Raw genomic sequence first — 72,089 nt, forward strand, 5'->3', positions numbered from 1 at the left:
TTGGGTTTTCTTTTTGGCACACAAAGATGAAACTTTTCATATTTTCACTAAATTTCATCGAAAAGTCACTAATGAAAAAGGATTTTCAATTCAAAATATTAGAAGTGATCATGGAACTGAATTTGAAAATCAAGACTTTGAAAAATTTTGTGATGAAAATGGAATTGGCCATAACTTCTCTGCTCCTAGAACACCCCAACAAAATGGGGTAGTTGAAAGGAAAAACAGAACCTTAGAAGAAATGGCCCGTACCATGCTTTGTGAAAGCAACCTTCCAAGATATTTTTGGGCGGAAGCTATTAACACAGCATGCTACATTCTAAATCGTGCTTTGATTAGACAATTTTTTAAGAAAACCCCCTATGAACTTTGGAAAGGAAGAAAACCAAATATTGCATATTTTCATATTTTTGGTTGCCGATGTTTTGTATTAAATAATGGTAAGGAAAGACTTGGTAAATTTGATGCAAAATCAGATGAAGCAATCTTTCTGGGTTACTCCTCCACTAGTAAAGCTTTTAGAGTTTTTAATAAAAGAACCCTAATAGTTGAGGAGTCCATTCATGTTGTCTTTGATGAATCTAACGATCTTCCTTCAAGAAAGAATGAGGGTGTTGATGATGTAGATCCATTAATAGAAGGTATGAAGGAGATCACTCTGAAAGATTCAGCTACTCCAGAGGACAAGGGACAAGAAGACAAACAAGATGAGAGAGGTGAAGAAATTCAAGAACAACCTCAAGGTACAGATGACCTACCCAAGGAATGGAGGTATGTTCACAACCACCCTAAGGAGTTAATTATTGGTGATCCTATGCATGGGGTAAAAACTCGCTCTTCACTAAGAGAAGTGTTTAATCATTGTGCTTTTGTATCTCATCTTGAACCAAAAACCATTGAGGAAGCTGAAAAAGATCATAATTGGATTAATGCAATGCAAGAGGAACTTAATCAACTTGAAAGAAATAATGTTTGGACTTTGGTTTCAAGACCTAAAAACTATTCAATAATTGGCACAAAATGGATCTTTAGAAACAAATTAGATGAGCATGGTAATGTAATTAGAAATAAAGCAAGATTGGTTGCTAAAGGATATAATCAAGAAGAAGGAATTGATTTTGATGAAACCTTTGCACCTGTTGCTAGATTAGAAGCTATTAGACTTCTACTTGCATATGCTTGCTTTATGAAATTCAAATTATTTCAAATGGATGTTAAAAGTGCATTTTTAAATGGATTTATTGCTGAAGAAGTTTATGTAGAACAACCCTCTGGATTTGAAAATCATGCTTTTCCTAATCATATTTTTAAATTAAATAAAGCTTTATATGGATTAAAACAAGCACCTAGAGCATGGTATGATAGACTAAGCAAATTTTTACTAAATAATGGTTTTTCAAGAGGTAATGTAGATACAACCCTCTTTATCAAAAGAAATCAAAATGATATGTTAGTTATACAAATTTATGTTGATGACATAATTTTTGGGTCTACTAATGAATCTCTTTGTCAAGACTTTGCTAAGCTTATGCAGGGGGAGTTCGAGATGAGCATGATGGGAGAACTCACCTTCTTCCTCGGACTCCAAATCAAACAATCAAAAGAGGGAATCTCCATCGCCCAAAGCAAGTACACCAAAGAACTACTCAAAAGATTTGGAATGGAGAACTCCAAACCCATTGGCACACCAATGAGTCCCTCATGTAAGCTTGACAAGGATGATGAAGGTAAATGTGTAGACTTAAAATACTATAGAGGCATGATTGGATCATTATTGTATCTAACTGCAAGTAGGCCTGATATCATGTTTAGTGTTTGTTTATGTGCTAGATATCAATCTAATCCTAAAGAATCTCATTTGAATGCTGTTAAAAGAATCCTTAGATACTTAAATGGTACTCAAACTTTAGGGTTATGGTACTCTAAGAACTCACAAATTGATCTATTAGGATATTCTGATGCTGACTTTGCTGGATGTAAATTAGATAAAAAAAGCATAAGTGGAACTTGTCAATTTCTTGGAGTTAACCTAATCTCATGGTTTAGCAAGAAACAAAATTCGGTAGCACTGTCTACGGCTGAGGCCGAATACATTGCAGCCGGAAGTTGTTGTGCTCAAATCTTGTGGATTAAGCAACAACTCGAAGACTTTGGAATTAAACTTAATGAAACACCAATAAGATGTGACAACACAAGTGCCATAAATCTATCTAAAAATCCTATTCAACACTCAAGATCCAAACATATTGAAATAAGACATCACTTCATAAGAGAACATGTTCAAAACAAAAATATAATTCTTGAATATGTTTGCACCGAAAATCAATTAGCTGATATCTTTACAAAGGCCCTTAGTGAGGATAGATTCTGTGAAATTAGGAGAAATCTAGAAATTCTTGATCCATTTGCCTGAATTAATTTTTCAATTTCCAATGATTTATTGTCAAAATTTCTTAGAGCTTAATTTCCAACACCTTTCTTGGTCCCAAAAGCTTAAGTTTTTCATTCTAAAAACTTATCTTAGAGCTAAACTCCTTCTCCCCAAATTTCAAATTTTTCTGGAATTTATCCATATTTTTCCTGATTTTTTGAACTTCATGAGTCGACCCCCATGAGTCGACTCAATGGCAAACTTGTAAATCCCACCAACTTCCAAACGGGCTTAAGATTTTTATATAAGGATTGCTGTTCGTGAGCCGACCCACACGGTCGTCTTCTTCCTTCCAAAACCCATCCTCCCCACTTCCATTAGCTCCCATTCCAAGACTCAAGCTTGTGGAACTTCTCCCGCCTTCTCTCCACTGCAAATCGCCTCTTGGGGAAAGGTCTTTTTATGACTTCTTCCCTTGTTCATCACGGTTGGAGCGTGCCCTAGCACTCCACCGTCCCTCTCAAATCCACCCATTTTCTCCACCATAATTCCATTTCACTCTCTTGTGATCCTTCCTCCACTCTTTCACTTGCTCCTCAAGTCTCCTCGCCTGCTATTGAAGAGATTATGGCTCCAAAGATGAAGCTTCCCCAAAGGAGAAAGTCTGTCCGAGAACTTGAAGAAAATGTCAGAAAGAAAAGGCAAGCGGCACAGTCCTCCACTGCTCCCACTCCAACTTCAGTTCAAGGTCCTTCACATTCCTCTCAAAGCCCCAGTAAGAACCCTCTTTCAGATAGAAAAGTAGAAACTGGGAAAAACATAGACTTCCGGTTCTTTGAAAATGAGGGATTTTGTTTTGCAACCAAGATCAAAAATCAAGGATGGAGTTTTTACTGTACCCTTAAAGAAGTCACCTATGTTGACCTAGTTAGGGAGTTTTATCAGAATCTAATTTATGAAAATGGGTCAGTAACTTCAACTGTAAAAGGGATTGATATTTGTCTAAATCCTGTTATCTTGGGGGAGATTTTACATTTGCCTAGTGAAGGTTATGCATATATGGAACTCCCTGTGAAAGAAGAAGGTGTTAGTGTTATTCTTGGGGGTGCCTACCAAGGAAATCTGAATAAACTGGAAGCAAAGATATTACCTATAGAGATGAGAATTTTACATCAAATGGTCACCAAACTCTTCTTCCCTAGGAGTGGTAGGCACGATCTACTGTCTGGCAGGGATATATGTATTATGTTTCACATTATCACACAGACCCCCCTAAACCTCCCGGCACTTATGATTGAGGCCATGAGAGAAACTCTGAACAGATCTAAGGCACATTTGCCTTTTGGTATGGCCCTGACTAGAGTATTTAGGAGGTTTGGTGTTAGCTGTGAGGGGGAGGCTCCTACCAAGCTATCTCATGTTGACACTTTCAACCTACACACCTTGCACCGAATGGGTTTCACAAAGACTGGTGGTGGTTGGATCAGGGGAGCTGAGGAGAGAGCAGAGGAGAGAGCTGAGGAGAGAGCAGAGGAGAGAGCTGAGGAGACAGCTGGAGACAGAACTGAAGTCAGAGCTGAAGAAGAAGAAGGTCCATCATCTCCTATTCATGACTTCAGGGCAGCTTCACCAGATATACAGTTCTTTCCGGATCCAGAGGCTGGCCCTTCGGAGTTTACCATGATGCCCACACCAGTGCATCAGTCAGAGAGCAGAGCACCTCCATCAGAGTTCACACTGTCTGATGATCAGATTGAGCGGATTTCACAGCGTGTGGCTTCATTATTGTCTAGTCAGTGGAGCAGTACTACATTTGCACCAGGGGTTACTTCTTCTGATCAGACTTTGACTCGCCACATCTCCACAGTGTATCAGATGATGACAGATCAGTCCATCCGGATTCAGCAGCTTGAGGACACTATTTTGAGATTGACTGGCAGAGTCCTTGACTTGCAGGGGCAAGTCTTTGACTTGGCCCATCCTCAGCCACAGGAGTCTTCGATTGAGGTCACTGATCTCACTGCAGAGGCTGGCAGACTTAGAGGAGCTCTTGAGGGCGGTTATGAGTTACTAAGGAAGGAGATCAGAGGATCGAGTGACTATGCGACTACCCAGTTCACTGCTCTTCTTCAGGCTGTTTCCAGGGCACTGACTGTACTTGATTCCATCAGACTTACCCTTTCTGTTCAGTCCCTAGCTTCTCAACGTTCTCAGCCACCCGGTTCCTCCCGCTCGCCTGCTCGTACCAGTACTTCCACTCGTGCCAGAGGCAGACGGGGTAGAGGACGCACTTCTGATTCAGATCCATCTGCTCCTTATCACATTTCTGATGATTCCGATCATTGACTTATCTTGATCATTTCTAGATCCTAGGTGTTAGTGTTTTGTCCTTTCTAGGATCTGTATTTTGGGGCCATGTATTGACATGTGCTACTTGGCTTTGTATGTTATGATCTATGTACTGAAACAATTATGGTTTTATGATATCATCTTTTTTTTCCTTTGTAATGATGTTTATCATACTTTGGTTATATATTTCTCCTTTATGGAATATTGTCTTCTCTTTGTGGTATTATCATCTTATGATTGCTGTTAATAGTTGCTACATTAAGGGGGAGTAAACTCTACAGAAGAAGAAATTAAAGAATGCTTCAGAAAAAGGAGGAGTTAACCTTGTATGATGATGTCAAAAAGGGAGAGAAATTAAACAAAAAGAAATCCATCAAAAGCAAAAACTACAAATTATGATTATGAGAAATTAATAAATTGAAAATTTTAAGTACAAATCCCAAGTATACTGCAAATAAGTACCTTTTAAAATTACTTATACTCTGATTTGCTGTAAACATTTGGATATGCTCTGATAGGCTCCAACCTACTCTGATATATTGAATACATTGCTCTGATACATTGAAAAACTATTTTTACTACTCTGATACATTGCTAAATTTTTCTCTGATACATTGTAAAATTGTCTTCCCTACATTGATACATTGCAAGATTTTCATTTCTCTTGCTCTGATACATCTTAAACTTAAATGCTCTAATACTCTTTCCAAATCAACTATTCAATATGCTTTGGCACACATGACTAGTTTTGAGAATTGAGAAAATTTTTCAAAATACAGTTTGCTCTGATAATAAAATCAAATTTTCTGCTCTAACACCAAAACAATTATCCAATGAGCATATCTTTCAATCTTTAAGCAAATGGACAAACTATTTATGCATATAACCATTTGTATCACATGCCAAAAGAATCATACTCTTTTCAAGCATATGCACCTAAAATGCAATCTTTTGAAATTCATGATTCATATAAATGCTTTTGTTCAAATATTTTGCCATCATCAAAAAGGGGGAGATTGTTGCTCCTAGATTGATTTTGATGATTACAAAACAGTTTGAAGGGATACAAATATTTTTTATTTTGAAAAAGTCCTTATGCTCTACAGGGGCAAAATCATAATTTCATCAAAACTCTGATTTGATAGTATCATCTTGTAGAACAAATGATTTGTAATCTATTGGTGAAGATTTCATTATTTTTGGACTTATATTTTTGAAGTTATGAAGGTTTGAAATGCATGAGTCGACTCATGAGTCAACTCATGGCACAATGAGCTGATTGGCACGCTAAAATCCTGTTGGCACGCGACCTTTTTTGGCTTGGCACGGCTTGTGAGTCGACTCATGAGTCGACCCACAAGGCATGAGTCGACTCATGAGTCGACCTCTGTTAATGTGGGCCAAAATTTCCAGAAACTTAATTTTTTGGATGTTGCATCAGAGGTCGACTCATGAGTCGACCCCTGAAGCATAAGTCGACTCATGAGTCGACCCCTGCGATAGGATTTGCATGTAACGGCTAGTTTTTGGCCAGATTTAGCTGCTTTTAATGCTCACCTTTTGTGCTCTAACGGCTCTTTTTCTGGCTAGTTTGTTTTCCTTTGTTTCTTAAGGCTATAAAAGGTTTCAAAAGGTGGAAAACAAGAAGAAGAGATATCAAAATATCCAAGAGGCATTCAAGAGATTTGAAAAGAGAAAAGAAAGAGCATTGAAGAGGGCATTCAAGTGCATTCAAGAGAGGGTTTCTCAAGCCAACTTCTCAACCTCATTCAAGAGCTCATTTAAAGCCTTCAAGAACCCTTCAATCAAAGCTCACCAACTCCTCAAGCATTTATTCCTTTTCTCATCCATTTTGAGGAAATCAAAGAAGGGCTTCTTCTTTTGAGTAAAGCGTATTTATTGTTATACTCGCTCATTTAAGGAGCTATTCTTGTACTTATTTGTGCTCTAAACTGATTTTATCTTGTGAGTAATTGTTTTGTTTTGGAGGGTTTCCAAAACAAGGGAAGGTTGATCCGAACCTGAAATCGGAGTGTATTGGGTCGGCTTGTACCCGGGAAATAAGTGGACTAGCTTGGGATAGCTAGTGTCGGAGGTTCCGACGTTTGTATTCGGGTTGAATACAAAGTATAGTGGATTAGAATTTCCAAGTAGGAGCTTGGGGAGTGGATGTAGGTGCAAGGTTGGCACCGAACCACTATAAATCCTTGTGTTTGTGGCATGCTTTATTGTTTCTCTTTAATTCTCCATTATATCCTTGCATTCTTGCTTTAAGCAATTAATCTCAAACTAAAGTCTCTCTCCTCATTCATCAAGCTTTTGATATATATTTTTCATAAGTAATTAGTTAAGCCTAAATTCTTTAAAACCCAATTCACCCCCCCCTCTTGGGTTGCATAGCTGGGCAACAGCCAAGATCTGCGTGGAAAAGAAGAAGAAACTAGAAGCAAGAAGATCTTCAAGGCTGAAATTTTTGCAGCACATCTCTTCCAAGGTATCTTCTCAAATTCATCTTATGGATTGTTGTGATTTGGTTAGAATCCAACCATAGGAAGCAACATCAAGATAGATTTTGAGAAGTTTGATGGAAAGAAAAATTTTTTCATATGAAGAGTCAGGATGAAAAATCTATTGGTCCAACACGAGTTGGATCTAGCATTGGAGGAAAGGCCCGATGGGATGACGGATAGGCAGTGGATGTCTTTGGAAAAAAGGATATGTTCAACGATTAGAGAGTTTTTAGCGGACTCAGAACTATATTCGATATTGGAAGAGAGAACTCCCAAGGGATTATGGTCGAAGTTGCATACCATGTAAATAAAAAAGAACATGTGCAATAAGCTGATGTTGAAAAAGTGACTTTACAGCCTTCGGATGCAAAAAGATAGGGACATCGTCGTGCATATCCAGAGGTTTGATTAGATAAATAATGATTTGCTAAATCTTAAGGTGAAGATGGATGAGGAAGATAAATCATTACTCTTACTATGCTCGCTGCCCTATTCCTACGATCCGTTGGTGACTACACTGCTCTATGAAAAGGAGACATTATACTATAAAGACATTATCTCGGTACTCAGATCTAATGAGTAGAGAAAAAAGTTGACCAAGAAAGGAGGTCCCTAGGAGGGCTTGGCCGTAGGAGAGAGATGTAGAAGAGAGAGGGATAGGAGCAAGTCAAGGGGATGGTCAAAGTTTCAGAAGAGCAAGAAGGAGGTAAAGTACTTCAAGTGCAATAAAGTTGGGCACTTCAAGCAGGATTGTCCTCTCTGAAAGAAGAAGTGGAGAGAAAGGAGTGGATCTGATTTGCTGAGTGTCGTGGCTGATCTCGAGGTGGAGGATGATCTCTTAGTGGTGTCGGATGGTCATAGAAATAGCACAAAAGTTTGGACCCTAGATTTAGCCTGCTCTCACCGGTCTTAGTTCCTTACATACACCAAGATGGATGAAGCGTGACACTTGGAGATGATCATGCAAGGTTGCTGATATAGAGACCATCAGGGTGAGGATGTTTGATGGGATCGTGAGGACTTTGACCAATGTGAAGTATGTTTTGGAGTTGAAGAAAAATCTAATGTCACTGGACTACTTGGAGCGGAATGCCTACAGTTTCACTAGTCATTCCAGGAGTGGTGTTCTAAACATCTCCAAAAGAGTAATGGTCATGATGAGAGGTAGGAGGTTGGAGAACAATCTATATAGGATGGAGGGATTTGTGGTGATTGGAGGATCCGAGATAGCAGCTGCAGCATAGGATTAGTAGGAAGCGTATCGATTGTGGCATTTTCACGTGGGCTACATGGGAGACCGAGGTATGAAGATGCTGAGCAAATATAGATCGATTTCAGATTTGGATGGCGGTATTCTAGAAGTATGTCAGCCATGCCGCCATGCCAGATGGATAAATTGTTCAGATTTCTAAGGTGCTCGTGCATGTAGGTTTTAAAATTTTTCAAAATCAGAATGCAGCAGCATGATAGATTAAAACTCTTTTAATCAATAACATGCATTCATCATATCAAGGCACCTAAGGATCTAGTTCATATGTAGAAATAACATGATCTGATTTTAATCTGAAAATAAATATGTGATTAGATCGTGTACCTATTTCGTCTTTCCATCTTCAGATCTGGATCTTCATGGCGAGTCAATCTTTACCTGCGAAGCAATGATCTTGGATATCTTCAGAAGGTCCATTGAAATCGTATAAGTGTCTGACCTCTACGGATATCTACACAAAGTTTTGATCTAATCAGAAGTCTTTGATCTCATCGGGGTGCTAGCTCTCTTGTAGAGATCGTATCTTGATGGTTGAAGAAGATTCTTCTTTTCTCTCAAGATACTTTTAGAGAAGAAGAAGATCAGGAGAATAGAGATGTTTACACTGAGATGATGAGAAGAACACTTTCTTCTCTTTCTTCCATACATAAGAAAGAATCTTTCTCTTATCCTTTTTTCACGCCTTTAAGAGGAACCTTTTCTCTCCAAAAATTAGCACACAAGAAGGAAGACTTTCTTCCTCTCTTTAGCCCATGAGGAAGACCTTCTTCCTCACATTTTTTTTCACGCCAAGAAGGAGGAACAATTCCTCTCTTTTTCAGTCCAAGAGGAAGACATTCTTCCTCTCTTTTTCTCAAGCCAAGGTGGGAACCTTTCTTTTGATTTTTTGCATGAAGGCCGGCAGCTTTCTCACGTCAAAGGTCCCTTTAAATAGGTGTGGAGTACTAGTAGGGCTATATGATGGAGTATGGGGTGGCCCCAACTCCTAAGTTTTAGGCATGTAATAGGACTCCTATTTGCGCGTGGACCAGGGATTTAGATAGGAGTCAAACTTTTAATCTTTTGGCATGTAAGAGATAAGGGGAGTGGCCTCAAATCAGCACGAACTCTTCATGCAAATATTGGGGATGCGTGATGGTGTGGGGCGTGGGGTTTTGGGCACTAATCCAAGTGTGGCGTGGAGATGAGACGGGAGATTAGGAAGAGATTAGTCTTAGTCAAACTAGGACTTCCTTGAATCTTGATTCAAGCTCTAATCAATTCTTGGACCAATCCTAATTAACTTAGAAATTAGTTATAATCAAATAACTAATTAGATCCCAGCCCAATTGAAAATCCAATTAGGCCTTAATTCAATTAGAAAATTAATTGAATCAAATCTTCATCAAACTAAAGATTGATTTTTTGGATATAAGATTATCTCATAATCAATAGAGCTTGATCCAATCAAGTCTGTTATCCAATAAGACTTGATTCAATCAAATCTAAATTAAATTAAATTGAATCAAATTTAATTAAAACTTATTTGAATTCAACAGCTCAATCATATTGAGTCCTATTGTAATCCAATTACAAATTAAATCCTCCTACAACTTACTAACACTTAGTAAGTTTTACAATTATAATTTTTGCTTTGGATTAATTATCAATCATATTAATAATTAAATTTTATTATAATTTATAATCATAAATCAACTATCTAATCAGTCAAAAGCTTCTTTTGTGTGTGACCCCATAGGTTTTATTTTGTCTGTTAGTGAGATATATTGTGATTCCTATCATAATATCATCGAAATTTTTTTCAATAGGTTAAAACTATTCTAACTCTATCCATCAAGGATCATTGATCATCAAGATGATGTTCATGGATCCTATAATCCATCAGTGACATCTAGCAGTATGTAGTGGTAATCCAGTAGAATAAAAATGATAAACCTCTAGATGTAGTTATCGTGTGATACGGTCTCTCTATCATGAGTTCTGACTAGACGGAGGTCATAAAAAACTCATCAAACCTCATCATCAATCATATGTAAGATTTATTCGATTTGAATTTATTTTATGAATATCTATGAAAACTCTTTTTCATCAATCATACTGTCTTGGCTAAGGACTTTTGAACTCAGTCTCATAAATTACATAGGACTACTTCTTTTCGCTAAGATCAATAGATTCTATTTAGATGCGTATCTTGATCTTATAATAGATCAACTGTCGCCAACATCCACTACAAGGATTCATTGAGGTCATATTTCTTTATAGTCAAACTCCAGCAATTTCACTATGAGCAGCCGTGGCACCGCAGATCAAAGGACCAGTCATACTACTGCAGCATCGAGAAAGTCACTAAAGAGTAAACAGATGTCCATATGATTTTTTATGTTGATCACGCACAGTACTAGTTATTCTTTATTAACCACCTATACTCTCGCTCTAGTGTCTCTACACTGCAGACTCGAGACTTATCTGTCCGAAGAAAATGATTCATGCACCAGTCTATCCAGATCAATCACTGTCTCCATGATGATCTTATGATCAAGAGTAATTTAGAAATTAACCATCAATGATCAATACCTCAAATTTTTAACTCTTTGAGAATATGTGTCATCATCTTTTTAATTCTTTGAACGATTCATGGACACATACAATATGAATGGAATTAAGAGTGCCCGTTAAGTATAAAATCATATCCTAAAATTATGATATGTGTCAGTTAAGATTGATTTCTAAGACATACATCTAACACAAACAGCATAAAATAAAGTTTGCCATCAGTACAGCCCGCAGTGCAAGTCCCCTGGAGCTAGTTCCCATTGATGTGTGAGGATTGGCCCCAATTTCAACCAGAAACGAAGCCAAATACTTTCTTATCCTAATAGATGACTTCTCGAGGAAGGTGTGGGTTTATTTTCTGAGGGAGAAGTTATAAGTCTTCATAAAATTTAAGATCTGGAAAGTTGAAGTGGAGAAGGAGTAGGGTTGCAATGTGAAGTGCCTATGGTTAGACAATGGCAGAAAGTACACCAACAAAGAGTTTCAGAGCAAAATGGGGTGGCCGAGAGAATGAATCAAACTCTCATAGAGAAGGCTAGATGCATGAGGCTGCAAGTAAGGCTTCCCAAGACATTCTGGGTGGATACAGTTGATGCAGCATGTTACCTAGTGAATCGATCATCTCACATCTAGTTAGATGGTGGAATTCCAGAAAAGATATGGTCTGGAAAAAAGGTAGAGTTGAGCCATATAAGGGTGTTTGGGTGCACGGCTTATGTGCGTGGATGCTGGTGTGCGGAGCAAGTTAGACATCAGGTCAAGAAAGATGGTATTCATAGACTATCCGTGAGGTATTAAAGGATACCGACTATGAGATCTCTTAGAGAAGAAGGCCACCATCAGTAGGGATGTGGTCCTCGATGAAAAATCAATCCTTCAGAGGTAACGAGGAATGGAGGAACAGTAGGTGCAATAGGAGGTCCAGCCAAAAAGTGGACAGCTAGTATCCTATTCTATTTTGGTTTTTGCAGGTGCAACTGAAGGGCTTAATATTCAGGTGGAGCACCATCCAGAGGTGCCTCCATAGGTGGAGGGGGCTGAGACACGGGGTAGAAGTCGAGAGGTTCAATGGGAGAAGGTTAAACCTAGGACAGACATCGAGGTTGCACTACATAAGTCGAAGCAAAACGTGCGGCGATCGGAGAGATATGGATTCGAGGAGACAGTGTCATATGCCTTGATAACATCAAATAGGGACTCTCAAACCTTTGAGGAGGTTGTGGCGAGCCAAGATAGAGAGAGGTGGGTCCAAGCCATGATTGAAAAAATGTAGTCCCTCCAAAAGAATAGGATGTGGTAGTTGGTGCTGTTGCCACAAGGGAAGAAATCCATTGGTTGCAAATGAATTTTTTAACGTAAGAAAGGGCCTTCAGAGTAGGGAGGTATCAGATTCAAGATAAGATTGATGGCCAAAGAGTACTCTCAGAAGAAAGACATCGATTATAATGAGGTATTCTCTCCAATAGTCAAACATACTTCAATTCGGATACTGTTGAGTATTGTTGCAAATCAGAACTTGAAATTGGAGCAGATGGACCTCAAGATAGCCTTTCTCTATGGAGATTTGGAGGAAAAGATTTACATGAAGTAGCCCAAAGGGTTTGGAGAACTGAGGTCAGAAGGGAAGGTCGGCCTACTGCAGCGATCTCTCTACAAGTTGAAGCAATCGCCAAGATAATGGTATAAACGGTTTGACTTATATGTGAGGAGCATCGACATGATCAGATGTGAGTATGATCCCTGTGTCTATATAAAAATTCTTGAGAATGAGTCTACATTGTATCTACTCTTGTATGTGGATGATATGTTGATAGCATAAAAAAGTAGAAGTATAGTATAGGATTTGAAGGCAGTCTTATCTTGAGAGTTCAAGATGAAGGATTTAGATCCTACAAGAAAGATTCTAGACATAAAAATTCTCAGAGATCGAATAAGGAGGGTGCTGCATTTATCTCAGGAGAGTGACATTCGAAAGGTCTTGGAGAGATTCAGCATGAACGGTGCAAAACTGGCAGCACTACCACTAGTCAGTTATATTAGCTTTTCGAAGTCAATGTTGTCCTAGAATGAGGTGGAGGCTGAGGAGATGGAGAGGACACCATATGCTTCAAGTGTGGGAAGCCTCATGTATGCAATGGTGTGTTGTAAGCTGGACCTCACCCATGCAGTGAGCCAAGTCAGCAGGTTCATGGCGCAACAGGGCAAGGAGCATTGGAGAGTACTAAAGGGGATCTTCAGGTATTTTGTGGGCACAGTTGGAGTCGGCATCAGCTATGGATAGCAAGATGATATCGAGAGAAGCTCTAACATGTCCAAGGATGCTCAAGGCCAATTGATTGGGTTTGTGGATGCAGATTTTGATGGAGATATGGACACCAAGCATTCGACCATTGGTTTGTGTTTAGCTTGAATGAGGGTCTAGTTTTTTAGAGATCTTGCTCGCAACCCATCATGGCATTATCTACAATGAAAGTGGAGTACATTGGCATTACGGAGGCAGCAAAAGAAGTATTATGACTGAAGGACTTAGCGTTGGAGATGGGAGTTGCACAGGGTGCACTACAACAGACAAAGTGCATTATTTTTGATCCAGAACTCTGTCTATCATACGAGAACCAAACACATTGATATCAGATACCATCGGATCAAAGAGCTAGTGGAAGAAGATGAGGTAGAGCTGGTCAAAATTCATACCAAGGAGAACCCAGTTGATGCACTTATGAAAACTCTTCCACAAGATAGCTTTTTTACAAATATATGGTGCTGATGGGGCTGATGGACAGATTGGATTTTGCAGCAGCTTTGGAGCACCAAGATGGAGATTGTAGGCCCAGGTATAGTACTTTCAAATCTCTGATGGTCAAGAAAAAGATCAAGGTTTGAAGCCCATGGGGCATTCATGGGGGTTCTAAGATCAGTTTTGGATCTTAGAATGGAGGTGGACTATTTTTATAGTCTTGAGACCTAGGAGACATGGACCTTAAGGGGCTAATCTACTTTTGGGTTAGATATGGGCCCAAAGAAGATGAGAACATGTAAGACATGGTGTACATAGGCTTGGATGAGTGCAATCATATGTTGGTTAGCTATGGGAGTTGTTTGGGTTTGGTCTTGAATTAGACCAATTTGTACATATATAAATATATGTGATGTAATCTGATTACATGAGCAATAGAATAAATTTTCTTCTTAATCTTTTTCTCATCTTTTCTCCTCTCTCTTGTGGATGCCACCCCTAAGAAGAAAACCCTAGCCGCCCCCATTGATCACCTGCTAAAAGTGGAAGAAACCCTAGGCACTAGGATTCTTGGCTGCCCTCTCTTTCTTGTGCCTCCATCTTTGTGCCGCTCCTCTTTTGTGGTGATTTTTTGCTGATTCTAGGTCTCCACGCTCTTAAGAAGGTGCTCTAACATGAAAAGCTAGGCTGGATGGAGCAAAAGACTATCTTCTAAAAAGATCCAAGGTCATTCTATGGAGTATAATGCAGAAGAGGCCCCTCGAGTGGTCGCTTGCTCCTCATCTAGACCAATGGATGGCCCAACTTGCTACACCCTCCTCATCTGGACCAATGGCTAGCCCAACTTGCCGCACCCCCAACCAGGCCAACACATAAGAAGATGGAACTTTAACAAAGGAAGTCCACTCTAGCAGCATCTAGGTCGATTGCAACCTCATCGATGCATTTAGACCAATGCCACCATGTCCCCGCATCTGAGTGGCCAGATTTTCTAACTCCTTCCATGCCAAGAAAAAATGACCATAGGTGTAATCCCTTTAGGCATTCTGTGGCAAGCTAGGAAGTGGGGGAAAACCCCTCCAGCGAAAGATGAACACCGACGGTACTTGGATAGGTGGCAGAATAGTGCCATGATAGTATTATAAAAAATAGACTGGGTGGGTCCTACCCCAGACGGCATGATCTCTCTACTTACAGAGGGGACAGGCAGGAGGATGCCCCTCTATTGCCCCTAGCTATGTGGCAAGTGTCACCATCGGAGAGACTTTGGAAATCATGCCTCCCACGAAAAAGTGCCTCAGTAGTCCTCCCTGACAAACTATCATTTTTTAAAATTGTCAACATTAAAGACTGTGCGTCTCGAGACTCCCAAATTGGACGGTCTCAACTATACAATTTGCAAAACGATTTGCCATTAGTGGGGCACGGTGTGAGGCCAATTAATGCTAGATACATGGTGAACCAGCCTGGGACTTCCAAAATTTTATCTATTGTGAGCATTTCGAGAAAAAATCAGATCGATAATCTGTGACCAGTTACTTCCTTCATCTGAAGTAGTACAGGGCAACTATTATGAGTGCTGCCATATTATCAAATCCCTCCTCTCTCCGCGCGATGGCTGACTGCTTGCCAATCCCATAGATGAGCTGAACCATACCAGAAAGCCCCAAAACTTTCATTCGCTCAAGATCAGGCAGTGCCACGGCATCAGCTTGCACTTGACCTCCATCCTGGCTCGCCACCAACCTCGAGGTTGGGACCTGATCAATGATGGGGAGGCGATGACTTGCATGTTATGCAGGTATAGATGCATCTGGAGCGAGGTCTCGTTCTTGCTCCTACTTCGAACCACCAATCTGTCTGATCGTATGCATGATGTTTGAAGCCCTCCAACAACCTTTTAGATGCAGGCACATCCTATATTTGACACCCCAATTAACCAACTCTACCCATAGGTATGACTGGCCACTATGGCCCACGACTAACAACTTCGGATATCAGGTAGTGGCTGACATAACAACCTATCAAATAGTGGCACTATAGGCTCAAGCGGTTGCCAATAGCTCGTCAGATTATGGCCTAGCAGGCTCTAGGCGGCCTATGTGACTTTGGTGCACCAACCTATGATTTCACCTCTATTTAAAGACGTAAAAAAGGAGACCCTGAGATAAGGCCAGAGAGAGGCAAGTCCACAATTAGACCCAGAATTTTTTCATCACTCTCTTTTACTATTTTTTCTCCTTTATCTATTTTCTGGACTTCAACTGACTTAGACATCGGAGGGTCTTCTGCTGGACATGCTCCGACATGCAAACTTTTCTTGCAAATCTGGTTATTTCGGAGGACAGCCACCATCTGTCGGGACGGTAGACCCGACGTCTCAGGCTCTTGACGAAGGCGGCCTGACGTCCCGGCTCTTAATGAAGGTACTACCGGAGCCGAGCGACAACACCTAGTAATACATATTTGATGAGAAAATTTACTTTCTAGTGGAAGAGTGTTGCAACCACCTGGCCATAGCCCTAGTTGCACTTTGATTATCAGATTTCAGCCCATACATTTTAAAGGGTTATGAGCAGCCAATTGGTTTGCAGGAATTAAATGTTATGATCGGAACAGTAAGATGCATACATTTTCGTACAATATGTTACAACATTTCAGATCACCATCTGATCTATCTCCCTTGGTTGAAATAGCTGGCTTCGTATATGGGGGTCCTCTTCTATTGCATGACTAGAAGATTCACATGTTCAATGACTATTGTAGTTCAGCCAATATGTCACCGCAAAGTGAAAATATTTTGCAAATTCAACTATAGGACAGATGATGCTCAGAGCTAGTATCCAGTAATCGAACTCTTTTTTCTATTAGGTTTGGATGCAAAATCTGTCAAACTTTTAAACCAGTACTCAGTAGATGGTCACTTTTGCATGGCATAGGAGCAACCCTGCATAAGGCTTCCAACCATTGCACTATCATACATCATGCATTAAGCCTGGGTCATGTTTATGAAACTTCTTTTGGTGCTACTTCTATATTATAAAAGTCATGCCGGTATAAAAATCATCAATGGACTATGCATGGCCACCAAAATTATATATAGTCTGGAGAGAAATTTTTTATGCACCTGGATGGTGTAGAAAATCCGATATAGAGCGCACCATCTTATCTCATTGGTCTACGCAGCCATCATTTTTCAACGCGCATTTAATGTCAGTAATTTTATTTTTTCATTTAAAATTTTGAATGACGAAAATATTCTTATTCTTTAGAAAAAATTATGACATTTTATATCAATATTATGACATCCTGCATGTAGAGAGTCATAATTTGATGCGCAGAATATCATAATATGCCACAGGATATCATAATTTTTTTCAAAGAACAGAGATATTTTCGTCATTCAAAATTTTTAAACGAAAAAATGGAACCGTAGGCATTAAATGCGCATTGAAAAGTAGTTGGACAAAAATATCCCTCCTATTTTATGTCATCCTAAGCCATATTATGGCATCATACGTGCAGGAAGTCATAATTTAACGCAGAATATCATAATATGTCAGGATGTCATAATTTTCTGGGCTATATTATGATGCAGGATATTATAATATGCCATAGGATGTCATAATTTTTTTCAAAGAAAAAAGATATTTTAATTATTTAAAATTTCAAACGAAAAAATAGAACTGCAGGCATTAAATGCATATTGAAAAATAATAGCTATATGGACTAATCGAGCAAGATGATGTACTCCATATCGAATTTTCTACACCATCCAATATGCACAAAGAATTTTGGATGTCCCTCAAAAAGGATAATAATTGCACCGTACTAAATTACTTGGTATTACAGTGGATCATAGGCTGGCCTCAGGCCTAAACTTTATTTATTTTTAATCGACTTTGGGCTGAGATTTGCACCTAAGTCCATCAGCTCTATCTGATAATAGCTGAGGTTGACTTCGATATGCTTCAATATATTCTATCTCCCTATGCTCAATTTGAAACCAATTTCGCATGGTATTCGATAGATGGTCACTTTTCTATGGGGTAGAGCAACTATTCAACTTCCAACCATGTCAAGGTCATATATCATGCGTTAAAAGTGAAAGTGTTAACCAACTTGATTTTGGCTACATGAAAGTCAGGCACACATTAAGGATGCAATTAATTGTGGATTTGTAGGGGAATCATCAGCTCAGTTGATTACGCCCAATAAAAGCAGCAAAGTAGGGACGTCTCTCTCTAAATAACGATGATTGGATTACAATGGAACAAATATCTTTTAGTGTGCACGTCAGAGGAACCACCCGGAGACCATTTCTTTTTTTGCCACATGCCTCGTGGCACTAATCTTGAAGTGGAAATTGAAGAGGCAAAGCAGGATAAAACTTCTCCTACCAACAAAGTCTATCTATCCCATAACTCTCTCTCCCCAAAAAGAGAGAGAGAGAGAGAGAGACGTGAAGCATCCTGTAGCTCTTTTTTCTTGAGAAGCCATCCATCCCTCTTCATCCATTCATGGGGCCTTTCTTTTTTTGTTGAGTCTTTTATCTTTTTTTCTCTTCTAGATGATTTATTTGCTTGATATATATCATGTTAACATAAATTATATATTGATAAATATTATATTCTAAAAATTACATATTAATTTACTTGTAGGTATATATTAGGTCGTTGAAGGACTAATTTACCAGCCGTGTATCATATGGTCACAGACTATATATCGAAAATATCATATTCTAAAAAATTGTATATCAATTTATCTGGACATATATATGAAATTGTTGAATGACTAATTTATTAAAATGTATTTCATCTAACTATGTATTGTCTACCTGTGTATCCCATGTTTTAAAAATTATACATCAATTTACTTAGAGATATGTATTGAATTATTAGATGGCTTTATCATGTATCATATAATCATGGACTATATAGAGAAAAAAAACTCAAGAGAGAGGAAGGCCTCACATACGAAGGATGGCTAAGTGATATCGTGAGGATGCTTCACATATTTTCTATTTCTGCAAGTTAGGGGACGGATGGACTACTTTCTTTTGGAAGTACGAAATAGTTTCTTTAAATATTAAAAATTATTAAAAAAAGAAAATGAGGTCCAAATACAAGTACAATCTACTCCCCTACCATGTAGCCTGGATCGCTTGCTCAAACTACCAGCTTGGTGGTCGACCCTGGCTGGTTGCACTGACCCAGCTACTGAGGAGATACTTGAAGATATGAGGTCTTGGAAAAGCCGGACGTTCAAGTGCTAACCAGTACAACCCGCTTCCTTGTTGAATCCGGACTCAATCATATGACCACTAGCTTCTTAGCAGGTTATTGACCATATTTGAATCAGCCTTAGCCATAAATTTATATTTTCAGCGAGAATGATTCCTGAACCTAATCTTTGTTTTATTTTATTTTATTTTTCCTTTCTCCAGTTGTCATGGACTAATGCAACTTGTTAGGAGAAACCTCTAGATCATTATGTTAGTATAAATGTGCAAAATGTGGATCACATTTGCTAGATAAAAGCTTTACTTCCTTCATAAAAAAAAAAAAAAAAAAAAAAAAAAAAAAAAAAAAAAAAGTCACCTACTTTCCTTTTTTTTCTTGAGAGAAGTAACCTACTAAACAATTTAACTTGGTTTGATCTATTAGCATTATCTTTTGAGGATATCAAGAGTAGAGACAGAGAAATTAAGACCTCATGGTTGTCCTTTTCTAATTCTGATATATCACCTAAATAGCTTTTGACAAAAGAGAATTAAGTGAAGGGAGCAATACCCTAACAGTGGCACCCCTTCTTAAAGGTTTTACATCTCCAACACATGTAATTGGTGGGATGAGCCTGAAATGACCACTAATTACTGTTTATAAACTCGGTTTATGCATATCAAAAATTCCACCTATCATGTAGGGGGGGAGGGAAATCAGTGTCTCTCAGAAATTAGTGCAATAAACTCAGGGGGAGCGTTTGCTGAGGAGCCCCATAGTATTAGTTTTATTTTTTATTATATATATGAAATATAACTGAACATATACACATATGCTAGAAAAATTAAATCAGGTTTGTTTGGACTATGCTGCTCCAAAATGGTTCAAGCTTAGCCCAAGTCAAAATTGGATCGGTAATGTATGTTCTAAGCTCAAACAAACCCATGAAGATATTAGCCCAATCCAGCCCACTTAACAAGTGGACTACGTTGAGGGATTTATATGACAGCCCGGCCCGATATCAAAAAATAAAGGTGGGAAATTTCCAAATCAATATTATATATAAAGTTAAAAAACAAGCTTGTGTGGCATTTATGTAGTCATAAATTAGCAAGAGTAATTTTTTGTAAATTTGAAGACTTGGACTGAAGATCCTTCATATCACATTGGCTGACAATTTCTCAAGGATGTTATAGGAGGTTCCTTTCATGAGTAAAAAAAAAAAAATCTTTTTTATCAAGAGAGAAATATTGCAAGTTGGATATATTATATGCACAATATTCCAAATTTGCATGCACGTATATATGGTGACAGCTATATTCTGTACAGAAATTATTAGTCCACCATCAATATTATTTAAATAATCTAATATTACAATTGAAGGTGATTTTTTTTTGGTTTTTTGAGAAATACCTTTACTTCATTCACCAAAAGTATGTATCACTTAGCAGTTTTAAAGATTATTAGTTAAAACTTATTATTTGTTAAATTTGGAACCAGTTAGTTTCCTTATTGAATAATTTCATCATAAAAAACAGAGAAATCCTCCCAATGCCATCTATGTAAGCCTACCTAGCCAGTCGTATAAATACCTAGAAGATAGGTGGCATTGTAATGCTTTCGAAAGCATTTGACCTGAAAATACTTTCTCATCAAAATCAATAAAGGATCTTTCAGAAATGAAAAACCAGTATTGTTAATCATGATCTACAACATTTAAATCGGCTAGAAACCAACAATCATGATGTTTTTAACATCTTTTATTCACACATCAAATAAAGATAAGCTTAACAATTTAAAAGTGTAGCATCATATTTCGGTTTGATCTGTCTCTGTGCTAGCTATGTAGGAGTATCATCTCAAAGAGTATAAAATACTTCACAGTGTGCATATAAATATACAATATAGTTTGCCTGCAATGAAGCCAAAAGAAAAATAAGGGAGTCATAATTTACCTGAACTCCATGCAATTTGTTTAAAGGAGCCTGATCTTGCAACTTGATCAAGAAAAAAAAAAATCCTTACCCAGCTACCCTTTTTTCGAATGGAACTGATGACGACGTATGGAAGCAGTTCACTCATAATCATGCATGATATTTGGCAATAGGATTTTGGTTTTTGCTGCAGCACTGACCATTAAGAGCTCCGCATGTACTTTTTGAACCATGATCTGGACCACCCCTATAGAACTGCAAATTTATATTCAGGAGGTTATCTGAATTATATCTAAATATTTAAGTCATTGATGTACATACACAAAGAAAGTTTAATGCACAGATATTGCTCTTGTGCATGAGGTTGTTTGATTTACAATAGAAAAAAAAAGAAAAAAAATTACTCCATTAAAATATTCATCGAAACTTCCTCTACATAAATCTAATGTTCGACACATTGGCTTCCCAAACACTCACAGTTATTCAGAAAATAAGGGAGAAAACACTTATAGCTTCCCTCTTCCAGTAGAGCAACTACCTTGGACCAAAGTGAAGGAGAAAGTAACTAAAACATAGTGCAACCAAGAAGAAAGAAAACTATAGTTATTTGCTACTAGAAATCAAAATAATGATAAATGGCTAATGTTTCCAATTGAGAACATAGAAAAGTTTTGGCTTCCATCCATCTATTGAAACCTTTACTCCTTACTAGATGCCTGGCGGACATCTTGTAGACATCCATGAGATGCATTGCCCACTGCAATTTGAAGCTAGATTCTCAAGGGTCTTGGCAATCTGTTGCATTCTGGGCCTCATTGGTGGTTCCCAATTGTCAGTGCATGCAAAAGCTAGACGGCAAAGCAGCAATGCTGCACTCTTATGATAACTTCCCTGTAGCCTGGGGTCCATTATCTCTAGCATCCTCTGCTCTTGCTTCAAGGTCCTTGCCCACTCAAGCAGTTTGCTCCCTGAATTAGTGGAGTCACACGGCTCAGATATTTGACCCGTAATAACTTCCAGTATCACCATTCCAAAACTATATACATCAGTTCTTGTCCTCAATTTCCCTGTCAACATAGCCATAAAGGATGTTCTATGCTTCAATATTTAGAGATCTAATTGCAATGTAAAATCTGTAGGTAAAAACTGCCACCAGACCTGTAGCATAGTACTCAGGGTCGACGTAAGCACGAGTCCCCATCACTCTGGTCTCAACGTATGATCCAATTATTGGTCCATCTCTTGCCAGGCCAAAATCACATATTTTTGCACTGTAGTCCTGTAATATGATCAAGGCTCAAAGAGAGAAGTAAGAAGATAGTGATATGATGAGAAACATAAAGCATTCTAGCTTTCAAATCAAAACTTCATCATGTGATTATGTTACCACATCGATTAGGATGTTTGAAGGCTTGATATCTCGGTGTATCATTGGTGGCTGTTGGTCATGAAGATAGGCAAGACCTTTTGCTAGGTCGCGGAGGATGCTGACTCTCCTTGCCCATGTCAGCTTATGGCATTGTTCTGCAACCACAGAATCTCAACATTAGGCAACTTGATGTGGATGTCTGCAAAGAACACGGCATAAGATTGAAATGGATTCTCACCTGCAGTAAGGTGGTGCTCAAGGGAACCCAATGGGAGGTACTCATAGACCAAGAGGCGCTGGTCAAATTTTGAGCAATGCCCTTTGAGCTGCACCAGGTTAGGATGGCGAAACTTTGCCAAGGTTTTTATTTCAGCCTGCATAATTTGGCAAGCATGCAGGGATCTCATAAAAATGATCTTCCAAAGAAAAAAAAATCCACATTCAGCGAACAAGACATGATTCAAGATTTAGCCATATTTTCAGTAGTCTTTCACAGAAAATGAACCGTGGAGTGTGAGGTATTGGTCTCCCTTCTATGCTGGAGACTATACATATCTATGTTCTCTAGTTTATGCAGCAGTGCCAATAAAATTCTGATAAGAAATGAGCAGAGCCTTAGGATCTATCAAGTCAATCTTGGCCGTCAATGCGATAATGCATGCTATAATAAAAAGTATCCCACCGACCACACAAATACTTTGCTGATTTATCCTATAATTCTTTACATGTGAATTTCACTTCCTCTTTTCTGTGATGGCAGGAACAAAGAAAGGAACCTCCCAGTCAGTCAACTTTCAACTAAGTGTCATCCAGGACAAGTAAAACCTCACATAAGAGTTATCTGGCCAAGCCAATGAAGGTTCCATGCCCCAAATCACTTCCATTTTATCTTTAGCTACTCCTGCCATTCCAATATTTCTCACCCTCATTTGCCAACTGCAACAACCCCCAGTCACCTAGCAAGAGCTGTCTCAATAGATCAGAGAGTTATTAACTTATTTTCGAGATAAAAAAAGCTTTAAAGTATGGCTTAGATCCACCTATAGAAGATCCAATAGCCAGTAGGGGGTTGCTGAATCAGCTCTCTATTCATTCATTCTTTCATTCATGTATTTTTTTTTTTTTTATTTACTTGCCTGCTTATTTATTATGAAGGTCATTATGTAGAACATTGAATCATGTTATGAGATGCTTCAATTTTTTGTTGAGTTAAGAAGGTGGGTCCCCATGGTTTTCTTGTATCATACTTCTTATATGTGCCAGTCTTCTCTTCTCCATTATTCATTTAGATTATCCCATCTCAGTTTTCCCATGACTTCCAATCTATGGTTGTCCCTCTCAATAGAGCATGCGTAAAAACCCAATAATTCAAGGAGTTACGGTTAAGAGTTTGAAATGTGTTTTCCAAAGTTATAGAATAGGATATGTTAAATAAATATTTTTTGAGAGATAGTGTTTAGAGCTTTGAAAGCAGTCCAATTAAGAGTTTGAAGTGGAATTTGATCTTTGTAAGCAGAATGGTCATGCATGAGTCTATCAACAAGAGGCATAATATCAATTGATTTGTAGTAGTTTGAAGAGCAAGCTAGAATGGAAAGTGCTTCGGATAAACTAGGAAAGTTTTTGTTATATCAATACTATTGCTTCGAACATGTGAAAGAATTGTCTTGACGAATCCAAGCACGTCTTATTGAGTTTTAAAATTTTGGGGTTGCTCATCCTCTTCTATCTTCTCCAACTGACATGTTCAAAAAAAATCTCTTTCAAGCAAATTTCCATCCTTATTTTATCTAATGGAACGATCTGGTCATTCTTGACCTGAATAAAACTATGCATGATTGGTTTAGGCTGAACCTTTGCCTATAATGTACCAACACATTCCTGCACCTTTAATGGCATGGCTTCCTATAAACCCCTGCTCTCCCTAAACTTCCCTTTTCTTCTCCGCATAACTCTATTTTACAGTCAGCTGCATAACCTATAGCATAGAATAGTTGTCAGCTTGGTCTCTGAAGAGAAATAGGGCCTCACATGCTGATGACTTTTGGGCTAAATAAGTTTGTCATAGTCGCTGGGGTTCTTGCCTCAACTTATAGCTTGAAGGTTGGTCAATTCAGAAAATTTGAAAAGATTAACAAAACCTCAGTTGATATATTTCATGATGAATAAGAAATCAATATATTTTAATTAACATTGCTTCCTCTATAATTTACAAGTATTATTTGTCAGCTTTACATGCATTTTCACATGTAATTTCACTATTATATTGACATGAAAATATTTGTATATCTGCCTTCACATAAATAACTTGATGTGCTAAGCATAGAATGCTTAATAATTTAGATGGTATATGTTCAACCTATTATTATGTGTTATGCATGAAATAATTCAAAATGTAGATAGTTGTATGTTATAATCAAATGCAATCATCAAATTTAGACAATAAATCAGAAAACTTTATTACAGTGTTAGCACTTAGCAATGTAGAAAAATAAGTATCATAAGCTATGAAGCTGCTTCACTAAGCATATTGATGCCTTCATAAGATAAGGAGTAGGATATAGATTACCTCCCATTCCATGTGCCCTTGACAGCGAGTGATGTCCAGTTTCTTGATAGCAACGGGGACACCATCCATCTTGCCCTTGTACACATGCCCAAATCCACCTTCTCCAATTAAGTATTTTCCTGAGAAGTTTTCTGTGGCCATCTTTAGATCTTTGAGATGAAATTCCACAACTTCATATGCTGAGGGGCTTAGAGTGGAAACTGGAGTTATATGTTCATCAGCAGACCCCTCAGATTCTGAATCAGATCAAAATTATTTTCTAAATAAGTATCAAACCTTTGCCAATATTATCCAGATTAGATACATTACATTATAATTCCAAGACTGCCTGCTCATGAATTCCCACATAAGAATTACACTATGGTTTCTCTTTGTAATTTTTGCACACACACACACTTCCAATATGCTTATTTGCTTATTTATCTTTTAGAAAGCTAAAAATCTATGTTTGTATCCCTCAAAAAGTTTGAAACTTGCAAACCTTCAAAAACTTAAAATTTCAATACATGAGCCTCTAAAATCTAAAATTTAGATGCATACCTCCAATAAAATGATATCCCCCTAAAAACATAATGCTATTAAATCATTTTATCTTTTTCTTTCCTAAAAACATAATGCTATTAAATTGTTTTACCTTTTTCTTCCTTCAGGATTTTCGCGGACATATTTTGCAACATGTGCTGCCTGATTTCCTTCTTCTCCATGATTTAAAGCTGTGTGCTTGTACAAACCCTTGGCCTTTATATGAACCTTATTAAACTAGACCATGCTATTTCCTTCCTTTATATCATATGAATAAATCCTAACCATGAACTTATCAAATAGTATATTCACATAGTTTCTCTTTACAATGCTTCACACATGCACTGTTTTTTACACTTAAGTCCTTCTATCTATGTACTATCTTTCTTCCTACCTCACTTATACCCATCATAAAATCTCATCATCCTTCTTCAAACCCTTTAGTCACATCCTGTCTAGATGAACACAAGGTAAACTCTCCTTCCTTTGTCACCCCTCATCATGCCTGATTTAATCCTGGTGTTACGCCTAACCCTGTTTCAATTCCCTCCTCTTGCTAATTTTTCACATATGTGGTGAATCTAATCTAATTCATGAAATCCTATTCATAAATCCTTCTTGGTCATGAAGCGGGGGCAGCTCTTCTGGGCATCGAAGCCATCAAACCATACAACCAATAAGAATTAAATTCCCAAAGTATACATTGTTACATACCATTGACACAATACTTCAAATATGCCCATGAATATATGAAAAACTATATAGTAAAATAAGACAATAGACAAGTTGAATTGTCTTTTATCCTGGCCAAACTAAAGTTAGAACGTGATATTAAATAAGCAAATAAATACTTTCTAAAGTACATATATGTGCAACTTCTTTCGCTCACCTTCATAAAAACAAAAGCATAAAGATCACATCAACAGCAGCATGCTATTCATATTTATTTCAGAATCAAGTATGTAGTGCCATGAGAAATCTGGACATGCCTTCAAGATCAAACTTTAGGAAATGGAAAAAAACAAAAAAAGAAGAAAAAGCAATAGACAATGGAGTGGAAACAGGGTTTAGAGTGGGAAAAAAACTATTGGAAGCTAAGATCTTGAATAATACATGAAGATTTATGGGCGTGGTTTATAAATGAGATATAATATGAGGAATGGACTTTACGAATGACACATCCAACTCCTATTTCTTTAACAAAGAAAAAAATACCATATAAAAGATAAGCCAACAAAAATGGCACCTGGATATCTAAAAATCTTTGCATTACTTGCGCAGCAATTGCCCATGAACCTAACAGAGAATGAAATAAGTTTTCAGCAGAGTGCCAATCATAACGATAGAATAAATAAAAAAAATATTCATGTAATTAAAACCATAATATCGTTGATACAGAATTTTTCTTGAGCGAAATGGTGGAAACCATCCCACATTTTAAATACTACTAATCGACAATGGAATAACAATAACAGCACCCAAAACAACTATAATAAATGAGAGATTGTAGTGAGAGAGGGTGCTGTGTTTGCCGGAACGCCAACTACTGAATTCAAGAGGATGGATGGCTGAACAAACTCGGTGGAGGACAGCAAGTAAAACTTACCAAATTTGAAACCAGATCTTTTTCTCTGGTGAATGGAATACAAGTCGCCTTTCTTTGGCTTTATTTAACGCGGATGGGATAAAGTAGAGATCCTGGGGTACCGTATCCTACCGAGAATCGCAAGCCTCTCAACCAATCTTTCGTTCCGACTCCTTCAAATAATATGATATATTTTGATATATGTAGCCAGTAACATATCTATTTCTATGTCTATGTATCTGCCTATTTCTCCATCTATCTATCTATATATAAAATGAGAGAGCAATCCAACTGGATTCTTCATGGTGCGGCCTGCACCCAAACGGATGGCCGCCATCAGAAGATGGACGGCCATTAGACAACATGTGCCATGTTTAACGCACCATGTGCTTGCAGATTATTTTATTTGTTGGCCATCCATCTCTTGGATGGTCACAGTACTCTGGGTCGCACGTACCAATCACTCTAATTTATTAAATGGCACATTTCATGATACCAATTCAAAGCTATGAGATTACACCACGCCAACTCAATGACGTTTTGGATGATATATCTGTGAATTACACCAATCCTCTCAACCAATGTGGCGTGGTATTTATCTGAGTAAATTATCCTAAATCCTTTCGAGGTTTGAGATTTCAAAACTATATACATAACCTTCTGATTAAATATAAAAATTTAAAATTTAAAAAATAAAATAATATTAAAATAAAATTATAAGATATTTTAAGATCCAAATAGATTAGATAATGACGAGATTAGTAAGAATATTAATTTATTTAACAAAAAAAAATTAATAATGGATTACGTGTCGTCCATATAGCAAAAATTAAGTGATAAAATATATATTTTCAACATGTTGAATGAAAATACGTAATTATCTCAGACTTCAAAAAAAGATCATTGTAATTTACTTCATTTATTATTATCATTTTGACTTTTACAATATCATCTACCATTCTAAGTTCTGTTTCTCAATTAACTATTTCAAACCAAGTGTCCATGCCCGACAGAAATAGATCCAAACTACTAGTGGTGCCAAAACACAACTGCCTAATGAAAGGTGATCTAACTTTAGTGCCAAATTACATGCAGCAAATTCTAGTTAACTGAGTTCCACTTTTTCAAATGACAGGTTACAATGTCTTCATGACCTTAAAATACATGCAACGCACTGGTTAGAATTCCCTCTTTCATATAGCACGCGTCAGAGCTCATCTTTCTTTAAAAAATCGTTTCTACTACATGGTGCCAGCTTTCACAAAAAGCATGGTCTGATCGCAATTACCATAGCTATTGATTAAGCTTGCCTCATTCAGGAAGACCCATTAGTTGAAATTAGTACAGTATACATAGACCATACGATCTAAAAAGAGCCCGGTTTTAATAATTTCGCACCTTAAAATCATCAAATTAAGACCATCTAGAACTGCAACGATAACCAGAAAGAAATGGAAGAAATAAGGAAACCAAACAAGATTTTCAGGACCACAATGTCCACTGCATTGAATAACATAGTGGCTCCACTACTGTATTGGCACAGGAAACAAAGAGACAGCAAATTGCGTCAACTAGGTGCATGACTTGAATCCAAATTTCCACATCTTGCGTTAGCTTCTCAAAAAGCTATAGGCTTCCAGTGTTCGTGCTACCATTGCGACCCCCAGCAGTTGTTCTATTTGATTCACCAACTCCTGCTGCTAGAGCCAGGATATCAGGTGATAGTTCCCAGTTCCCGCTCCGCCCCCAACTGGACCGCCTTGAGTGCACTGCAGAGCGCCCGGCTTCCAAGCCCTCTGATGGAAGATCCTTTTGTATACCAGGGGGTGCATCTGCAATCCCACCATCCTTATCCTCAGACACATCATTGTCCAGCCCTGCTTCGAGGTCACCGACACCTAACCCTGCATCGCTCCAAGCCATAGCCTTCCTACCCATGTCAAGATCACCTTTGCCCATGTTTGGACTGACAAACCCTCCACCCACTGACCTTGCCTGAGAAGCTTGCTCTTGTGGTACCCTCAATCGAAGTTTATTCTTGGAGGGAGGGATGCTTGAGAAGAAGATCTCTTTAAAGTTCTCCACAACTCCTCTGTTATATGGGTTAGCTCGCCGATCATAACGGTATCTGAAATTCTCATAAGTTGTCTGCCAGAGCAGCGAGAAAAATTGAATAAAACTATTGTAACGTATTCACTGGTTGGCACCATTGACTTTAGGCATATTATACAAAAGTAAACCAATTACCTGGTTGGTGCTGATGAGATATAAATGGAAGGCGGAAAGGCCACCAACAAACCACACGGAGACGAAGGTATAGATTATCAGAACAATGGAGGCTGGTGTCTTGGTCATTGCCTTCCATACATTGGCTTCTTCATCATCCATAATTTTTTTGATATACACCCAACAGAACCCGAAAACATAGATGCAGAGCAGAGTCGTTGAGAAGACAAACATAAAAAAGAATCTGTAATTGCGCTGCACCAAAGAAAACAAGTAATTAGCAAGAGTGTATATCACCAACACAACACTAGCAATTGAGCAAGACTTTCAATTTTTCTTGCAGGAATCATGGCAATAGAAGTGATAATTTCTGTAGTGTATCATAAGGCATCACCTTTGAAACAATTCAATCCGCAATAAATAACAGTGCAAATGATTTGAACTGATGTTTGTTATATTATATAATGGTTTTTAGTAGATTCCTCCAAACGTTTCCATTTCATAGGTATTCCAGCTCTGTCCTAGAGCTCTGATATATTTATCATGCGCATAAGAGCAGCAAGTCATGCTTTAGATGAAGATTGTCCTAAACATTAATGTGCCTTACAAGTCCAATGCATTGCCCAACCCATGGGCAATGGTGGTCAAACCGTTCGACGCAATTATTGCAGATTGAGCAGTGTGAACAGCGAGGAGGTCGATACAGCATGCAGGTATCACAATATTTAATCTTTACTGTGATCCCATTGATGATTACATCCCTTGTTCGAGGCAAACGTAACTGTGGAGTTTGGCTGCCCCCAACTTCAGTGTTCTCATTATAGACTTCTGGTTCTGGAGGATGCGCATTACGAGGTATTATACCTGGATCTCTTCCAGAGGTGAGAAAAAGAAGAATTAAGTCCTGAAAAAAATAAAGCCTTTTTCAGTTTTCCCATCATATAGAAAAAGCAATAGCATTGACATGATGGAATTTTTTTAGAAAAAGATCAGTATTCTATATTTTTCACATTCCATATACAAACAATATTGAGATCCTGGGGAAGACATGAGGTTCTTTGCCAGATATAGCCAATACAATACTTTTAAAGATTTGATCATGACTGAGATCATGAGGGAGTCCATATCAATTCCATCTTTAGAAACAACTGCATCACACATGAATTCTTTAAGGCATGCTATAATACTAATGTAACTTTTAAGAAACATGATAGAATTAAATGGTTCATGAGCACATAATGGAGGACACAAACCACAAATTTGATTAACCAATTAAGTTCTGGATTGTGTTGCATATCTGCAGAACACAGACAAACCTCTAGATTGCAGAACAATCAGCACAAAGGAAGAGTAAGACATGCAGATCCTAATCTCAGTATATGGAACATTGTGATATATCAACATGAATGACACTAGATGAATAATATAATTTTGATATACAAAACTTGTTGCTGTCGTTATTTGTAGGAACAAGGAGCAAAAAAAGCATAAACTATGACCTCTTTGCTCATAAAGTACTGAAAATCATAAGATGAAAGGTTCAATTTGTTGCAAAACCACATCCACAAGATTTTTGTTCTTGGGTTCATGTTTAACACTATATGGAGATTAGATATCATACAGCGGCAGATTGTGATCTTGCAAAGCCTAATATTCCAAGTTCTACAGCACTCGATACTCTAGGGGCCCCAAACAATTAACAGTTGAAATTTGATAAATGAAAGCTAATAAAACGGAAAAATACATAAAGATGCAAGAGGCATATCCCAACTGTTACAAACATTTCAGTATGTCAAAGGATATAGAAGTCTATCAGAAAATAATAACCAATATAAACAGCTCTATGATCTAAAATGGTTTGCATAACATGACAGCTTCTAAGTTTTCTTATGTGTTCTTACGCTTTTCTGGTACACCATTTGTTTTTAGCGCACAGGCATTGGGTTTTACAGAAACTAACTGTAAGTACAACTAAATTCATGAAATAATTCATGTCATACTTAAAAGACAAGGATAAGGTCCATTTTGCAAAGGAATAACTTCTCCTTTAAACAAACCCAAAACTTCCCTCGATACTTGCATGCCCATGTATGCATGAGCTAGAGTACATGGCAAAGTGTCAACAAGGAAGCTTGAACTTGCAAACCTGTTTTTACTGAACAAGCGGTCTTAGGCATTTATGGAAATCAGATCATTCAATAATAAGAAGAAATGCAAATGACATAATTAACTAAACTTAATCCTAGTAGATTATTTTAGGAACTGTGTCAGGAATGCTAGTGTATCTTCTGGGAATAGGAGGATCATCTTGATGCGAGAAACTTATAAGAATGGATACTGAGGCTGCAAACAATGCAACATTACATGCAGTCTATTAAAGTCGCCAAGTAGGTGCGGGTTTGTTCACCATGTGAAGAGAATGCATTTAAATGATGTAAGAGCAGGTGGAAAGAAAGGAAAATGGAATAGGAAATATATTAAGCCGTGATGAACCCTAAGTCCCCACTTCTGCATTTTTTTTTTTTTTTCCTTTCCTCAATCCTCCAGTATTCAAAGAGAGACCAGATGTACCTCTTGTAGTTTGACAAAGACCTTTTTGGAAAAACTTCACAAAGTTCCAATCAAGTAGGCTTGCATAGCATGAGTTTATTGTTGTTTAAATATGCCGAGTTTACGCTAACTTTCACAATAACCATAATAATAAGAAACTACAATGTCATAGCCTTTAGAAAGTCATGCAAACTGCATAGTAAACTCCAATTAAATATGAGATCTGGAGTATCTTGAAAATTTTGCAACGCTACATGCTCACTCCTATATATCAACATTAGCCTTTTCTTTCATATTTTGCAGAGGCACCTTGAGTTATTTGAATTTTGGAAGGTGAATTCATATATATTTCTGAGAATCACAATATGCTCAAATTTATGTGATCCCCCTGCCCCACCCAAATAAATACATAGACAAATAAGTCACAAAGTAGACAACATGAATTTAAAAAATGGATGGATTTACATAATAATAGGATTGATCGCGAAAACTAGCACAAAAATCATCATAATAGAGACAAATGCTAAGGATAATGAGATGCTATGTTTCTACATGTATTTGTGAAATTCATGCTTATTAGTTTCAGGTATTCTAAGGACAAATAGGCATTCCGACTTCAAGAAGCCTAGACAATCAAATCAATTATTGAAGACAACATCAAGATCAACCAATGGATAAACTTAAAACAGAAATAAAAGTACGAACAAATTAATGAAAATCATAAGAAAAAAACTTTTGCCCGTATCTACTAGCCTTATTGCATGTTTAAGTGATACCTGAGTCATTTATGATTTTGTGCCTGCAAGAAGCAAAGAACTCATTTTTTCCTTAAGGAAGCTATTATTGAAATATATATGACATAGCCCCCTCATTTAAGCCACTTGGGGTAAAGAGAAGTGGGCTTACATGGTTTGAAACAGTCACCCCAAGGCCTGGTTTAAAAAAAATGTAAAGGTCTTTCTTTCACACTTTCAGATGGATTACAAAGGAGCTATACAGATGATGACCATCTGTTCATTAGATATACCAATGATAATTCAAATTATCAGCAGCATATGTGGAGTGGCAATATCAATACACAAAAAGGTAAGGATTGAAAAACCACGTGTGACAATATCAATACATAACCATGATAATCAGAGGCTGGTGCAGTAGCATTGGGGTTTGGTGGGGAGGAGGTGTGGGTTCATGCCAGTCCGTTTTGGTTTGTGACTCTGTGCTGCTCAACATGGTTTTTATTGGTTTCTGCTGGTCACTGTTTAGAGTATTGCAGCAAACTCAATCAAGTAGAAACTAACCCCTCTAATATGGGTCTGCCTGTATTTACTAATACATGTTGCCAAAGGCCCTCTAATAGGGGTCTACTTGGGTATAGTACCACCGAAAGTTTTTCTGCATATACTAATGTCAAAATCAATACTATTAATAAATGTTATTCCTAACATGATGAGTCATAAGAACCTTAAAAGTCAGTATGAATTGACTTTTGTTAACCAAGTGTTTTTTGCCATGCGTTAATACTTCTGCTTGTAGTTAAATTATATTAGCTTTATATCCAGTTTCTCCAGCAAAACTGGAGATTGCCCAAAGGGAATGCACCAAGCAGCCAGTGCAATTAGCTTGTTTTAACAGAAAGCGAAATCTGCTGCACATTTACTATGCACAGTAGTTATTGAACCATCTAATCACAAGCATAACCTTTGAGAAAAATAGAAATATCCAGCTCACATAATGTACATGAACATGATATAAGATTTCTCTCACAAGTAAAAGCAATTATAAGCCTTCATATGTCAGTCTACAGACCACTTTGTGAATTAATGACATGGACATCAGATGCATGCTTCCTACCAAGAAGCATTTATAATAAACTGAGCCTAACAAGACTGAAAAATAGTAATCCATTGAACAAAGGGAAAACGAGGACGAGGAAGAATTACAGAGAGAAAGAGAGAAGACAGACAGCACTTACATACAGTGTGAATGCAACAGCAATCACCATTACCGATATCCCAAGATTATAGGAAAAATCATTCATCAGTTTTCTGGCAACAAATACGCAAAATACTGAGACAGGAGCGACAATGAGGAATATGGTCAGAAAGAGTGATCTCACATCAGGTCCAAATATAAACCTCCCTTGAAGAAAAAATATCTGCAAAGTATGTAATCAACAACATTATTGATGAATTCCTTAAATGTAATCTTGAACAAGTATAAAAGGCATTGCAGGCTATTAATAATGATCCTGAAGCAAATAGTTCTAATAATGCATTACTGCAGAGATCCAGGAATGTCTATGTAGTAACTAGAGATATTAAAAAGAGAGCCAAATATTACCCTTTCCATTTTTGTTTATTCAAGATTTTGCCAGATCAACAATGCATATTGAATCTATCACAAAAACAGATCATATAATCCTCCAAACGAGGACAAAATGAATCATTATTGCTGTGAACAAACAAACTTGATAATGAATCAATTAATATGAATTGGTGTTAAAGAAGGAAATATGTATCTAACATGAAACCTAGAGTAAAAGAAAAATTAATATCAGGGAAGGTATTGGAGTTCCACCACTTCCAGGAAAGTGCTGAAGAATGGTTCAGATGGTATGGAAACAGATGATGGAGAGCAACGGAGACCCTGATAAGGAAACAGATCTAGACGATACATAAAGGTCTGTGAGAACTGGGGGAATCCACCTAGAAAACCTGGACTTAAAGTTGTATGGAATGGTGTGGAAATTCTAGAAGTGAGAATCTCATAGCCTTGGAAGGAACAAGTAACAAAAAAGGCGCATAAAATAAACCCCGTAAAATGGGCTTCATGCCCAAGGCTTCATGGTTATGGCATGGCTTGACCCAACCATCGCACTTACTACACATAATAGTACTACCATTTTTCATCTTCTAATTGATTTGAAAAACTTAAGTGATGGTTGAAACATCAAGAAGATTTGCTGCACATTTTTGTGTGACTGCTTAATTATGCTACCAAGATATAAAACCCATTGACCAGCACTTTTTTTAATGAGACATAAGGGGTATGTTAAAATTCCTTAATAACTATTTCAGCCCAGCATATCAGCTTGGTGAATGGTAGAGGGCAAAAGTTGTTCCAGGGATATTATATGTAGTTATGCACAAAATTGACAGTTTCGCAATGGTGCAGACCTACTACCACAAGGAAAGTTGGTCTGATATACTTAAGATCAAAAGATAACCATTTGGAGAATGCTGTAAGTTAGCCTAACATCAAACCAAACATGCCTTAAGTTCAAGCATGGAAGAAGCTTTCACCTATTTCATAGCAAACTTCATCAGAACTTTTCTCAATATTAAAATTCAAAACCGTTCAGCGACCATGTGATCATTGAACTTGTTTCGATCATTTTAAACTTGCGAATGATGGAGTTTTCACATACTGTCATATAAACTAGTTTTGGACTTTCAATCACAACTTTCTAGAATTAGAAATAGTATTTTGCCTACAGAAGCAAGGAAACAGCCTCTTTGCAGTCAGCGGCAAGGTTGCATATATCTAACCCTCCTCAGACCAGGCAGTAGTGAGAGCCTCATGCACAGGAAACCTTTATTCTGTATGTCGAAGCAGTAATAGGATTATAATGAATCACAAATTGACCAAAGATTCTTTGACTGGAAGGATTTTGTAATCCAACCAACTGCCATATAATTTCCACATACTGCAAAACTAACTCTCAATAGAGTAAGTCCCCTCTATCTCTCCCTTTAGCCCTCTCCATTATGCACTAACATTGTTGCATGAGACAAACCCAACAAAACAAAGACATTGCTCCGTCTCTTCCCATTTCAGAGAAGAGTTTTTCAAGTGACTAAAATGCTATCGGTATTAGGTGTCATCAATTCCTTCTTTTGCACACGAGGCAGGATGTGACAGTTGATGATTGATAATTGCAACAACCTAGTGCATTAGAAGGGGCTTGAACTACTTAAAGGGCAGCATCACAGATGTGCCACCATTAATCAGGCTAGCTCTAAACCATCTCATCGTTTTTGTATTTACCTTCTTATTGAGTTATAAATTTGCTGATTATAATCTTTAGATCCTCTTCTTCATTTAGTGATTTATCTATTTTTGAGGTTCAATACCACAAAATCCCTCTAATACTATCATTCATTTCTACCACCTTGTTCTTTGATGTTAATAATTGCTACTTTTCTATTTTTTTCTACTTCTATCTAATTTTTCTTTACTTCTTTGTCATGCCGCTTAGACAAGGGACTACCTATATCCTTCTTGTAGCTATACCTACTTTTCCCAAGTCTCTTTCATTTATTAAGAATATCTCGATCAATGCTCGAAACTAAATTAAGAAATAAACAGAAAAGGCATCACGCAAAAAAAATTAGAAAAAAAAAATCCAATTTTTTTCTTTGGAATCAAAGTAAATAAATAACTTTCTTTAGTTGCCAGTTCTATCAAGAGTTAGCGTTAAAAACAAAGAAGTGCGGAGTAAAAAAAATAGTCAAATTTGGACATATCTTATCACATCCTAAATCCCCAAACCCTGACCTCCGGAATATAGGAAGGAGTAGATCCACCCAAAGAAGTCACGGAGGGAATGAACACAACTTACGTTGCTGCCTTTCCAGACCTCGTAAACCCTCGGCATCTCCACGTCCGCCTCCGTCACCATAGCGGCGGGATTCGATCCCCGAGGAGGGGGGCTACGTACATTCCCCCCCTTCGCCGCCGCCCAAAGCCACTTCTGTCTCACACACGAAGAACTAGATCCTCCAATAACCACTGAGAAGCAAAGATGGTGGCTAAGCACTGCCTTCCAGAGGTTCGAATTCCTCCCCACCACCGCCTCCAGCCTCTACTCCTTTGCCAGATCCAGCAGACAGACGGCGACCAGACTCCGGCGACCACCGCCTCCGCGCGAGCCCCCGTCCACCCGGTACTCCGGAAAGTAGAGATCTTCTCGCCGGCCCAGATTCCGGCGGTCTCCGTCGCCGTCTCGCGAACCTTGGCCTCTGCCTCGCCTACGGCACGGTGAAGGCTTGCATAAATGGGAACCGGAAATAGAAAAGCAAGCTTCTAGTTGAGACTGGGAGGGTGAATATGCATCCATGAGAACGTGGCAAGTATTTACTGGAGAAATGTTCGTGTTGTCTGTGCAGAGTCGCACTCCGGATCGATCTCCAAGTTGGACAACGCGAGTGCCTTATTTCTCCTATCCCCACAAAGCCTAATTGTACACTGAAAATTACAAGAGGACCACAACTCCAGTCCAACGAGAACGCGTTTCCTGATCCCCCGTAACAGAACGATGTAGAAATTTCGAAAGGGAAACGAGTTGAGTTGCCCATGTAAGAAATAAGGGAAACGGCAGGGAGGAGTATTTGGGTAATTATGTGAGACCGACACCTTATTTGTTGATTTCGGCGGCGAGTGGACATTTACGGCAGAGTTGACGGAAAGGATGCGGCGTGAATGACGACTTTTGTTTCCAAAGTTCCAAAGGGAACTACTCGTTCGCCCACGATCGCACCCACCAGCGGGACGTGGGCCCATGCCAGTGGGATAGGGAAGGTATTAGAGGGTGTAGCTTACTTAAGTACGAAACAGGAGTGATACGAATCACCCTCGTTTTACTTTTTGAGCATGGAGACGGTTGGTCTAACTCCAAGGAACAAAGTAATATTAACTTCCGCACTTGGTCACGCGCACCAGCGTCACCGCGGACCATGCTAATGTCCAAGAGGAGCGTACCATAAACGGAGGGAAGTTTTTCCTAGGCTGTGCACGATAATCGCCGGTTCTATAGCTATGTACGTATCTTGATAAGTACTTGATGAATAAGACCATATGATGCACAATTATAAAAAATATTTTTTAATAAATAAAACCCATAAAATAGAGATGGCTCCCAAATGAGATAATTGCTCAAAGCAATGCCCTATTTGATTCATTATCTCATCTTTCTTTTTTTTTTTTTGATATATTGCATGTAACTAAAACTACTGTACCAATAAATGTTGTAAACTAAATCAATAAAAAAAAATACAATAATACTTTTGAGTGATAAAACATATATATAAGATAGTTGTAATTGCTGTGATATTTTTCATTAACTTAGCCTACCATATTTATTATAAACCAAGCGAACTTAATAATTCTTCAAACTGTGAGTTGGATAAAATTAGAGCTGTCAATTTAAGTTGGATCCATCGGATTGATCCATCCCGTCATATAAATGAGATAGATTGAATTTATATTTTAGCAATCCATTTAAAAACGGATCAAATGACTTGTTCCATTTGGATCGACGGATCAAAGCGAGTCAGAATAGACTGATCTGTCTCTTTATATATATATATATATATATATATATATTTCAAAAGAGAATTCTTATGTTATTGAAGAGAGAATTGATGAAGAAGAAGAAAAAGATTTAAATGATGAAGACCACAATAATGATATGAAAGATAATTTTTTAAAATTTTTATTTATCTCTAAATTAATTTGAAAATTGAAACTTAAAATCTTTTAAGTTTCGATTGTATTAAATATTTAGTTTAAATTATATAATTTTATTTTATAATTTTAAGAATTGAGATATAAAATTTTGATATGTTGATTTGAACTCAAATTAAATATGAAATTTTCTTTATATTATTATTTATAAATTTTTTTATTTTATTTTAACAGTTTAACCATGATGAATCGAATCGAGTTGAAATTTTCGAGTTGAAATTTTTTCAATGCGTTAGTTAAACGAATCATACCGTCCCGATCTGTTCAGAGACGAGTCAAGATGGGCCGAACCATCTTGACAGCTCTAGATGGGACAGGGCTAAAATCTCAATACCCATGATGTCAGGTGATGCAATTCCCAGGCTACGCATGATGCAATTCATGTAGTCCAAAGCCGAGTTCCGTTTCTTATTATTATTATTATTATTTTTAAGGCGGTGGCAGGTGCGGGATGGGCCGTCGTCCCTTCCGCTGGTCTACGCAGGATTTGCAGTGCCCACGCAGGATTTGCAGCTTCCAATTGATATCTTTGATTGCCGAATTAAATGGTAGATGATTTAGGTAACCTTTCTGTTTTAGAATCAATGTTTCAAAGGGTTATATATTATGGCAACCAACCATCCATGTTCAGTTTCTCTCATTGCGCTTCCGACATCTGAAACATTTGTTCATGTGGATCCACTGGAACTGAACTTACTTCCAAGAGCATGAGGCATTTCTTCCTAAAAGACATCCATCAGTTTCCCCAACATCTCACTGACCATAGATGTCAGTCTCCCTTTCTTTAAATTGCCAAACAAAATGTACATAACGAAAAAAAGGTTTACAGGTTGGCCATGGTATTTTAATAATGACTCCACCCACAAACTTTTTTTTTTTTTTTTCCACAGAATATGCTGTTTGCGTCACGTACCAAAAGGCGCGTTTTCATAGATGAATTTGAACTCTCGCGCGGTGATTTTTTTCTGCACCGCGCGCAGACAACTTAGTTTTGAGTGTAAATCTAAAAGAATCGCTCACAACCCCATCTATCATCTCCATCCCTGCTAGAGGTCAAGTTCAAATCCATGTCTTAAGCTAAATCAAATTCAAATCACATTCCACACGAGCTAATCTAGTTGCTGCGTGTCAAATTGTGATCTTTCACTATTTTCATCCTCCGTCACCCCCCAGAAGTAGGAAGTGCAAACATTGTAGTTAAGAAACTAGACAACATAGAATGTAATAAAATGGCCTACTAAAGTTCAGGAGCACTCATCTCTGAATGAGTCCTCACAGTACCTCACAGGACTTCGGAGACAGATCATCACTAAGAATCTAGATAGTTGAAAAGGATAGGATGGTTGTGAAGAGCAACGAGGAAGAAGGAAAAAAGCAATTCCTTCTCCAAAACCAGATGCACATATTTACACCATAAAGGATTGATATGAGAACTTTTACATGTTTAAAATGCTAGCTGAGTGTTATGCACATCTATTAAAGGGCAGATAGACATTACTCTATGTTACTCCAAGAAAATGAAATGCAATCCAAGGACAGGACGGTGTTCTGGTTCCCAAACAACATGGGCAAACACTGGATATATGCAACTGCTTTTCTATCATGCATTCCTGTCTGAGCCAGATGAGGACTTTGTATCTCAACTCTTATTTGTTCAAGCATCCTATCTGAGTATAACAAAAACTGTAAAATTTATTTAAAAAAAATTAATCAAATGGGAAAAATCAATCAAACCCAATGGAGATATCAAAGGTAATTGAGTGGATTTAAAGCAAGGTAAACAAGAGCTAGAAGACATTAAATGTCCAAGGCTGCTTGGGGGACACCATAAGATTATGAGTGGAGTCCCCTCAAAAAGGCCTGAGAAGGTTGAATAAAACCATCAATTTATGCCTCCTAACTAAGCCAGATGGTATGAATTTGAGATGCAAGCAACACCTCTAGATCACCATATGGCTACTCAAAGAGGCTTTCTTTTCTTCCTTGTAAGAGGGGAGGTTGAGAGAAGATGAATGTTTGATGGGATTGTGTAAAGTGAGGCTATGGAGTTATGAAAACTAAATACTGAGGAATTTTATTCTACTGCACTATGCATGTAGCACTGTTTTTATATGTCTAGGCATATGCATATGTTTCTGTGTCTGAGGACATTAATGAAAGAAATCTCACAGACAAGAATGCATCCTTCAACTCAAGAGGATTCCCAGAGACAGTCATGTTACATACAAAAATCTTGTACATTTGGCAACAAATAGTCACAAAGAATGAAGTTCCATATCATAATTCAAAGTAATGAAATTTAACAAGTGTGGTATGATGTCCTTGCAGGATTTGCGAAATTCAAGTTACAATCCACATGAACAAGAAGATGAAACCTCACTTATTAACACATGACAAATGGACTGCAAAGAAAGGCCAAAATAAAAGCAAGAAGACAGCTGAAAGTGATGAACTTTAATGTTCTGCTATCTATTAAAACCAAGATTTGAAATGTTCCACTATCTATTAAATCCAAGATTTGGACTATTGGATTGATATACTTGATGAATAGTGAAGAAAAATATAGAAAATGATGGATAACCAGAAAGCTAGTCAAGCAGAAGAAACATCATTACAGATAAGAGAGATTACTAAGAGAGGAACATTTCGGATTTTGGTATTCAAATAGAAAAATTAAAGTTTATGAGCCCTATAACCTGATGCGGGTAACACAAAATTATGACATCCTGGTTACTTAGGGCATAATAAAAGTAGGCATGAAAACCAATTAAGTTATTCACCTCTTTTCACTTTTAATTTCTCATACTTGTCTCCCGGACCTCCAGGTTTTAAGAAAATTTCAGAAAAAAGTAATAAAATTCATAAAGCAAGATCAATCTAAAATTTTGTTCTGCTGATAAGGACTACTTGAAAAGCAATATCTAATTAATTGAATTCTTAGACAGTCAGAAATCTCGTGTGGAAAGGACCGCACATCGCATCAAAAGATGCTGCGTTATCACAGGATGTTCATCATTCTATCATAATTTCCAGAGATATTATTAAAAAAAAAACAGGCTGTTTGCAAACTTACTCGTTGGAACCAAAAAAAAAAAAAAAGAAAAGAAAAAAAAGAAAAACACATTAGTTTTCATTTTTCAGAATACAAGCAGAAGATTATGGTAGGATAGTCCAAAATCCCTGAAACTCTGAACCTGCAAAAAACTCCACCATGAGAATCCTTTTTAATAGCAAAAGAGGCAAAGCTATAATGTCTATACCCCTATATAAAAACTGTACAAGCAAACCACATCTAGACTAACTTTCAAAGTCCATGAAATGGTTATTGGATATGTTTGGAACAAAAACAAGAGACTGTCAGAGATGGATCCTTTTTATGCTTTGAGATGCAAGGATCCAACTCATTCCTATGCAACTCTAAGTCATAGATGATCTTCGCTATTTTAATCAGCTAAGCCTCCAGCAGAACACAGCAATATTATGTACACCTACTAAATATAAGTACCCCATTGCTTATCCTTACCTTAACAAACCAAAATTTTACCCTAGAATCTCCATCTAAACACCAAACAATCAATAGGAGATAATGGAAGAAAAAGGCATCACAAAGCTAACATCAACTATCTACCATAATACTCTTTTCCATGGAAGTCCCTGCCATCATTCCATCTCAATCAAAACCGGCTGCTTTACTTTTTGTCCCCACCCATGCTCCGCAATTGCTCCTTAATCATAAGAAACTAAAATAAATAATTAATTAATTAAAAAAACTCAATTTCACAAACTTCCTACGTTATTACCTTCAAAAACTCTATCATCAGCTCAAATGGTTCATCCCCCGAAATTAAAATTAAAAAAATCGCATCTGGGACCTATAAATTAATCAATCACCACGCAAAACACAGCTGCAGAATTTATGCAGTACAGGTTCCATCCCTTAAAATTCCAATCCGTGACATAATATGAGAGAGCCCAGCATGTATCTTCATCAAAACTGACAAATTTGAGAAAGAAAAACAGGAAAGGGAATCAACAAAAAAAAAAAAAAATCACACAAGAGGATAAATTGGAAACCTAGAACATTAAAAAAAAAAAAAAAATCCGAACTTTGGAAAAGAAAACGATGAAAATTTACGGAATCATTATGTTCCATGAGAGAACAAGAGTTTAGAGATCTGATCTCGAGAAGCTACTAAGCTCCGGGGGAGTTACCCATTCCGAGCATTACCGAAAACCTTAGAAGAACCCAAAAGAGCTCTCTGCGGCCGAAATCCAAAACCCTAGAAAACCCTAACGGCGTCGCAAGGCCAGAGAGGGCGCACATTTATAGCGTATGAAGCCCGATGGAGAGCCCAACCAGCGCCATATCCGTTGCACGTGACATTAGTCATTTTCCAACCAACAAGCTTCACGTAAAAGCGGCAGCGTATGCCGACTTCAGTTTTCATGGAATAGGGGAATAGGTGAGGGGGAGAAGGTCCTTCCATATTTATTAGAAAATAATTCAGAAGGTGCTGCAAATGTAGCTTAGAATACAAGAGTTTTCATGGAATATAGTGGGAGAAAATTATTTCTTTTTAACATCATCAAGATGATATACATGGGTGCATCCAACCCTCTGAGATTTACTCAACAAGAAAAAAAAAATTAAAGAAAAACGCGATCACATATTGATTAAGCTAGCTAATATACCAGCATTTCTATTCTTCCTAAAGAGTCAGAACAGAAGAAGAAGGATGTACAGTAGATGCTGATTTTTGGATTCCTTTACTTTTGGCTCTAGCAAGTATATTGAGCATGTACTTTGTTTAATAGGAAAGCAAAAGGCAAGATAATTAAAATGAGATAAATGTATTGCTAAAAAAAAAAAAAAAGGATAGATGTGATTAGATCCTACAGACTCCCACAACCTTCTATGCCATATGAAGGCCTTCCCTTACATCAAAAATGTTGAAACTCTCAAAATCCAAAAAAACAAAAATATAGATACACAAGGTTTTGTAGTTGAGGGTTCTTCCTTCTCTCCTTTCTTGATTTCGACCAGGAAGAAGACCACATGCATCCTCAATACTCAACTAAAGCTAGGTTTCTCATATAAAAGAATTTGGCCATAATTTTTCCCATAATCTCACTATATATAAGTAGTACTTTGCATCTATAATGCATATGATAGGATGCATGAATGGTTATGACCATATTAATAATTTGAGATCCAATTAAGATTTTGTAAGCTATCATTAAAACTACCCGATTAAAAACAATCAAAAATCTAATAATAGGAAACCAAAAACCAAGGAAGAGTCCAACAGACTAGAGGAGTATATGGTCCAGATGATCCCAAAAAATTTGGTAACTCAACCCAATAATATATGATTATCAGAAATGGATCTAAATTAAGTTTTCAATAACTTTATCAGATTAAATTCAGATTCTATACAGGATCCAATTTCTTATCGAATTAAACTCAAATTTAGCTATTTTAAATATTAAAAAAATAATATAACCTGAATATTAAAAAACAAAGTACATATGTAGTACATGTAATATAGGAATATAAACAAAATTGGCTACTTGATTTGTGTTAATTCTTTTCTGTTGTAATTGGATTTATAGCATTGTCTCATGCATACTCTCCTGAACTCTGTCATGTTACTATTTAGTTTAAAATCCAACCGTTATTTAGAATTCATTTGGGTAGGTGTAATCTAATATGAAAAAATAAATCCTATATTATATTATTATATTATACAAAAAGATGATGAGAGGGATGGTAAAATAATTAATATATTTCATACCTATTTTATTGAAAAAGAAAGTAAAATAAATACTATCAAAAAATGATTTTTTTTTCTGTGCTATATTATCGAATGGAGGTAATCTAAAATTGTTGTTGATTGATGGAAATACCACTACCTTTTTAGTCGAAACCCATAAATGCTCTCTTTTGATATTGTCAATCTGATGGCAATCGTAATCAAAATATAACACAAGCTATCCATTCTTGGTGAAAATACTAAAATTTATTATAATAAAAATATATTTTTTAATATATATATAATTAATTTAAAAATATTTATGAACTCATGTATTTTCAATATTTGAAATAGCCCATATTAACAACTTTCATAGGCCATAAATGGCCAACAAATTGATTGAATAGAAAAAATATCTTTACTTGAATTATTGATTATGAGGTATTGTTGGAACTTCGGCAATATTCCCATATAAGATTACTTCCAACCAAACATAGTAATTTTTGTTTGATGTTATTTTTCAAATTAATTTTTTTCATTAACCAAATATAGACATTTATTTATCCCCATAATGATTTTTTTGAGATAAATAATTTTCATGAATCGTCAAAGTATCTTGTAATATGTCATGCCCAACTAAATGCAACCTAAACTAAACATAAATAAAATTTTAAATATGTTTTAAGAATGATTGGATTTTTTCAAAGTCAATCATTTATTGCTATTGCATCCCTTTCATATTGCAATCTACCATAGAGTATTGTAACAAGAGCCATTTTAATTGTGGAAACTAATTAGCTGCCCCATTAAAATCTTGTACTAAATTAAACTTCAAATAAACTCAAATCCAATTACTAATCGAGCTTAGATTCAAGTTTAGAACTTTTCATTCAAATGCACTCAACTTTTGTTTGGATTTGAACTCAATTTTTGCTTGGATTCAAATTCAATTTTTGTCATTAAGTTGGGATACAAATATAGCATGGATTTTTCCCGAACTTGACCTATTTACACTCCTACTAACAAAAGTATTCACCTATTAAATAATTGAATAATAGAAACTTTTACATTAGAGAGTAATACAGTATAAATCATTTTATCGAAAATTTCTTGATCAAACTGCTCTGAGTAGTAGAATAATGGAAACAATTCATATTTCCTTGTATCATTTCCTCTGTCAGTAAACTTTCGATCACTTAGCCTTCTTCTTGACGTCAATATTGACCTCTCAATCCAACAGGAAATAATATGATGAATAATGTGAATCTACCAATATTGCAATTATGATGTATTGACCTATTAGGAGTTGGAGTTGCATTAAAAAAAAGTGTAATTTGGGCTTGTGAATATCACCTATATCATTTGCTCATAAGTATATATAAAACATCCAGGAAACATTAGATTGACCTATCTTGTACTAGCCTATTGAGGCCCAATTAGTGTGTTTTGGTCCATGATATATATTCTGAGCAAAAGTAGAAAGCTGAAAAGCATAGAATCCTTCTTATCAATGAAAATTTTGACTACCACTAATTTGAGTATGGATCCTTGTGGTGCGTGCATGACCTACAAAATACAGTGCACCCATGAATGGTATCCATCGCAGATTGAGTCATGCGCGAGCATATCCAACGTGTATGATGCATTATTTGATGGTTGTCTATTATGCAATGGATACCATCCATTAGTGTACCATACTCTGTGGTAATGCACGTGCATCATGAGATACTAACCAAACCGGGGCGGCTGAAGGGCAAGGCCATCGAAGCCCTTGCCTTAGGGCCCCGCCGCCAGGAGGCCTCCCACTCCCGAGTCCTGAGTCCCGCCTCCACCTCCATGCTCCACCCCGGCAATATCTCCGCAGCCCGGCAAAGCAAGACTCCACCACGGCTCCACGCCTCCACCCCACCCCGCCTCCACGGCTCCATGCATCCACCCCACCTCCATGGGCCACGGCTCTAGCCGCTCCACGCCTCCACCCAGTCCTGCCTCCACGCATCCACCCCGCGGTCCCCGCCTCCACCGACCACGGCTCCAGTCGCTCCACGGCTGACGGCTTCGGACTCCTCCACCTCTACCACTCCACTCTCCACCCCTGCTACCTCCCCCTTACCCTTTCTGGCTCCCTCCACGGCTCCGCCCCCAGGCAGCTCCGGTGCCCCGCTCGGCCGGCGCGGTCAGTCACCGGTGGCGAGGAAGACGTCTCCGCGAGCGGCGCAACGGTGGACGGGAGTCACGGGACGGTAGGTCTTTTTATTTTTTTTGGTTTTTCGGAGAGCCCCCGCCCCCCACCCCCGCTCGGTGCGTCGGGCCATCGGAGATAATTTTTTTTCGTTTCCCGAAAGCCGGAAGGCCCTTCCCTACCCCTAAGTCCCCCCTCCTCCCCCTGCTCGTCCTGCCGCTCCTGCGAGAAGATGAATGGCGCCGGACCGCTGGCCACCGACGCTGCGCATCAAACTCTTCCAAGGACGAAGGATCGAAGGCCCCTGCCCCATCCTGGAACTGAAAGACCATTTTTTTTTTTTCGAAAGACCCCTGCCCCAGGTGGCCAGGTCCCCCCTTTCCACTCGATCCGCGAGCGAGAAGATGAATGGCGCCGCTCACCGGAGGCCCTGAGCAGTCGCCGACGGCCGATCGGCTGGTCACAGTCACCGATGACAAGGAGCAGTGGAAGACGAAAGATCTGTGGTGTCGGTTGATTTTTTTTTTCTAAAGATCAGAGACACGTGGCAGATCATAAAAGGTTATGTTCACGATAGTATAGAAGAAAACAAAAAAAATAATTTTTAGCTTTAGACCTTCAAATATATTGAGCCGCCCCTGTAACCAAAGGTACTAACCCTTGTTTGATTCAAGGGGGGTGGAGGGTTGCGGGGTTGTGTGTGTGTGAGCGCGCGCGGTTGTGTACGCGCATGCATGTTTTGGTGTTTTTGGGGTGGAGAAGGGGGTGCGGTGCAGGTTAAATTTATAATCTTAATTCCAACACTAAGAACTAAGGCGTCCATTTTAAGCCAATCTACTTGCCTAATGGACTTAAGTACTGCTGATAAGCAAAAAAGTTGAAAGTTCATAATATAGTATAATATATGCATGTGTGTGTCTACATATGTATACATTAGTAATTTAAAAGATCATAATGAAATTTCATTTGATTAAGGGTTGATTGCATTCAAAATTTGGAACCTCTTAACCTTAGCTTAGAACAATATTTGCTAGACCAAGAAGCGGAGATGAGAATTGGTAACATTTGATAAAATTCTTATGCAACTCAGAAAATAAGAAACATCAGGATAAAATTACAAAAATCATTATATATCTAATATAGAAAATTAAAAATATATCTAAGAGTTTATCAAAAATATTAAAATCTTATCACAATTTACATCCATCCTAATTCCATAAAAATTTAATAACAATACATGTAAAAAACTTATTGAGATACATTTTTGGAATCAATTTCACTTTTCAAGTGAATTCCTATTAAGACCACAAATTTATTTCCTAGTATTTGTAAGTACCATACAAATATAGTATTGGAAGTATGGATTATCACACTTCTTTGAACATCGATTGGAGAAATAAATTTATATTCCAATGTTATAAATTAGATATACTAGAAAATATAAATATGATGGAAAACTTATTTTGTGAGAACCGGTCCAATTGGATCCGATTCGAGTGAAGTCGGCAAGTCTTGCCGACTTTACTATAATTTTTTAGAAAAAAAACGATTGATCAAAACAAGAAAATCTTATCCCCCACCCAATCCACGACCGCTGGAGAAAATAAGGTCGGGAGGGCGACTCAATAAGATCCATGCACCAATGAGGAGTATTTGGATTGATTACGTCGGTGGAAGGTGGCTTTATCTGTGGATAAATTGAACCTATCTTCTTCCCATCCTTTTCTTTTTAAACCCATCATCTCTTAGTCGAACCCATCATCGAATCCTCCACTGCCTCCCTCTTCCTTCTTCTTCATCTTTGGTGGCCACCGTGCTACCTTGCTGAGCATCGCCACCTCTCTAAAATCTGATGTTTTTTCTCCTTAAACCCATCATTGCCTTGTTCCATAGGTTTTTGAGTGGGATACGGCTAAAATCCACCTTGTCGGCTGTAATTAAAAATCTTTCATTACTGAATCAGAAATTTAGATAGTTCGGCACCAAATCACAATAAATTACTTGTAAGTTGCCATGGTGATCTCAAGTCAGAAAGATACTTATATCCATATCTTTCGCGAGCTATTCTTGACAGCAGAGTGCTCAGTAGTTGGTCACGTTCTGTGAGATGTACCCTTACATTTCACTTGCATGCCATACCAGTGTCTCTACACTCTTTGATTAAGAGGATAACTAATGCACATCGCAAACAACGACGTATACTTGATACCGTGTTATAGCCCAAACCAAGCCCAATCCAGCCAAACCCAAGCCCATTCAAAAAAAAAAAAAAAAAAAAATAGAGGAATCAAAAATCGGGAAGAAGACTCCCGATAGGAGTCTTCTTCTCCGGCGAAACCCGAGCGATTTGGGAGTCCTAGGACCTCTCGAAGTCCTAGGACCCTCTATAAGAAGACCCCCTCTCCCTTGAGACCGAACATCGGCCTCCTCCCTCTCTCTTTCTCTCCGTCTTTCTCGATCGAAGCCGCAGACACCATTCGATTTCTCACCGTGATTGCTCTCCGATGAGGTCACCGGAGGTCAAGGTAAGTTTCCCTCCTTTTCCTCTCTTCCTTCCCCTTCCTCCCGTGCCCTTGCGCGCGGCTGCCGGCGACGAGAGTCGCCGATTTCCAGTCGGAAAAAGGGACCTCTGTTTTGGCCTCTTTTTCCCGTGAATTTTTTGGCGCCGGCGATCGCAATCAATCGCCGGCCATGCTCCTCCGTGACCGGAGGAGTGGCCCTCCTCTGCCGTCGGCCTCCGCCGTGGCGGCTGCGGCCCGAACGGTCGGTCAAGGCCGGAGGACTGCCGTCCCCTATTCGGCTTGGAAGAAGCCCAAGAAGAAAAAAAAAAGAAAAAAAAGAAAAGAAAAGAGAAAGAAGAAGAAAAAGAGAAAAAGAAAAGAAAAGAAAAAGAAGAAAAAGAGAAAAAAAGAAAAGAAAAGAAAAAATAAATATAAAAATAAAAATAAATAAATAAATATATATATATATTTATATATATAAATAAATAAATAAATAAATAAATAAAAATAAAAAAAATAATGAGAGAGAGAGTTTTTCTCTCTCCTCTCTCTTCTTTCAGTCTGAACCCTATCTTTCTCTCTCTGAAATTGAACTTTCTCTCTCTACTTTCTCTCTCTAGAATTTTCTCTCTCTTGATGGATTTTTCTCTCTAAAGTTATTCCTCTAGGATTAGCGTAGTGGAAGGCTTCATCTGATGATTTTAATCGAGTTTAGAGAAGAGTTTGATTTTAAGTGAGATTTTTGATTTTAAGATTTGTTAGATTTAATTTTGAATTAAAATTAATGTAAAAATATAATTTTGGATAATAGGCACGGAAGAATCTCCTAGAAGTTAGTCGATCTGTTCATTCAGTACTCCGTGAAAGGTAAGTAATGAATCATCTTCTCGAGATATTCTATATTTATTCTGAAAATAAATAATTATTCTCTGAAATTATGCATGGTTTATAAAATTATGTTTTGAAAGAAAAGTGCTTTTGAAATATTATGGTACGTCGATTTATGCACATGTTCAGTGAAAAATTATGATATATTATGGTACAAAGTGTTTTGATACAGATCGAATTTATGCTCTCAGCCTAACTATGTTTCAGTGGGCCCCACCAATGGAGATTATACGTTGGTACTCAGTGGACCCTGCCAGTAGGGGTTGTGCGCTGGTATTTGTGGATCCTGCCAGTGGGGGTTGTGCGCTGGTATTCTATGGACCCCACCAATGGGGATTAAACATTGATCATAGTCAAGGCTGTTGAGTTACGAGTGTTTTGAATCGAATCGGATTTATGATTATATTATATGTGAATATTTGAAAATATTCAATTTATAATAAATCAGCATGAAATATACTCTTATGTTTATTTACAATATTATTTTTAAAAATTATAAAATATCTAATTGAGATATTTGTTACTTACTGGGCTGTCTAGCTCATTACCTTTCTTTCTATTTTTCAGATTCAGATAATTAATTTCGAGCGTGGGAAGAAATATTGGGACAGAGCTTTTAGAGGCGAGATTTAGCATTGTCAACTTCATTGAACTAGGACCTATTGTTTTATTATTAGTAAAATTTTATTGGATGTAAGACATTTGATTTAATTACTTGAATTACAGTTGAATAATAATTATTTGAATTTATTCCACTGTGATGCATTGATATCGTGATGAGATGCCTTGCATGCTTATGGAGAGAGTTCTTCATGAGTATGCGGCGGTTGCCGCGACCCTCGATTCACAATCTTGGGTCGGGGACGTGACAATTAATATGGTATCAGAGCATAAGTGGATAAATTATGACACATAGAATTTGACATAGTATGAGTGTAGGTGGATAAACATTAAGAATATTGGGACGTTAGAGTATGAGCATCATAATGAACCCATCCTAATAATAGATAAATGAATCTAATAAGATTTTACTACTACAAGGTTATCATGCCTCCCCGTAGAATGACAAGAACTACTCAAGGAATTGCAAGAGGGACATCACAACCACGGGATGATAACACTCTCCATCTGACCAGTGGCACCCCTCAGGAGGAGGGAGTCGTAGATCCTAATGGGAGTGCTTCGAGAGCACGTCAAGAACCAGATATAGCTCAGTTAATGCAGACCCTAATCAGGATGGTACAAGCGCAATAATAAATACAGCAGCAAATGCTTGAACAACAGAGGATACAACGAGATACACAACAACATCAGCATCCACCACCACAACAAGGAGAGCAACCAGTACAACAGAACAACATTTCAAAATTTAAAAAGCTTGCACCTCCAGCTTTCAAGGGGACTACTGAACCTTTGGAGGCTGATAACTGAATAATAGAGATGGAGAAGGCCTTCACTGTCCAAGAGTGTCTTGATGAAGAAAAGATTCGATATGCAGCTTATTTACTACAAGGAGAAGCATACAACTGGTGTCAGCGACTACAGCGCAAGCATGAACAAGACGGCGAAATATTTACTTGAGAAAGATTTCGGATTGCATTCTATGATCAGTATTTTCCTCAGAGTATAAGGATTCAGAAAGAGCAAGAGTTTATCTATTTGAAGCAAAAGGGTATGAGTGTGACTGAATATGAAGCAAAATTTACAGAGTTAGCAAAATTTGCTCCGAGATTAGTGGATGGTGAGCAAGAATATGTTCACAAGTTCGAGATGGGACTGAGAACTGAGATTCGAAAATAAGTGGTTCCATATGAATTGACAACGTATGCAGATGTGATAAACAAAGCACTGATAATTGAAAGGGAAGTCAATGAAGAACGCATGGAAAGGGAAAGAAGGCAAAGAAAGAGAGCACAATCAAATGATACACAAGAGCAGAATAATAAAAATATCAAAAGATCAGCTAAGGGAGCAGTAGACAATAAGACTCAACAGATTGATGGTGAGCCATGCTCCAGATGTGGCAAAAATCATGCAGACAATGATTGCTATTGGATTACAGATGCTTGTTTCAAATGTGGTCAGATGGATCATAAAATTGCTAGCTGCCCGCTAAATACTGAAAATCAAGTTGGCCAAAGAACTCATGAAGGACAACATAAGGGTGGTGGACAGATTTTTAAAAATCAGGGAAGAGTTTATGCGCTTACTCAATAAAATGCACAGGCTTCCAATACACTGGTGACAGGTATGAAAAATTTCGAGGACGAAATTTTTTTTTAGGGGTGAAGAATGTTATAGCCCAAACCAAGCCCAATCCAGCCAGACCCAAGCCCATTCAGAAAAAAAAAAAATAGAGGAATCAAAAACCGGGAAGAAGACTCCCGATAGGAGTCTTCTTCTCCGGCGAAACCCGAGCGATTTGGAAGTCCTAGGATCTCTCGAAGTCCTAGGACCCTCTATAAGAAGACCCCCTCTCCCTTGAGACCGAACATCGACCTCCTCCCTCTCTCTTTCTCTCTGTCTTTCTCGATCGAAGCCGCGGACACCGTTCGGTTTCTCACCGTGATTGCTCTCCGACGAGGTCACCGGAGGTCAAGGTAAGTTTTCTTCCTTTTCCTCTCTTCCTTCCCCTTCCTCCCGTGCCCTTGCGCGTGGCTGCCGGCGACGGGAGTCGCCGATTTTTGATCGAAAAAAGGGACCTCTGTTTTGGTCTCTTTTTCTCATGAATTTTCCGGCACCGGCGATCGCAATCGATCACCGGCCATGCTCTTCCGTGATCGGGGGAGTGGCCCCCCTCTGCCGCCGGCCTCCGCCGTGGCGGCCTCGGCTCGAACGACCGGTCAAGATCGAAGGACTGTCGTCCCCTGTTCGGCCTGGAAGAAGCCCAAGAAGGAAAAAAAAAAGAAAAAAAAGAAAAGAAAAGAGAAAGAAGAAGAAAAAGAGAAAAAGAAAAGAAAAGAAAAAGAAGAAAAAGAGAAAAAAAGAAAAGAAAAGAAAAGAAAAGAAAAAAAATATAAAAATAAAAATAAATAAATATATATATTTATATATAAATAAATAAATAAAAAAATAAATAAAATAAAAAAATAAAAATAAAAATAAAAAAATAAAATAAAAAAAATGATGAGAGAGAGAGTTTCTCTCTCTCCTCTCTCTTCTTTCAGTCTGAACCCTGACTTTCTCTCTCTGGAATTGAATTTTCTCTCTCTACTTTCTCTCTCTAGAATTTTCTCTCTCTTGATGGATTTTTCTCTCTCTAAAGTTATTTTTCTAGGATTAGCATAGTGGAAGGCTTCATCTGATAATTTTAATCGAGTTTAGGGAAGAGTTTAATTTTAAGTGAGATTTTTGATTTTAGAATTTGTTAGATTTAATTTTGAATTAAAATTAATGTAAAAATATAATTTTGGATAATAGGCACAGAAGAATCTCTTAGAAGTTAGTCGATCTGTTCATTCAGTACTCCGTGAAAGGTAAGTAATGAATCATCTTCTCGAGATATTCCATATTTATTCTGAAAATAAATAATTATTCTCTGAAATTATGCATGATTTATGAAATTATGTTTTGAAAGAAAAGTGCTTTTGAAATATTATGGTACGTCGATTTATGCGCATATTCAGTGAAAAATTATGATATATTATGGTACAAAGTGTTTTGATACAGATCGGATTTATGCTCTCAGTCTAACTATGTTTCAGTGGACCCCGTCAATGGGGATTATACGTTGGTACTCAGTGGACCCTGCCAGTGGGGGTTGTGTGCTGGTGTTTGTGGACCCTGCCAGTGGGGGTTGTGCGCTGGTATTTGTGGACCCTGCCAGTGGAGGTTGTGCGCTGGTATTCTGTGGACCCCGCCAATGGGGGTTAAACGTTGGTCATAGTCAAGGCTGTTGAGTTACGAGTGTTTTGAATCGAATCGGATTTATGATTATATTATATGTGAATATTTGAAAATATTCAATTTGTAATAAATCAGCATGAAATATACTCTTATGTTTATTTACAATATTATTCTTGAAAATTATAAAATATCTAGTTGAGATATTTGTTACTTACTGGACTGTCTAGCTCATTATCTTTCTTTCTATTTTTCATATTCAGATAATTAATTTCGAGCGTGGAAAGAAATATTGGGACAGAGCTTTTAGAGGCGAGATTTAGCATTGTCAACTTCATTGAACTATGACCTATTGTTTTATTGTCAGTAAAATTTTATTGGATGTAAGACATTTGATTTAATTACTTGAATTACAGTTGAATAATAATTATTTGAATTTATTCCGCTGTGATGCATTGATATTGTGATGAGATGCCTTGCATGCTTATGGAGAGAGTTCTTCATGAGTATGCGGCGGTTGCCACGACCCTCGATTCACAATCTCGGGTCGGGGGCGTGACATACCGCTATCATCCTAATAATAGCATATCATTTGGTCGTGAACTAGGGTTTAAGGACTAAATGATATATCCTCCTATATCGATTCAAATAGTCTTAAGGACTTCATCATAATATAGGAGTTCAAATAAGATGTATATAGAGTGATGAAAAAATCAAATGATATTTATTATTTTAATAATTTATATATAATTATAATAATTAGCTTTACCGTTAACAGATTGACGATTGACTTTGAGACACAATTCCCAACAGTCTTTCTATTTAATGGACTAGTATGATTTAGAGAACAAAATGCTACCAAGGAGCAATTATCACATGCAAAGAACATATTAAACTATAAAATTATTCCATAAAATATAATATCATTATAACACCTAGCCAATTTGTAAGCTAGACTTGTTCCCTTTGATTGGTCCAAATTTAAGAATCAATCTAAACGAAAAAACATAGCCCACTCCATGCATTGCAAGGGGAATGGACTCCCATTCAATAATTTGTGTCAATAACTAGTGTCGATAAAAAATAAGTACTTGGTGATATACTTAAATTATTTGGCTAAAACTATAATTTTGAGCAACAAAGAATTGGGGTGTGGTGGGTGAATTTATTGACAACTTAATAGGGAATTTGGAGATCAAGAATATCATTCTAATTGTACTTAAAACTAATTCAATGCAGGTGAGAGGGTTCACTTAGTTGACATGATTGCAAGTTCTTCTCTTAAGAGTATCAAAGCTTCTCCATCATTAAAAGAATTGGCAATAAATATAGATACTTTACCAACTCCTTCCCCATCACAAACTGTAGCACTTCGCATAAATGTTGATGGTTTAGTGTAGCACAAATGTTGATGGTTTACTCCAACATCTCAATTTGTGTATATATCTGTAATAACTTTCTTACCATGTCTACTACATAACTAAATCTAAAATAACCTGGTCAAGTATTATAAATAGAGTGCCTAAGCAAAACTTCACACCAAGTGCATTTTGTTTTTGTATGTCCTTCTAACAAGCAAATACTATTTACATGAACCTACTCTTATATATCTTTCCTATAACTTTGGAAATGGGTGAATTTTACATTTGCAAAGACATATTTAATGTTGTATGCCATGCACAACACATGAATATGAGAAATGATATACAATTCAATAACTATTTCCATTCTTTAAAAGGATATGAACCTTAAGATAATAATATGGAATGATAGATGGAAGCATCTCAAGAATAGAGCTTGAGATGATTTGCATCATATCATATAATATACAAACAATACTTGAACTTGTGTCTTTCACATCTCCTATTAGTGGAGTAGAAGATAAAAGGGAAAAGAACAGCAGAATTTTCAAAAAAAGGGAAGAGAGAAGAAAAAACAAAGAGTGACCCATCTTTTCTATTGATATATATTTGTCAGATCATTATCGTCCTCATTTAAATTTAAGAAAAAATTATAAAAATATTTTCTAAACTTTAGCTCGATTTTACTTGTATCTTCTGTACTTTAAAATGTATCAAACAAATCCTTCTATTTAATGAAGTATTTCAATGTGCTCCTATCGTCTGTCTCTATTAATGAAATGATATCACATGATCTTGAAATGATATCCTATTTTTATGAAGTGATGATAGTATCCTTACTTTCAATTACTAATGGGGTGTTAGTCATGGCACCAAAAATATCAAAGTATGTGCCTCACATGATCCAAGATTTTGGATGCCAATTATCCAAAATCAAAAGAAAAGAAAAAGAAACTTAAATCAAACTGTGTAGGGAGGAGAAATCTTAAATCAAGCCAGATGGAGAAGAAGAAATCTCCAATCAAGTTGTGGGTGGACTAGAAAAAATTCGAGGAAGAAAGAGAGGATTATAGAGAGAGAAGGAGACCATAGAGGATTTTCAATCAAGTTCTTTCAGTTCCTTTTTCAAACTATTGATTTTTATCATTGTGGAACTAGATCACCTTTGATGATCTCATGGACCACCAAAAATCCTGGTTGGTATGTTTTTAGATGCAGGATGGATGAGGTATATTACTATTTTCCTCATTTTCGATTTATTATCCAATTTTTGACTTTAATCTTCCATCATAAATTATTTTTTCAGGCAAATAGAGGCTGTGTTGCTTCTATTGGCACAATCTATCTTCAAATACAAGGGATAAGGATGTTAGTAACAAGCTATTGTAACAGAATAGGAAGCTTGAGAATCCAATTTCAAGCTATAAAAAAAAGGCCAAATGGGTTGTTTACTGTATACTAGCATGTTGGATCATTCTGATTTTTTTATATAATTAGATTTGAATTCTAAATGTACGAATTTTGCTCGATTGAATTTTTCAGATTTGTCCCAAAAGTGGATGTTTTGTTTTGGAGATGTTTCAAGATTAATTCATAATCTCTAATGATTTATGTAATGAGCAACATTTTCTTAATTTGCCAGCATACATGCTTATTGGAATTATTATATTATTTATGCTACAGCCATATTTTAGTCCCAAGTAGGCATAATAATGAATAAACATGCAATGTATTTCCTCAAATATAATTCATACAGCTGAGGATTACATCTCTTGAAGTATAAACTAGTAGCATAGTAAAAGAGAACCAATATGGAACTCATTTTCTGAAGTAAAAATATCATAAGGCAACAAGTTAAACTATTTTATGAAATTTCAATGATACTTCTAATTTTTTTTCTTTTCTGAATATCGCAATCTCGTCTCCTCCAAATTAGAAAGTTTTGATAATCTCCACTAACTTTTTCTATGTTCTATTTAAATCTCCTCTATTTTTAACCAGATGTAAATACACCCCCAATATAGAAAAGAGGTAAATAAAAGTATATTCGCAATATAGTTTGGAAGGTACCTGTAAGCTGCAAAGAACTTGTATATCATCCAGTCATATCTATTATTCTAATTTCACAACCAACTAAAGATATCATAATCATAAATCAAAATGAAATTTAAATTTTTTTCAATATATTACCATGTAATGCCTAAAAATACAACCACGTATTATAATTGATGACAGTAAACCATCCTCTATCATAATCTATAACATTCTAAAATAATATATTATAATATATTAAAATGTATCATAATATTTTGTAATGCACCACATTATATCATAACGTATCATAATCTGTCAAACATTTTGATAGACATAAGATAACACACTATATCATAAAGTTTCATAAGATATCATATAATAAAAGAAAGTATCATTGTATAAACACCAAAGCTATATCATCTCAATAGAAATACATCCAAACTGATATCCCAAATGCATCACGTCAAAACTAATAGCAATGTTTCTTCTGCGAGGCTAGATGCAAATTCTTGGAGTCAAAAATAGTCATGATACTGTGAGTTGCAAGTCATTGTTGAGGGGAGGCTGCTGTTGGTTGAGAGCTGGTGACTAAGAGGAGGCTACTGGCTAAGAGAAGCAACTGGTTGGGAAAAGGGAGGTTAGAAGGGAGCTAGCTGGGATGAGGTAGGCTCTGAGGCTGTTGTTTTTTTTCTTCTCTCACTCTTTTGAGCCTGAAAAATTATGCTGAAACATAATTAATTGTTACTTAACTATATTATTTAATATAAATGAGGTCATAATATCTATGATCTTTCTCTTTTCCTACTAACTCGGCTCTTATTTTGGCTAGATATAATATTTTCTTATTTCTTATTTGTCTTTTCCTTCCTAAGACCTTTGTAAGTCCTAGACTTATGGCCCTATTGTTGGCAATTTCTGTATCTTACAATGTATCCATTCTTCTAATTCTATTAGAATTCTTTGGCTCATCCTCTTCTTTCTTTTTTGGCTTTTTGAGTCTACTTGGAGGAGCCCTTAGGGGAGGGGGATACAATGGGTATTTTATCCTTGGTCAAGATTTTATATTTAGAATCAGCTCGATGATATGCTCATAGGTCCTAAAAATATTATCTTCAGTATACAATGCACTAACAAAGTATTCTGTATTTTTTTTAATAAACATAATAGCCTCTACAGCATGACAACATAGGATACTAGTTAAATCTAACATCTTATATCCACAAGTATGCTCCCTCAAGTCTACAGTAAATCTATCATTGCGATGCTCAACTTCAAATATGTGGACTCCTCATATGTAGTGGTAGTCCTTGGCCTCCAACTTAGCCTTCTCTAACTTTTTTTGAGTTTTAGGACAAAGAAAGCTTATAATTTTGTCCAAACTTTTTTTTTTAGCTTGAAACTGCTGCATCAATAATCTCAATAATCTCCAACAATGTGATAATAAATTTATCTCGAGCATCTATTATGTACTTGTTGAGGGACTCGCATATGTTATTCGACAACAAGCTCGACTTGCTGCTAGGGATGAAAGCATACCTCGACTATGATTCAGATGTATGCTGTCTGAGTCACTATCATACGGTCTCATCAAAGTATCATATCTCCTCTATGACAGTCTCAAAATCATAAAGCATGGTTGCCCTGGCACCCTTTCAACAGATATCTCTATAAATCTTACCCTTGAACTTAGAACTTTTAAAATTGGCATGTAAGTGTCGCACATAAAATCTATGAAATAATAATCTGTAAGGTCTCAATAAGATCTTACACAAATATTGAATAAGTAAACAAGTTATGGATAATTAAGTACTTAAATATAATAAAAAATATAAATATTAAATAATATAAATTTATCTTTTATCTATCTAACATAAAGGTCCAACCATGCTCTTCTAAGGATCCAATATCTTCTAATAAGCATGTCAAAAATCTGCTATGGCTATCTTTCATCTCTGTCTTGATCACGACCCATGTGATGGAGAAGATATTTTTATTATCATTCTTCTCCACCATAGCTAGGAGCTGTCCTTCAAATGAGCCCTTCAGATAGCATATATCCAGTCCAATGATAGGTCTATAGCCTTTAATAAAGCTATACTTATATACTGTAAGATAATAAGATAACCTCCTAAAGATAGGTTAATTAGTCTCATCAGGCCTGCTAACATCCATCAACATCATACTCTCAAGATTAGTTTATCTAATGATCTAGCAATACTCTCATAAATGGACATACTATTCTCTGTGATTCTTCTAAGTAATTTCTATTGCTTTAGTCTTGGCTCTATAGCATTATGATCTTGAAATAGAAACTTTGACATCCCTCCTTACTTGCGCTCTGAAGTTCTTGATACTCCATTTTGTATTAAATTTAATATCATCAAGGTACGTTTATGCTAGAAATTTAGATGTGATATTATAATTTTTGAATTGCTTTCTATAATGATGCATAAGCTGGAAAGTTTTTATTTGATAAGCGTTCTTTCTTTATACTAGTGGTGAAGCATGATCCTCCACCCACATCTCTACTTATATATAGCATTAATTCAACTAGTCTCATTCTTTTATACAAAATCAAAATCTTTCTGTATACTATAAAGTTACAGCATCTTTCTAAACTGTGTGGCATTGCTAAACCTCATTCCAATCAAAAAATTGATAGTTCTTTTAATATCTATAGATTCATTAAATTTGAGATAATCAGAAATCAAATCTCAGCATCTGAATTGCTATTATTGTCCAAGCAGTGAAGATGAGAGCTACCACTACTCTTCAGTTCTTTACCACTAGGTTACTTCTCTCAAAATAAATCAACACCTCTATAGAGAGGAGAATGCTATGTCCAAGATCTCAACTCTTCGTCAATAATATCTCTATCTATATACTCATCAAATAGATGATTATCGTCATCATCAGAATCACTTAGCTAAATAAATGATGCATCATTATTATTGCCATATCTAAGTGTAGGCTTCGAAGTAGCAGCTGCAACTTCTTTCATTTCTCATTAACTTTAGACCTTCAAAATGTAGGTGGTTTTCTTCCACCAACCTTTTTTTTTAGATCTTTGGTGTGGATGCAGCTACATCCTTGATAGTGGATACCTTTACAGTAGTGATTCGGACACCTATGAATTGACTCTTATTGTCCTCTTGTGAAGGTACCCCTGTAATAGCTGAAGAAGATGCAGTAACTAGAGGTATTTCTGCAATAGCTAGAGTAGCTTCTTAAGTGGCATCGGTAGTGGCACAAGTAGTTACATCCTCCTGGCACTCTATATATATTTGCATCACATCTCCAGAATATATGCATCACATCTTAATTTTCTTAAGCCATTTTCAAATATCTGTCTAAGTATGAGATAATAAATGTGGATATAATTTATATACCCTAACTGACTCAGTATATCCTTCAGTTTTGTGATACTAAATCTATTTAGATCATGGTTATGAAAATATCTAATATACCCCCCACTATAGTGATAGCTTAGATGGTACTTGATTAATCCATCATAGTAGATTTGTATAGTGAAAAAATCAGAGTCTATCCCTACAACAACAAACAAATGATATATGAAGTTCATACACATATAAGTTCAAATTCAGTTAAAAAAATCAATATAGAGTCATTGGGCATTGAAAAAATATTATTTAATAAATTAAAAATATAACTCCAAACAAAATTTTAATGCTTCCAATGTTAACAAATACAAACAATAGTCCAAAAAGTAATGCTTAAGAAAGTAAAATATCAGTCCAAAAAGTACTGAATATCAGCTCAAAAAATGGTCAAAAAACTACTTTCACTATATATCGTGCACTTTAAAATGTTACAAATATCATATTATATTTAAAAAACTGGAGCTCAATATGTTTGGATGCTTTTTCAATACTTTCATTTTGCATTGAAAAGGGTATGATATAAGTCTACAGTGGGACCACAACAAAAGATCACAAATTCAAAAAAATACTTATAAAAAATCGCATCAGTCTAAATCTCATCTTTTATGCACATGCACAACAAAAATAGGATTACAACACATGCACAAAGGGACCATAATCTCTTATCAATAGGCTATAGAATAATTGGAATAAAGACCATGCATAAGAGGACCATTACATAACACATATCAATAAATATTGCATGCAAATAATAAAAAATAAAATATGATACAATCATTAAAAGTCAATGACATTACACCATTATGCAAGAAAAATCCTAAAGAACATCCCTAAATCTATGGTCATAATGTTTTACTTCAAGTTGGCCACTAAAGAGACAAATAAGAATATAATATTCACTTAAGTCATGATTTTATGAGAGAAACTTTAGGAAAAGAGGCATTATTGGTCCAAAAAAAAAAAGATGGTACTTCACTACCATGATGGAGGAAAATAGGATTTTTGAGAGACTACTACGCTCATTCATAGAGAAGGAGAGACTGCTGAATCCAATTGAAGGATGGAATGGTAGTCATTGTTGGAATTTCGTAGGAGAAAAGATGTTACAATTAAAGTAAGGGATGCAAAATGAACAACCCTCAAAATTAAGAGGGTCACTACCAAAACCCATTTCAAATGAGAAAGAAATATTTCTATCTTTTACAATGGCAAACTTATGGCATCAATACTTAAGTGAATGTTAGGGCCATATTAAAACCCTTCATTAAATAGAAGAATTTGTTTGATATATTTTAAAGTATAGGAGTGTAAATAAAATAAGATTAAAGTTGAGGGGTGTCTCTATAATTTTTTTCTAAATTTAAATTTAAAATCGAAGGATGCATAGGCTTAATGAGAAGCTTGTGGATAGTAGGGAGGATTCTTAAGGTACCCATCAAGGTTACAGCAAATTAGAATTGTTTCTTATCAGCCTTGTGTTGGATAATATATATGGGATGAAATCTAAAGATTTTTACTTGAAAAGAGAAGCATGCTGTATAGTTCCTTCATGCTGTTAATTCAATGATCCAGCAATGGAGGAAGTTTGATGATGAATGTTGATCACAAAGAAGGGATGCATTTATCTAATTGAAGGACATAAGCAGATAGTATAAAATAGGATGGTGTGACATCAGTTGGATGAAATTATTTCTCTATTTGTATTCTACTAGTGTAATATCTCCCATTTAATTTGATCAACTGAAGCCAACCAAAGATGACCATGTAATATATATCAATGCTTTGTTTCCTTTTTTTTATTCTTTGGGATACTTTAGAGTGGTCTAGGCAACTCTTCTTATTTCATTAAGCAATGAAATGTGAGGTGGGTTTGCCACAATTTTGTTTAAAATAGAAAAATAAAAAGTGATGAAAAGTTTTCAAAAAAAAAAATAAGAAAAGATATACTTATTTTACAAGAAGAAAAAAATAGAGGATGAGTCATTCTTAGGCAATCTCTCTCATAAAAATAATTTTATAAATATATCAAAAATGAAATCAAACAAGGACTAAATCTCAAGCTTAATTACCTAAAAAATCTAGTACTTTTGCACTATTATTAATTTAAGCATGTCATTCAATTTTTTTTTTCAGTTGGGCATGTATACTTTATAAATTGTTGTAATGTTGATTTACCAACAACCAATGCCTAACTTTGCCATTAATTTGCAAATATGGAACCAACAAATTAATATTTTAAGAATGATATATCATACACCATGCTAAGCACAAAAGGTAGATAGGAAGGATAGAGAGATATCGAGATAGAGAGACAAAAAGAGAGAGAGAGAGATAGAGAGGACATTAAGGTCGAGAGAGGTGAGTGTTGAGATTAGAGTTTGTATTTAGAAACTTATTCTTTGATGCCCCTCACTTCTATATGCTTGAAAGGATGAGGCTTGGGATTAGTATTTATAATTAAGAAATTGCAAGTTGGAGGGCTTGAAGCTTTGATACGATGGCATAGACAATAGCCTAAAAAATTAAAGCAATGATTTTTTTCTCTTTCAGTGGTTCCTCATCTAACTTTTCTCTTAGTGGTCCCTCATTGAACCTCTCTTAGTGGTCCTTCATCGAACTATTTGAAGAAAAGCTTAAGACCTTTTTGCACCAAAAAATAAAGATGAGTTTCTTATTATATTTTGTTGGTTATGTATTTGATTTATTAATTATAATTTTATACCATATTTGGGTAACAAACAAGTATGAATTATTAGATTTCTGCATAATGTTACATGCATTACACAACATGTGTTAGTTATGCTATTTGGAATAGTTTAGTTAAAACTAAATAATTAAACTGATACAAGATTACATATTGATTAATTTAATAAATTTTATATTATTTTTTTTATTAACAGTTGTAACAATATGATTTATCATATAGAATGAGAGATAAGTTTAACATGCAAATACATCATGAGGGTACTTTGTAAAAGCATCCAAAACTAACATACCTAGGAGGCAAAGTTGATATGTGGAAAAACTATGATCCAGATTTTGTTTCATACTTTGAGTTAGTAGATATATTTAGGGTATCAAAAGATATCAAGAATATACTATAAAATTCCAGACATGAATGTAAGTGAGGGTATTAAAGAAATTAGGAGTGATAGTAAAGTGATGGAAATGATATCTATTGCACTTTGATATGGGACCATTGTGATGTATGTAGAAGCTATGGCCATTCAAAACTTGAAGGGTAAAAATATAATTGAAGGTAAAGACTCTAATGCCGAGGCTATGATTACTACTAATGAAACTAATGTAAATAGTCAAGTTGCACTACCTAATTATAATGACATGCTTGCTGATAAAAATGATGATCCTGACTACATGCCAAAAAAGCCAAGTGAAACTGAGAAGATTGAGCAATAATAAGCTCATAATAGATGATGAAGAATTTTTGAAAGTTAGGGATAAGAAAAAAGGTGTGAGGCAAAAGGGCGCTACTAGAGTTCATGAATCTAGATTTAGAGTAGGTGCACTTTTAGAAGAGGAGCTAATGATGTTGGACCAGGTGCTATTAGATCAGGTGCTTTTGGAGTTAAAGGTGGTAAGTCTGCCCATTTTGTATAAATTAATGAAGAGGGCAAAGCATTGGATGATTACCAAAATGCATATGAAGCTTCTGATGTTGGAGCCCTAACTCCAAATAGTAGTAAAGATTTTGAGTCTAGAAGAGGGAGGAGGGTAAGGTATACTTTTTATAACCCAAAGAGTGACAACAAGGATATCAAGCTTGAACTAAGGATGATGTTTGAGGGTGGCCTTAAGAAATTTAAGGATGCTATGCTATAGTAAATGGATACAATATTTTAGATAGAAAAGGAGTAGTGAGAAAAAGATGAATGTCAAATATGTTGACAAGTGTCCTTAGAAGATATATGCAAGTTGGGTGCAAATGGAAAGAATATTTGTAGTAACAATACTATAAACATAAGTGCTGTAGGAGTTTGAGGAATATATAAGCTAATTCTAAATGGCTAGTTAAGGAATACATAAATAGCACTAACTGAAGTATGAAAGAGATAGAAGAAGATATAAAAGAAAAATATATTTTGATTGTAATTAGGATATCTTGCTATAGAGGCAAGTGGAGGATATTGATAATACTTACAGATACTTTAGAGGATCATTATAGCAAGCTATGGTCCTACACTATAGAGCTGAGAAGGATAAAAAAGAATATGATTTTTAATATGGAAGTTGATAGGCCTTTTATTGGGACAAGGCTATATTTTCATAGATTGTATGCTGGATTTGATACTCCAAAGAGAGGTTGGTGAGTAGAGTGCAGGCCAGTCATTAAATTGGATGGTTATTTCTTAGAGATATTCCCAAAAGGCCAACTACTTTGTATTATAGGAAAAGATAGGAATAGCCAAATGTCCTCGGTAGCCTGGACAGTTGTTGAACGTGATATTGAGAATAGTTGGACTTGATTTTTAAAATTACTGCTTCATGATCTTGAAATTCATAATAGATACAGCTATACAATAATTAGTGAGCAAAATGTATTTCTCTTCGTATATTAACAACTTGCTTTCCATCTTCTTTGATTGTGGTTTTTTTTTAATATTTTGTTAATAACTTCACATCTAATATTTGTGTGCCATAAGGACTTCTCAATGCATTCAAAAACTTAATTCTACATGTAGAACATAGGAATTGTGCTAAGCATATATATATATATATATATATATATATATATATATATATATATATATATATATATATATATATATATATATATATATATATATATATATCAATCGGAGAAAATCTAATTATGGCCATTCACTTAAAAAATAGTTTTAGATAGCTACAAGGGCCACAATTATAATGAGTAGAGATAGAATATACTATACATATAGATATGCAGTTATGGATATACACATGGATGTATGTATCTATATAGACTCTTACACTTTTGCTGCCTTATATTTACACATATATCTTGTTTCGGGTCCAAAAATATTTATATATCAGCTTCATAACCTTACTTGGAGGCTACCAAATGATTTAATAGCTCATTAAGAAAATGGGCCTAAAATCTTAAACCTTATGCTCTTTAAAAAAATTGTTAAAGAGTATTGGCCTTCAACATATCAACACTAATGTATGCACACCTGCAAGTATGTCTTTCTAGCTGGCATGCAATCATCAATAAATACATAGAAGAGGTACAAATAAATTTGATAGTTATTTTGTATAGGAGTGATTTATATGTCTTGGACTGTGTCTTTCTAATTCATGAGACAAGTATGATTTAGATCACAACATGCTACCAAGGAGCAATTATTACATGCAAAAAATATATTAAACCATGAAATTAATCAATAAAATATAATATCATAGCATCATATAAAATTAGTTAGTGGATTGCCGTTATTAAATAGATGATAGATTTGACAAGTGCCATGATCATAAGATAAACACCCCTGGTTTGGTGGTCGGAGGCTCTTCTATGTTATGATCCTCGTGAGAGTTCAAAGATTAGCATCAGTATCTTCCTCCTTAAGCATTATAAGGTAGAAAATCATTATTCTTAAAAATTTCATATTTAGTTTTATATTTGAAGAAAGTGTGCATTTATGAACTATCAATATAATGAATTCTATTTTAGGAACTACCATGGTTGCAATGAAGAATCATTTTTTTCAAGTTTAATCTTCAATAACATTTATCTAGTTAGGACAAGAAAAAGTATAATCTTTATATGCATAATAAATAGTAATGTGTAACATAAAATATATAATTTATTTTAACAAAAAATATATTTTATTTATTTTTGTAAATAATTTGGAATTATTGTTAGTGCAATAGAATATTATTTTTCAAATCTAGTAATCAACAATATTGCTACTCAACAAAAAAAAATCTAAAACTATTGTTGGTGCAATAGAATACTGTTTTTTAAGTCTAATTATCAACAATATTGCTACCCGATAAAAGAAAAAAGCAATCTAATAATTAACAACAGAAGAAAAAAATCAAACAAAAAAATATATAATTTATTAAATTTTTAAGCCTAATTATCAATAATATTGCTACTCGACAAAAGAAAAAAAAGCAAGTCTAATAATCAAGAAAAAAAGTCAAATAAGAAAAATATATAATTTATTAATTTTGCGGTGAGCGTGGATCGAACACGCGACCTTCAAATCTTCTCTCCCAACTGAGCTATCCCCACAAATGATAATATTTTTCATAAAAATATATAAAAACTATCTTTTTCGTCAAAGAATAGGATTATTAACTGAGTGATATGGCACCGGGAGCCCAAACCATCTCGGGATGACAAGCAAAATCCTTTTTGGCCAGGATGATATCTTTTGTAAGATTAACTCTATGCAGTAAAATGCCGCTCAACTTTTCGATAGATGCATGTTTGCCATTCCTTTATCTTGTTTGAGACTCCGTGGTTTGCCACCCAATTTATCTTCTCTTTGGCCTACTTGAAGGCTAAGAAAAGGATGGGACCAATTGCTCATGGCTCTCCTATGGAACATTTGGCTCAAGAGAAACTCAAGAATCTTCTTGGAAAAGAAAGCATGGACTCGTCGGTTCTTAATAAAACCTTGTATTTATTCTCCCTATGGGGGAATCTCTATGAGGCTAAAACCTCTGATAGCCATAGTTGTCTCTTAAGTAACCTTCCCATCTCTTCTTGTATATAATTCTTCTTCAATAAAATCTTAGGGGACATTTTGTATGATATGGGCGACAGCCAAGGGCTTTGGAATTCCGCATACCGATCAGAAGCATGCAAGTGAGAAGCATAATCCCATTTTATTCTCTGAAAGAATCTCTCAGTGTTTATGGTCAGTATGAACTTAAAGAACAGTGGGTTGTGTTGAGTGCAACCAAAAATCCACAACCACAGACCACCTTTGTTGTGGTAGAAGACAGAGAGTTAACACAAGAGTCTAGTTTATGTGAATTGCTTCTTAAAATTCATGAAAAGAGGGTTGAAAAAAAAAATGAAGAAAGGGGGCAAGCAATTATGAGAAAGAGGTTAGTGTTGTTTGTGAGGGTTGTAATATGCTTTAGCATCTCTCTTTTTGTTAAATGTTTTAATGAAACAAATGCATCACATGAAGAGACTAACATCATTGAATATAAGCACAGATAAACAACAAGAAAAAATGCTACAATAGTGTGCTTTTTTGAGCGAGTTTTATGTTATGCTACTCTCATTCCAGCAATTGTCTGTTTACTTATTTATTTGGTTTGTATTGCGTCCTGTGGACTAGTTCCCTTTAATTCTGCTCCATCCAAGTTCAACCTCCACTGCCACAAACCATATACATCTATCAGAGTACTTTGAGCCCACTAATTTTAATTAGAAGACTAACTAGAGTGAGTAGAAACTTATACAAAAATTTTGCAGATTCTTTTTTTTTTTTTTTGGGGATTGGAAGAGGTTGTCAACTGGGCTAATAATTAAGCCAAGTTTTATTGCATAAAAATAACTAGAAGTTCGGCCTAATGGAACTTAATTGGACCAGATGTGGCATTTATTCACGGAGAAGTTTTGTATTATATATATCCAAGAACAGCCTAATAGATAGTTTTATGTAATAAAACTGTTAATGTGGCTTGAATTTTAGATATTTTTGTGGGCCCGAATTATAATCCGACCCAAAGAGCCTGTGATGCGATCTGAATGAAATATTTTGTGAGGTTTGTAGTGGTAGCGGATGGTACGGGCTAATAGGCTTGGGCCCAAAGCCCACTACAGACTTCGTTGGGGGGTGCGGGGTCAACGCCTCCTGTAGTACGAATCAGTATAAATATTATATTTTTTATCAATCTCGATAATTTTTGTAAGAGATTTGAAAAATCACATTGAGACTAGGATTTGGAGAGTTCTAAGTGATTGTATCTCTTTTTTTCATCATAGTAGAATTTTTTTCTCTCGTCTTTACCCGTGGATGTAAGCTTTATTGCTGAACCATATAAATCTTGTGTCTATTTTTCTCCTCTTCTCCATATGATTGTGCGAGTGTGTATGCCTTATTTTGTGCTTGTTATAACGGAAACTAAGAAATATTTTTACAATATATGAAAAAATGGGTTCTGTATGATATTTATATAAAAATGTCAAGTGAGATATCTGAAATGGAATTTCATTATTATTCTACGAAGTTTTCTTCAGATAACATAAAAGATTTATGGCTCTTCTTTTGTTGTTATTATTACTATTATCGTTATTATTAGTATCAGTATTAGTATTTAACAAGACTGCAGCTCCTCATAACTTAGCTGCCATTGGTAAAGCAATCTTGCAAAGGCCCGTACTTGCATATCAGATTGGAGGATTATCTCTGGTGGCTACCAAGGTATAAATAGCACAACATGAACATGAGCCCAAGGTAAGCTTGCACATATCTTGGCATCACATATTGAGAAGAGTACGGAACCTGACAACACATAATTGCCAAAACTAGTTGGCCTGCACACACAATGCATGCATACATGCCATCAACATGCAGCAGTTTAAGATATCTGAAACAACATAAACGTTGTTGTAATTAGAAGAGATTTGCAACATGAGTCAATCTACTCAGTCCAATAACCTTTTCTGCTTGTAGTCTGTGACTTCATAAAAAGAGGTTCGAAGAAATTTAGTAGTTAGTTTGGTCAGGAGCATCCTCTTTGACATGGATTGATACGATCTAAGATCGTCCTGTAGGCATTTTCAACGAGATGCACAAAAAATTAGGGAAATTCCAAACGATAAAAGACATAAGCAAACAATGAAGAGACACTAGATATACATGGTTCGGCAATATATCTACGTCAATGGGGGGAGAGAGAGAGAGAGGTTTCCGCTATATAAAGAAACAAAAGAAAATTACAAACTTCTCCTTATGTCTTCTCCAATAATAATCCAAGAATCCTAATGGTGAAATCTTACCTGTCTCTTGATTACAAGAAAAGCCCCAAAATAAAATATCCCAAAAGATCTTTTCTCTACTTTAAATAAAGGAGATAAATAAATAATAATAAGCGGACAAAACTCACGACCAAACCTTAAAGCATTGTATTCCTTGAAGATCAATCTCGTCACAGCCGCCGAAACACCTTATACTGTGAAGTTTCTTTTCTGCGTCGTATGTAAAAGAAGCCCCCTCAAAGCCGCCACTCTCAACACTATTTATATATGTATGCATAAAACCCTAGGCTAATTAGAAGCCTAGTAAAATTCTAACAACATATAGACGTGAGCCAATGCTTATTGACCAAGTAAAACCATAACAACTTGAGTGGATTTTCATGAGATTTAAAAGGTCTCAAAAGAAGGCACAAAACCTAACATTCTCTACCTTAACTTCTTTTGTACGTCATCTCTCTCTCATCTTAATGCCCCCTCTCCTTGAGGCATTCAGTCATCAGCAGTTTGCAAATTAACCAAGTCTAGACAATGCCTAAACTTCTCCACTATCACCGGCTTAATCATGATGTCAGCTATATTATCTCTCATTGAAACCTTCATAAGTTGATTTCCCCATCATCTTCATCTGTGAACTCTCTTAATCTGTGATATTTTACATCAATATGCTTTGTCCTTATATGATAAACTAAATTCTTTGCAAGGCTAACAGCACTCTAACTATCACAACCAACGATCACCTTTTTCTGTACAATACCAAGTTCACCAATCAAGCTCTTAAGCCAAACTACTTCCTTAGCTGCTTCAATAGCTGCTATATACTCCGCTTCTGTAGTTGACACGGCTATAGTTGGCTACAACATGGACTTCCAACTTATAGGTCTGCCACCCAGTAGAAACATGTACCCTATAATAGACCGATGTCTGTCTAAATCTCCAGCATAGTCGGAATCTACAAATTTCTTCACTTCATTGATGCCTAAATCTTTAGAATAGAGAATCCTCATATCAACTGTGCCTTTCAGATATCGCAGAATCCATTTCACAGTCTCCTAGTGTTGCTTCCCTGGATTCGACATATATCGACTAACAACACTAACTGCATGTGAAATGTCTGACCTATTATAAATCATTGCTATATCAAGCAACTGACTGCACTAGCATACGGTATCTTCAACATAGAACTCACCTCCTCATCAGTTTTAAGACACATCTCCTCTGAAAGTTTAAAGTGTTGGGCCAATGGAGTTTTAACTGCCTTCACCTCCACTATATAAAATTGCTTTACAATTTTTTCTACATATGCCTTTTGAGATAGCCAAACTTGCCCTATATGTAGCCCCTCCTAATCTCCATACCTAGGATTTTGCTGGCACTTTTTAGATCCTTCATATCAAATTCCTAGCTTAATTGATCTTTTAATTTCTACACTTTATCTAAATTTTTAGCTGCTATCAACATATCATCTACATAAAGCATAAGCAAAATAAATGAACCATCCACCAGCCTTTCATAGTAAACATAACTGTCAAACAAACTCCTATTATAGCTATGTCTGATCATAAACCCATCAAACTACCTATACCATTGCCTAGATGCTTGCTTCAACCCATACAGTGATCTTTTATGCTTGCAAATCCATTTCTCTTTGCCCGACTGAACAAATCCTTCAGACTGCTACATATAAATTTCTTCTATTAAATCCCTATGAAGAAATCCTATTCTAACATCCAGTTGCTGAAGCTCCAAATCCAGCATAGCCACTATAGCTAGAAGTATGCTGATGGACATGTGCTTCACTGTCGGTGAGAAGACTTCACTGAAATCTACTTCCTTCTACTGTGCATAGCCCTTAGCAACCAAACGTGCCTTAAATTTTATCGATTTGCCTTCTGCACCCTTCTTTCTTTTGTACACCTACTTACAACCATCGGCTCTTTTTTGTTCAGGCAATTGAACCAGATCCCATGTCTAATTCTTATGCAAAGACTCCATCTCCTTAGTTACAATAGCCATTCAACTGCCACTATCTCTATTCTATATCGCCTCTTCATAGAAAGTAGGATCATTCGAAGTAACTAGTAATGCATATATAACCACATCCTCCAATCTGTATCGTAACAGTGGATGTATTTGTCTCCTTTCCCTTTTAGTGGCAATAGATTAGGGCTTCTCTGAAGTGCTATTAACTGGATCAATAGGTGCGCCATGATCATCATGATGGTGTGATTGCACCACCTGATCATATGCACTAGGTTTAGCAATGGATCGGGTTGGATGTGGGTTTAGGTCGATCCGAATCCGATCGATATCCTAGCATTTTGATCCGAACCCGACCCATGATCCGATGGATCAAACTTTTTTTGCCTATACCCTATCCGATTGGATATCGAGTTATCTGATCAGATACCTGTCCCATCTAAATAAGATTTTTTAGATGAAAATAAAAGTATTGAATAATAGCCCACTACCACTCTTCAGCTCTTGAGGTCTTAATCAAGCCTAAAGACCATAAGGCCCATATTTCATACAACCAGCCCATATTTGAATAATATATATACATAAGATCAGATCAGACTCGGGTCAGATAATGAGTTGGGGCATCCACTATCCGAACCCAATCCAATCTGAGATATAAGTTTATCGGATTTGAATTGGATCGAGTCAAAACCCGGTTAACACGTTGACCAACCCAACCCATTAGGTTCGGATCAGGTCGGGTTGGGATCCGTCTGGATTGGATGTAATTATCAAGTTTAATGCACACCCTTCTACTGCTCCACCTTAATCTATGTAGTCTTCAATTGATCTTTATATTGAGCTTGTTGTTAGCCTGCTGATCACCTTCTTCTTGGCGATAGGGTCCCATAGCTGATATCCTTTTACTCCCTTA

The 72,089-nt window shown here is 36.4% G+C and overlaps 2 protein-coding genes, 1 long non-coding RNA gene and 1 other non-coding gene across 7 annotated transcripts; all 4 read right to left on the reverse strand.

The window, feature by feature from the left end:
• Window positions 1-21,336: 21,336 nt before the first annotated feature.
• On the reverse strand, window positions 21,337-27,211 carry LOC105051036 (probable serine/threonine-protein kinase PBL8). 3 transcript variants are annotated; one of them, XM_073243500.1, is made up of 7 exons: window positions 27,013-27,211; window positions 26,653-26,702; window positions 24,885-25,003; window positions 22,554-22,689; window positions 22,334-22,470; window positions 22,105-22,225; window positions 21,337-22,013 (listed from the first exon to the last, which is right to left on the reverse strand). In XM_073243500.1, the coding sequence occupies exons 2-7, from the start codon at window positions 26,696-26,698 to the stop codon at window positions 21,655-21,657; spliced, it is 918 nt and encodes a 305-aa protein (XP_073099601.1). In that variant the 5' UTR covers window positions 26,699-26,702; window positions 27,013-27,211; the 3' UTR covers window positions 21,337-21,654. The 3 variants fall into 3 exon arrangements, with proteins under 3 accessions (XP_073099601.1, XP_029122581.1, XP_073099602.1); XM_029266748.2 differs by having other exon boundaries at window positions 24,885-25,120; XM_073243501.1 differs by lacking the exon at window positions 26,653-26,702 and having other exon boundaries at window positions 24,885-25,120.
• Window positions 27,212-28,287: 1,076 nt separating this feature from the next.
• LOC105051037 (probable protein S-acyltransferase 7) lies at window positions 28,288-36,818 on the reverse strand. Of its 2 annotated transcripts, none has more exons than XM_010931303.4 (5): window positions 36,389-36,818; window positions 33,740-33,922; window positions 29,825-30,121; window positions 29,239-29,472; window positions 28,288-29,139 (listed from the first exon to the last, which is right to left on the reverse strand). In XM_010931303.4, exons 1-5 carry the CDS (start codon window positions 36,446-36,448, stop codon window positions 28,618-28,620), a joined length of 1,296 nt encoding a protein of 431 aa, XP_010929605.2. In that variant the 5' UTR covers window positions 36,449-36,818; the 3' UTR covers window positions 28,288-28,617. The 2 variants fall into 2 exon arrangements, with proteins under 2 accessions (XP_010929605.2, XP_019708533.1); XM_019852974.3 differs by lacking the exon at window positions 36,389-36,818 and adding an exon at window positions 36,325-36,343.
• A 2,836-nt stretch (window positions 36,819-39,654) lies between these two features.
• LOC105051038 (uncharacterized) lies at window positions 39,655-42,595 on the reverse strand. The gene is made up of 2 exons (XR_833142.3): window positions 42,428-42,595; window positions 39,655-42,286 (listed from the first exon to the last, which is right to left on the reverse strand). It is a non-coding gene; the product is annotated as an uncharacterized lncRNA (long non-coding RNA).
• Window positions 40,092-40,203, reverse strand: LOC114914548 (small nucleolar RNA U19). The gene has a single exon (XR_003801893.1). It is a non-coding gene; the product is annotated as a small nucleolar RNA U19 (small nucleolar RNA).
• Window positions 42,596-72,089: the final 29,494 nt, after the last annotated feature.

The sequence above is a fragment of the Elaeis guineensis genome, chromosome 9, assembly GCF_000442705.2.
Source record: "Elaeis guineensis isolate ETL-2024a chromosome 9, EG11, whole genome shotgun sequence".
Lineage (NCBI taxonomy): Eukaryota > Viridiplantae > Streptophyta > Magnoliopsida > Arecales > Arecaceae > Elaeis > Elaeis guineensis.

Bases quoted from the DNA above. Each gene is read 5' to 3' on its own strand.
- LOC105051037 (XM_010931303.4), bottom strand. From the start codon at position 36,448: ATGGTGACGGAGGCGGACGTGGAGATGCCGAGGGTTTACGAGGTCTGG. The intron at 33,923-36,388 runs GTAAGTTGTGTT...CATACTTTGCAG, and splicing joins AGGTCTGGAAAGGCAGCAAC to ATATTTTTTCTTCAAGGGAG. The intron at 30,122-33,739 runs GTAAGTGCTGTC...TATTTTTTTCAG, and splicing joins CTGTTGCATTCACACTGTAT to GACTTAATTCTTCTTTTTCT.
- LOC105051036 (XM_029266748.2), bottom strand. From the start codon at position 26,698: ATGGGCAATTGCTGCGCAAGTAATGCAAAGATTTTTAGATATCCAG. The intron at 25,121-26,652 runs GTGCCATTTTTG...GATCTGATTCAG, and splicing joins AAAGATTTTTAGATATCCAG to AATCTGAGGGGTCTGCTGAT. The intron at 22,690-24,884 runs GTAATCTATATC...CAAATTATGCAG, and splicing joins AAGGGCACATGGAATGGGAG to GCTGAAATAAAAACCTTGGC.